Source organism: Lycium ferocissimum, chromosome 12 (genome assembly GCF_029784015.1).
Source record: "Lycium ferocissimum isolate CSIRO_LF1 chromosome 12, AGI_CSIRO_Lferr_CH_V1, whole genome shotgun sequence".
Taxonomy (NCBI): domain Eukaryota; kingdom Viridiplantae; phylum Streptophyta; class Magnoliopsida; order Solanales; family Solanaceae; genus Lycium; species Lycium ferocissimum.
This window is the reverse complement of record NC_081353.1, coordinates 31444188-31516276: the sequence shown is the minus strand read 5'-3', so window position 1 is coordinate 31516276 and position 72089 is coordinate 31444188. Positions and strand designations below refer to the sequence as shown.

The 72089-nt window shown below is 33.0% G+C and overlaps 3 protein-coding genes, 1 long non-coding RNA gene and 1 pseudogene across 5 annotated transcripts; 4 read left to right on the top strand and 1 right to left on the bottom strand.

Annotated features, from left to right (window-relative positions):
• The first annotated feature begins 4064 nt into the window (after window positions 1–4064).
• Window positions 4065–6966, top strand: LOC132040390 (S-adenosylmethionine decarboxylase proenzyme-like). The gene is made up of 3 exons (XM_059431023.1): window positions 4065–4209; window positions 5031–5185; window positions 5417–6966. The coding sequence occupies exon 3, from the start codon at window positions 5535–5537 to the stop codon at window positions 6762–6764; it is 1230 nt and encodes a 409-aa protein (XP_059287006.1). The 5' UTR covers window positions 4065–4209; window positions 5031–5185; window positions 5417–5534; the 3' UTR covers window positions 6765–6966.
• An 811-nt stretch (window positions 6967–7777) lies between these two features.
• On the top strand, window positions 7778–14071 carry LOC132039207 (F-box protein CPR1-like; annotated as a pseudogene).
• A 5634-nt stretch (window positions 14072–19705) lies between these two features.
• Window positions 19706–31017, top strand: LOC132040966 (oxysterol-binding protein-related protein 1C-like). Of its 2 annotated transcripts, none has more exons than XM_059431673.1 (10): window positions 19706–20176; window positions 22054–22410; window positions 24201–24300; window positions 26433–26869; window positions 27501–27656; window positions 28368–28535; window positions 28613–28753; window positions 29489–29719; window positions 29833–29946; window positions 30506–31017. In XM_059431673.1, the coding sequence occupies exons 1-10, from the start codon at window positions 19748–19750 to the stop codon at window positions 30662–30664; spliced, it is 2292 nt and encodes a 763-aa protein (XP_059287656.1). In that variant the 5' UTR covers window positions 19706–19747; the 3' UTR covers window positions 30665–31017. The 2 variants fall into 2 exon arrangements, with proteins under 2 accessions (XP_059287656.1, XP_059287657.1); XM_059431674.1 differs by lacking the exon at window positions 19706–20176 and adding an exon at window positions 20444–20669.
• Window positions 31018–33396: 2379 nt separating this feature from the next.
• On the bottom strand, window positions 33397–36626 carry LOC132039800 (gamma-glutamyl peptidase 3-like). Its single transcript, XM_059430326.1, has 4 exons — window positions 36051–36626; window positions 35085–35249; window positions 34021–34188; window positions 33397–33653 (listed from the first exon to the last, which is right to left on the bottom strand). Exons 1-4 carry the CDS (start codon window positions 36375–36377, stop codon window positions 33531–33533), a joined length of 783 nt encoding a protein of 260 aa, XP_059286309.1. The 5' UTR covers window positions 36378–36626; the 3' UTR covers window positions 33397–33530.
• A 27651-nt stretch (window positions 36627–64277) lies between these two features.
• LOC132040637 (uncharacterized) lies at window positions 64278–70871 on the top strand. The gene is made up of 2 exons (XR_009410735.1): window positions 64278–64396; window positions 70412–70871. It is a non-coding gene; the product is annotated as an uncharacterized LOC132040637 (long non-coding RNA).
• The last annotated feature ends 1218 nt before the right edge of the window (window positions 70872–72089 follow it).

The window sequence follows — 72089 nt, the reverse complement described above, 5'->3', positions numbered from 1 at the left end:
TCAAACTTCATAATAATATCAGACAAATTTGTAAACTTAAAATAAGGACTGCATGCTTCGGCAATGAACTAATTAAGATTTTTGACATTAATGAGATCCTCATTCCAAGATCTCATTAGACTAATGATTCTTTTGTTTTCTCTTATCCCAATGACTTAAAAAATAAATGAAAGGTGCTTTCAATTCTCTTATCTCAATATCGTGTTGATGAGATTAATAAATAACATATTTTAATTTCTCTCTGTGGATACTCTAAATATTTTGTGTCAACTTATTTTAATTTGTTTAATACCGTGTAAATGATACTCCCTCCTGATAAAAAAGAGTGTCCACTTACAAAATCAGTGGCTAATGAAAGGAAGTTCACCATAAGAGAATCTCAACTATTGCAAAATCAGGCTCTGAGTAGTTTGATCCATACCACCAAAATACAAAGAACTTTTGTTTGTATTTGCCTGCAGCCCAGAGGCTAATGAAAATTGTTGAAAGCAATTGTGTATGGCGTTTACAGACTCCAAGTCACCTTTGGAGAACAGTAATAAATCATCTGCAAAACAAAGGTAGGTTAGGTTGAGCTTAGAACATCGTGGGTGAAATCTGAAGGCTTTGTTGGTTGCTAGCTCATTCAGTTTTCTACTTAGATATTCCATATCTATTGCAAAAAGAAAGGGAGATAGTGGATCTCCCGGTCTCAACCCTTTGGCTGCATTGAATGGTTCTGTAGGCTCTCCATTAACTAGGATTGTATAGTTGACAGATTGTACACATTCCATGATCCAAGAAATGTACTTTTGGGGGAATCCCAGTTCTTCTAGCACTTGATGTAAGAAAACTCACTCCAATGAATCATAGGCTTTTCTCAAGTCAATCTTGAGCATGCATCTATACGACAAGTGCTTTTCACCATAAGCTCTAACTAGCTCATGTGCTAAAATAACATTATCTGCAATCTTCCTTCCTGGTATAAAACCAGCTTGGGCTTCACTTGTTACACTTGCAATAACCTGTTGCATTGTTGAGGTAAGAATCTTGGATATGACTTTGTACAGGACTATACAACAGGCAATGGGTCTGAAGTCCTTTACTGTATCTGGATTGGTCACTTTGGGTATTAGCGTGACAGTGGTGCAATTCACTGCTCTTACTATATTACCAGTTGCAAAGAAATCCAGTACAACTGCGCACATGTCATATTTAATGATAGACCAAGTCTGTTTGAAAAAGTAGGAATTGTAGCCATCAACACCAGGAGCATTGTCATCATCAATAGCCCATAGCCCCTCCTTAACATCTTTCTCAGTCACCTCAGCACAAAGCAGTAATTGTTGATCATGATTCAGTCTTGGGCCTTGTCTCATCAGTAGCTTGTTAATAGCTGGCAAAGAGTGTGCTGCAGAACCCATCAAAGATTTATAAAACACCACAATTTCCTCTTTAATGTCTTCAGGGTCACTCAATATCTGTCCTGAGAGTGCTTTGAGTTCCACTATCTGCTTCTTCTGCGCTCTTTCCTTAACTACAGTAGAAAAATATTTTGTGTTGGAATCCCCCAATTTAAGCCAAGTGACTCTTGATTTCTGCTTCATGATACTTTCCTCGACCAAAGACCACTTCTCCAGCTTATGTATAGTATCGTTCTCCAATTCAAGAAGGGAGTTAGAATATTGAACATGAAGCTTCTTCTGTATATCTGCCAATTCTGTTCTTGCATTGTCAATCTTCTGAGTAAATCCTTTAAATTCTTCATTATTGAGTTGCTTGAGCAATGACCTAAGAACTTTTAGTTTCTGCCAAATATCTTGCATTGCATTTCTGTGATACCTCTGTTGGACATGAGTTTTGGCCACTAGGAGCATTGACATGATTTTTCCAATACTGTCTTTTGGACGTTTGATTTTGGTCTAAACTAAATCCATACAAAGTTTATATTATGAAGCTAATTAGACAAATTAATTTATATTATGACAGAAGAAAAGGAAAAATAAATTGATTCATACTCCAACAAACTTTGAATATTTAGAAATAAAAGTTATATTCCCAGCTTTCTCTTAGAGCTAATACTTAACATTAAATTTGAAATAACTTCCGTATTTAGAAAATAATAGTAACAGCCCCAACTAAACATTTTCTTGAGCAAAGACTAACGTTTAGTGTGATATAAGAGCAGGAAAAGACTATTAATTTCAATTTTTCACAAAACATAATAGAAATTAAGTTTGAAGGGAAGATATAATTGCTTTGTAAAAAGATAATAACACTTTTCATCCCTAAGTTATTAGTGAATTCTAATTTTGGTACTTGTAGAATTGTGATAAATGACTTAACAGATTTAACTTTCAATTAATTAAAATATTTGTTTTTGGCCCCTAATGTATAGAAAATGTCATATTTAACTAGTTCCAGTTTCCTTATTTCTCTCAGATTGTAGTTCAATTGGTTAGAGCACTCCCATGTCAAGGCGGAAGCTGCTTCGAGCCCCAACAGTTCCGACGAATTCAATAAATATATTAATTGATCTCATCAAATTGGGATTAATACAAAATTAATTTAGCACATGAGTAATTAAGTGGTGGAACAATTAATAATTATGATAAATTTGTGAATGTTTATAAGCAAAGAGATAAAAAATGTACAATTCGATTAATTAAAAGATTGATATACTTAATATCATAAAGACTAAAATTAAAATTTATCTATAGTTGGGGGACTAAAAATGCTATTAATCCTTAGAAAACGTTAAGTGATTGGGCGGGCCAAAACCGATCCAATTGGAATTCTTGCGGGCTAACTGGGCCGGTTTCCCAGGCCCAACCCAATGTCCCAGCTCGATCCCTATCCCCCATTACTTTATCCCACCCTCTCCGATCAAAGTGGAACCAAGGCGGTACAAGATCGACCTAGGGCCGGGCCGGGCCGGGCCAGGACAGTCCAAAGATCGGACTCGGGATGGGCCTGGACGGCCCGACTCTTGACACCCTAAATCTAGTTTATTCAAACATGATTTTTGAAAAAAGAGGTTGAGGAGGAGGAGGCAATTGTCATTTAGTAATTTTTTTTTCCATTTATGCTACACAATTTGTATAACTTATCAATCGGGCATTATAAATTCAGCAAATAATAATTACAGTAAGAAACAAGCACGAGGAAATTTATACTCCTCTACATTTATCTTTCCACAAACAGTAAAGGAAAAAAAAAAGTTAGATACGTGTCGAAATAATGAAAGGCATGCATAATCCAATATACACGTGACAATCAGAAGAAGACAAAAGTTTCATCTGTTCCCACTAGAGTCTTCAGAGACTCACTCAAGGTTTAGACCAAAAGGGAATTGACATTTTTCTCCTTGGGATTTTGATAATCTTAATTATTATATTATAAATATAATTTAATTTTTTAAAATGTTAGTTTATGCTATTAATAACTTATCTATAATTGTCTTGTAGTAATCTAATTCTGTAAATACTTCTATATTATCAATATATAAAACTTAAAACTCTTTCTTTTTTACTATTTTCCAAAAGTAATCGCACAATAGAGAGAAAGAGAGCGCGCACGCTCGTGAAAATGCTGAAAAAGTGGTAGAAAATGACTAAAATACTAATTCATACTCAATATTTAATTAAATCAGATAGTGTAATTTTAGCAGTAAAAATTAAGGCGAGAATACATAATATGAAACACTATTTTTATTTGATGTTTAAACATCAAGTACTTATATGTTTTTAGTAGAAAATTAAATAAATATACGTACCATTTCTTTATATCAAATCAGACAATTCGTTTAATCTCAATAGTTAAAAATTAAACATAATACGTACACCTAAGTCTAACCATAATTAAGTAATAATTGTATGCATAAAAGTAGATAAATTCTTATTATAATGATGATCTTTCTTAAGAAAGGAGATAATTGTGTGGTAGTTGAGTCATTATATATTGTAGATTGTGAAAATTTAGATTCTTGTTTCTTACCCAAGAAAATAAAAAGCAAAAAGGGGTAGTTGGAGCCCTACGTTTTCTCCTCTTCAACTCTATCTATAAATACTCTCTCCCCTTTCACTTCTCTTCATCACTCAAATAATATTTCCTCTTTGTTGCTTTTTTAGTTATTTGTCTTTGCCTTCAAAGAAATACACACAAAGAAAAAGAAAAAAAGAAAGAGAAAAACAAAGAGAGCTTTGTTCTTCATCTTCAATCAGAAAAAATGTAATTTCTCCAACTTTCTCTTTGTTTTTTCCATTATTTGCATGTTCATTTTGGCTTAACATCAACCTTTTTTATTTGATTTTTATTCGATTTCTTATTCCTTATAAAAAATGTTCTATCATTCTTTGATTTTGAAATTCTGAATTCTTAGCAGGCATTTGAATATAGATTTGGTTGAAACTTGAAAAAAAATTAAAGTTTGAAAAATTATATATGGAAGTTTTTGCCAACCAATTTATACATAAAGGATCCATTAATAGGGGCAGAGTTCGACCGAGCTCAATAACTTTTGTTCAAATTAATGTATTTATGTTAAAAAAATTATTAAATATCGACAAATATTAGATTTAAAATCCGGTTATTATCACTAGAAGTCGTCGTTTTAAAATCCAGCAATCATTGAAATCCTGACCCCACCTCTATCTATAAACCTTCTTGTGTTGTTCTTGCTACACTGAGTAATTCCTTTTCAGCTTCGAGTTTGATATTGATGCTAAAATATGCAATAAAATCGACTAGGACTTAACGATTTAATTAACGAAATTGTGTTTGAACAGCATTTTACTTGAAAAACCTAGTTAAAGTTACTTTTTCAAACTTTGAAATTCAATCAGTTTAATATATGACTAAATGCTGTTTGAATGGTAGCTAGATTGTTTCCCTTTCTTAGTTTTAACAAAGTTATCCATCAATCCATTATATGCATTCTTGCTTCTTTTTTTTTTTTTTCCTCCTGATTTTGGTATCTGCTATGCACAAATTTGAATCTGTTCTATATATCTGTTGTATACATAAACTGACATTGTATAACTTTGTTACAGTGCAAGAAAGATTTGATGTTGTAATGGAAACCAAAGGTGGTAAGAAAAATTCTTCTTCCAGTAGTATCCAATACGAAGCTCCTCTCGATTACATCATCGAAGACGTTCGTCCTAACGGTGGCATCAAAAAATTCCGATCTGCTGCTTACTCTAACGTAAGTGTATAATGTTTGTATAATATCGTGTTATGGTGTATACCGTGAGTATAAGCACTGTTGCGGGAAAAAAAAATAAAAGAAGTTGGTTATGCGAACGTAAACTGAAAATATGGCTATGTAGGTGTAATATATTACGTTGGATTGTATATTTTTGTAATTTCTTCAAAATGAACAAAATCTTATCCATTTTCTGTTTCTAATTTTTCTCTCTTTTTTGTTTTATTGCAGTGCGTGAGGAAGCCATCCTGATACTCTTTTTTTCTAATTTTCTTGCCTTTTATTTTCAATCAAATTCCATAATCCATTTTCCAATAATTCTAGTTCATTTTTTTTTTTTATTACTAAAATGGCTGTTTCTGCAATTGGGTTTGAGGGCTATGAAAAAAGGCTAGAAATCACATTTACTGAGCCACCTATGTTCATTGACCCATCCGGTTCGGGTCTGCGAGCCTTAACTCGTTCACAACTCGACTCGATCCTCGAACCAGCTTGTTGCACCATTGTTTCACAGCTATGCAACACTGAGTTCGACTCGTATGTGCTCTCCGAATCGAGTTTATTTGTTTATCCTATGAAGATTATTCTGAAGACTTGTGGTACTACAAAGCTTCTGTTATCCATTCCTCAGATTTTGGAACTCGCTGAGACGCTCTCACTCGGTGTTGACTCGGTGAAGTACTCGCGCGGGACGTTTATTTTTCAAAATACACAACTTGCCCCTCATCGGAGCTTCTCCGAGGAGGTGGCGTTTCTCAACTCGTTCTTTAAGAACGGGAATGCTTATGTACTCGGCGATCTGAAATCGCCGAGTACCAACTGGCATGTCTATGTGGCACATGTGGGCCCATGCAAGTTGGCTGATCCGACGGCTAAGGTTACTTTGGAAATGTGCATGACGGGATTGGATCGTGAAAAAGCGGCTGTATTTTTCAAAAAATCGGGAGACGATTATTTGGAGGGGTGTGAAATGACGAAAATGTCCAGGATATGTGATATTATTCCAAGTCATGAGATTTGTGATTTTGAGTTTGAGCCTTGTGGATATTCTATGAATGGGATTGACGGTGCAGCATACTCTACGGTGCACGTGACACCAGAGGATGGGTTCAGCTACGCTAGCTATGAAGCCATGGGGTTAAACCTTGGGTCCGTTGGGCTTGAGCCGCTGGTCAAGAGGGTGCTGACGTGTTTCGAGCCAGCTGAGTTTAGTGTGGCCATCACGTGTCTTGGTGGGTCCTATGAGGACGTACGTGTTGATGTGGAAGGGTACACATCTCGCAATGTGGTGAAGCAGGATTTTCCAGGTGGCGGGTACATCATCTATCGGTGCTTCACCGTCACGGAAAAAGTGAGCGGGGTCCACACTACTAGCTCCAACCCTAAGGCAGAGAAAGGGAGCGTGGTCCCCACTGCGGCCAACTCCGACCCTAAGAAGATGGTGCATTGCTGGAAGGAGGAGGCGGCGAAGTTGCGGCGGCCTTCCGATGCGTTGGTTCTGTCTAGCATGACGGGTTCAATAATAGGCTTGGGTCATAACACAACCCGACCAAATTTGTCAGCTATGGTTGGGGACTAATGACAAGGCATGTTGTAGTTTGTTAATATTTTCATTTTAGTTCAATCAGGCCCTTGTGTTTTGGAATAAATGGACTTCTAGTCCTACCCAATTAGATCTAAGTTTCAATTAGGTCCTGATATGAGGCCTATTGTCTTGTAGCCAAAAGATGGAATTATTGTATTGACTATAATGCAATGCAGTTTCAGTTCTCGTTGGATTATTTGCCCATTTGATTTCTATTCATTGTGATAATATCAGAATTCATTTCTATAGATGGCATTTTTTTTTTCTTTCTTCAGTATGCAGTTATTCAATCAAAGAGTGAACTTTCTAATAACAGAGACGAGTATAATGAATAAAATCAAGTTATTTATCCAAATAAAAGACTCTAATTAGCCAACTACATAAATCTTCAGCAGGAGAGGAGTAATCAACCAAGTTTAGAAGAGCATCCCGAAAAATCAAAGTGCTGATGTCTTTCTTAGAGGTCAAATATTACAAGGAGTGTCCACATCATTTCAAGTTTGAGAAAGACAGCTATTCTAGCCCTCGTTTCATGTTCTATTTCACTCCCTGGTGCGGGTTCTTTTCACCCTTCCCGATCGTTGTGGTCGGACTCTATTATGGATTTCTGATCCAATAAAAAATATTTTAAAAAAGGATATGTGTTGGATTGACACTACAAATCTAATCCAAATAAAATAGATACAGAAAAGTATAGATGGGAGAATAAATAAAGACTAAGTGGAAAACAAAACTATAATTTACTTAGATTTGTTGAATCCTGATAGAGAATTTTGCGGAGAAGAATTAAGGAAATATATAGAATTGTATTCTGGACAATATAGGACACAAATGCCAAAACAGAAAATAGCTGCTTTAAATAAATTCAAGTATAAAATAAAAGTACTAATGTTCTCTAATATACATATTTATGGAGGGCCTGTATGTACAGTAAAACTAATTAATAGGTCATTGCTACATTTAAGGAGAACTCGATGCGAAACCCAAAAATAATTCGCATGGAAGAAAACTCAAAATCAATTCAAAGGAAATATTACTGATCGAGGAGTTAGGATTATGGAACACAGGAAAATTAACATCATCAATTCTTCAATATGATGATGTTGGATGGAATTATGAAAAGATTGCCTCAAGATGTAGTAATTTCTATACTTTTGAGGTTTCCAATAAAATCTCTTTTACGATTTAAATTCATCTATCATACAAATCCTTAATGTTTATCAATATTCATCTCAATCGCACTGTAACAACAACAAAAGAATTCATCCTTTTCAGCGCTACAACTGAGAAGAACCGGAAATAACCAAATGGGATCACGACGATTTTAATCCCGTTGTGCGGTAGAATAACCAAAAATTTGGTATGGCATAATTTAAAAATAAATAAATGATCAAACCGTACCATTAACGCCCCTAATTTGAATGATAATATTGGGCCGTGGCAACACATGTTAGACTTTTGGGCCACGTTGAAGTCGAACTAGTTGTACAATCCAAGTACAACTAGAATAATGTTTGTTTCAAAATCCCTGTCCGGATAGGAATATAGTTGAGAAAAGGACCAAAATAGTACATTATTTTTGGGTTTGGACCTAAAATTATACATGTTCTTTTACACGGAGCGTTAAGAGTACATTATGTTTGCATAAGTGGTGCACTTTTAGTCAAATTCCCAAATATTTTTTTAGAAATTTAACGGAAAAGAACAAAAATGCCCCTAAACTTTTAGAAAAGGTATAAAAATACCCTTTTTTCATCTATTTTGCTAAAACTACCCCTCAATTCAAATTTTTGGCTCATTTATTACCTTTGACTAACGGACAACACTAATTTTTTTTTAAAAAAAATATTTAAATTACACATGACATTTTATTACTGGAAAATTGATTTATTTTTTAAAAAAGAAATCTGAAAAATCGTTATTTGTAGAATAAGGAAAAATAATTTTCAAAACCATTTTTTTTTTTTTAAAACAAATGTAGTAAGCCTTTTATATATATATATAAAAAATCAGAATTGGATTTTCATTAACACATGTGGAATTTTTTTAAATCTGGAAAACTTTTTTTTAATGGGTGGAAACCCCTTTTTTTTTTAAAAAAAAAATGGAAAATTCAATTTTTTAAATCTGAAAAACTGATTGTTTTTTTTAAGTAAAATGTGCAAAACTAATACTCCATAAGTTCTTCTAGATTTAAAAAAAGACAGTTTTCTGTTTTTTTTTTTTAAACACAGTTTTCCATAAAAAAAATTAATTTTTTCAGATTTTTTTAAAAATCCAGTTTTTTAGATTTTGAAAAAAAAAATCTACTTTTTCCTTCTTTCCTTTTTTTTTTTTTTAAGTGTCCTAAAAATAAAATCATGAAAATCTATATATTTTAGGACAAAAACAACATTTTTCCAGATGTTTAAATAAAAAAAATCCAAATTTCCAGTTTTTATTTTTTTATTTTTTAAAAACGGGTTTTAAAAAATTATTTTTCTTGATTCTACAAATAAAGATTTTCTATATTTTTTATTTTTTTTATAAAAATCAATTTTCCAATAATAAAATGTCATGTATGATTTTTTTTTTTTTAAAATTTAGTGTTGTCCGTTAGTCTAAGGACATAAATCAGCCAAAAAGTTGAATTGAGGAGTAGTTTTAGCAAAATAGATGAGTAAAGGGTATTTTTATACCTTTTCTAAAAGTTCAGGAGCATTTTTGCCCTTTTCCGTTATATTTTAAAAAAGATATTTGGGAGTTTGACTAAAAATGCACCACTTATGGAAACATAATGTACTATTAGTGCTCCATGTGAAAGAACATGTATGATTTTAGGTTCAATGTTGCACGCCTACATAAACCCAATTTATCTTTTTAGCTTATTTTCTTTCTTTCAAATTAGCTATGGCGAACTGGGCAAAGTTGCCTTTGGATCTAACTATTGCTCACATTGCGAAGCGTGTTAAAGTGATTGAAGATTTCACTGCTTTTGGTGCTGTTTGTTACTTCTTGGCGACCTGCTGGCACCAAGGATGAGTTTGATGTGCTTTCGCCCCAAGTTTCGTTACTTATGCTTGGTGCAAAAGATGAAGATTATCAGGAATTTTATTCTCTTTCCAAGAAGAAAGTTTCTCGCATATTTCTCCCTGAAGCTAGAAACGCAGAGTGTTTTCCGACAGAGGGATGGCTTTGCACCGTCGCATATACTGCTAACGGAGAGATGAACTTGTTACATGCATCCTTTCTCCCGGACCCAAATTCAACTTCCCTAATGTAAAGCCTTACTTGCTTTTCATTATTACGAAAAAGAACCGACGTGGCAGTACATCATAAAAGCCATCTTATCTGTCAATCCTTCTGTTACATCAGATTATGTCATTACGATATGCTATAATCTTCATGATGGTAATAATGGTTTCGCTTTTTGGCGACATGGAGACCTCAACTGGATTCATACTGACCCTGATAATTTTGGCTAAGGGCCAATTTTCTTATGTAGATTATGGTGACCGAGTCTGGGTTTTTGATCCTACCATTAAGCCACCAACTGTGCGTTTAGTTGTTGAATTGGATGATGATATATTTAATCACCACTCAGTTCAGTTCAATTTAGTTGAAGTATCCGGTGCATTATTATTCGTTACTCGATTTTATAATATTAAAGAAGATAATGAAGATGATTTTGCCAATGGTAGTACAGTTGAGACCCATAAATTTAAAGTTTGTGAAGTGGATGTAACCAAAGGTGAATTGAAGGAGGTTAAAACTTTGGGAGATTCAACAATCTTTTTGGGCCGTAACGAAGCAAGCTGCATCGACTCTTCTAAGTTTACTGAAGTCAAGCCTAATCATATATATTTTACTGATGATTGGTTTGATTTGATAGAGAATCGGAAGGAGGGGTTGGAAGAAATATGGGGGCTTACGGATTGGGCTCCTCTCCATTTCCCTTCTCTCCATTTTCTCCAAGTTCTATCTTGGATTAGAGACACATGGCATGAATTAGAATTAATGGCTAAGATTTAATTGACTAAAACAAGGCTCTAACCATGATTACATAATTAATAACTTATCCATAAATATATTAGAATAATTTTCTCTCTCTTCCTATTTTAATATTCCATCTTTTTTTCAATCATGACAACTCTTTAATGGTGATATTTTTCAGAATATAGACAACTCTTTGAGAAACATAAAATTACCAATTGAATAATGGGGTGTATATTAAGTGAATTAGTAAGCCTCATAATTGAAAAAATGGAAAATATCACCAATTGAATAATGGGTCTATTAGGGGAAAAAATTAATTGGCAAAAAATAATCGGATAAATCAGAAAAAATATTTTATTGCGTAGAAAAAGTAAATAGGAAGAGAGAGAAAATTATTCTAATATATTTATGGATAAGTTATTAATTATGTAATTATGGTTAGAGCCTTGTTTTAGTCAATTAAATCTTAGTCATTAATTATAATCCATGCCATATGTCTCTAATCCAAGATAGAACTTGGGGAAAATGGAGATAAGGGAAATGGAGAGGAGCCCAATCCTGAATTTATTTACATATAGACAGTGTATTATAAAAATTGTTTTGGCTGATTCGGTTCTCTATTTAGGATTAAGGAATTGCAAAGTGAAACATTGGCAAACAGAAAAGCTACCTTTCTTTTGGCTAATCTAAAAATTAATACCCTTCTTCCTTATCAATTCCACTTTACCCTCTTATTGTAACATTTAATTATTTAAGGATTTGGAAACAATACCCCTCCACATGTTACATGGGAATATAACCTCCTTATACAATATTTTTCATAACATTTTTTTCTTGAATAATTGTTTTTCCTAGAACTAAAATACGAAAATATATAATTATTCATTATTATTAGATATAAGCTGCTTCATTTGCAATCCTACCTTCAATAATTTGAGAACATTTTCTGCAATAGAGTTATTCAATCAAAGAGTGGATGACTTTCAAATAACGGCACCGAGTATATCATTAATAAACTCAATTTTAATATAAATTTATCCAAACAAGAGACTCTCTATTTAGCCAGTTACATAACTCTTCAACAAGAGAAGAGTAATCAACAAAGTTCTTCTCCGAGATAAACTCGATATATCGAAGTGTTTCCCGACGTTCTTAGAGGTCAGGTGCTTTAGGAGGTCCACATCATTCTAAATTTGAGAAAAAACACCTACTTCAATCCTCAAATCACGGAAAACTATTGCGAAAGCTTCTAGGGAATTCATAGAATTGTACTATCAAAAATTCATCAATAAAATTATTTTCTTCATATTTTTATTTGTGATTGCAATTAATATTTCATAACTTGAAATTTGTCACGAACAGGTAGAATAACTGTATTCATTTATCCAAGATGTATTAAAAGTGTCTTAGTAATCTCTCATATTGGACAATATAGGACACAAATGTAAAAATAGCTGCTTTAAAATAAATCTGTAGAACGAATTAATAGGTCATTGCTACCTTATGGAGAACTCTATGCGAAAACCAAAATTAATTTGCATGGAAAGAAACTCAAAATCACAATTCAAAAGAAATATTACTAATCGAGGAGTTAGATAATGAGCGTGTAAGGGTCTGAAAACTGGTTGAGATCAAGTCGAGACCAGTCACTAACTTAACATCAAATCATTTGTCAATATGGTGGTGTTGCATGGAATTGTGAAAAGATTGCCTCAAGATGTGGTACTTTCTAAACTTCTGAGGTTTTCAATAAATGTGTCAATCTTTGTCTCAAAAAGATCGGTGACGATCATGACAATTTAATCCCATTGTATCAGATCTAGATCTGCCATATATGACTTTCAATGACCTTATAGTTAATGATCTAGTCGGCTCTTGCAATGGTTTGATTCTTTTCACGAATTATCCAGATGACATCGTCTTATTTAATCCAGCTACTAAAAATTACATGTTACTCCCACCTAGCCCTTTTGTTTGTCCTAAGGGACTTGTTCGCTTCTTTAGAGGTGTTGGATTTGGTTTCGATTCAATTGGGAATGACAACAAGCTTGTCAGAATTTCCATTTTTTTTAATAGCAAATATGGTTACGATTTTAAAGAGAAAAAAATAGAGGTTTATGATTTATGCATGAATTCTTGGAGATATTTGTATCATGTGGATCAGCAGTTGCGTGCTGCAGTTGAGCTTCCAGGTTGCGAGATTCTTTATAATGGATCATTTCATTGGTATGCACAATTAATATTACATGATTTAGACTTAAGGATGATTCTTTGTTTCGACATAAGTACTGAGATTTTTTGCAATATGAAAATGCCAGATAATTGCGATGCATGATGAAAAATAAATAAATATGGTATCTCAAAAGGAAATATCCAACTTCATCTTTCCTATATTAAATATTCTTTGATATAGTACTAATGTTTTAGCCTCCAAGGATTCACTAATGTTTTAGCCTCCAAGGATTCTTCCTCCATGATTAGTCTTTTAATTCTCCTTATTGTCATTAAATTGCTGCCTCATTATTAGCCTTTTAATCATCTTTAATGCCATTAATAACTTCCATATAACCGTTGGTGGCTTCCCATACGAGAAGAGAGGTTTTTTCTTTAGCTATAAATAATCTAAGTTCTTTTCCTTTTGGAGGCAGAAGAGACAAAACACATATTTTCCTCTTGTGAGTGTTGAAGTATAGAGACATATATCAATATAAAATCTTCCTTTCACTTTTGTGTGCTGGTTTTTTTTTTTTTTTTTTTTTTTTTTTTTTTTTTTTTTTTTTTAATAAATCTTTGTCAGATTATGGCTCCTAATTTTGTGCTACAAGAGCTTGTTGAATCCTTGGGGATACACCCATACCGGGTGAAATCTCCTTAAGGACAGTGTCTTAATTGACATGCCTCAAGCTTTGAAGAATTCTCTACAAGGGTTCGTGATCAAGTATTTTTCATAAGATTTCCAACAATCGCGCCTTTCAGGTGACGTACTACGGCCTCGTAATCTCTAATGGGTCTTTAACGTTGATTTGTTACCCTTTCAGTGATGGAGATATGATGGATATCTGGATAACGATGACGTACAATGTACACGAATCTTGGACCAGGAAATACATAATTAGACATGTTCCTATTGAATTTGAATCCCCATTAACAATTTGGAGGGATCACTTATTGCTACTTCAAAGTAAAAGTGGTTTCTTATTTCCTACAATCTTAATGTCAATGAAGTAAAGGAATATTTCAACTTATATGGTCATCGTGAAACTTTGAGAGTTATAATTTAGAAAGAAAGTTTGGTGCCAATTCCAAAAAGAATTTCAAGAGCATGATACACAAATTAATATTTAGCAAGGTGTAGTAATTGTATATGAAACCTACTCTTGCATAGATTACAATTGTATATGAAACCTAATCTTGCATAGATTACAATTGTATATGAAACCTAATCTTGCATAGATTTTCTTATTTTCATTTGGTTTGTGTTTCAGGATGTCAAGGAAGAATATTGATGGATGTGATAAATGAGTGCACATGTCAGGCAAAAGTATATGAATATATATGGGTGATTTGTACAAATATGATTTTCATCCCTTGCTTAAAAGTTGGTCTCGTTAAGAAAAGCGGTGAAGAAATAATTGTTTCATCAGAATCTGGAGCAAAATCCTAGCGGGTAGTTCGAATTCTTATTTGATATTGGTAAAACTTGCCTCAACAACAATTTATGGTAATTGTCAGAATTTCGCCCACAAATCCTGAGAAATTGTCAGAAATTTCAATCACGAGGCTTGCCTTAACAACAAGTTAATGGTGATAACTAGAATTTTGACCACAAATCCTGACGAATCGCCATAATTTTTTCAACATTATGAATGAAATACTAGTGATGCTCCAGGATTTATGGGGAAAAAGATCCCAAAAATCAATACCTTGCGTAGAAATTATATACAAATTGATCAAATAACACCTAGTATTTTAGACACGAAAAGAAGTATTCTTTAATTTCCTTCAATGTTCTACCTCTTCTTGATATTGCTTCTTTTCTTTTCACCACTGTAGTTTTTTTCCAACCTTTTATAAGCATGATCTTATTTGAAAACTGTCAATTAGTTGAAAACTATAAGGTAGTAACAATTATAGCTGGTGTAGACACGTGTGACAAAATGTTTAACACAATATGAGAAGTATATAGTCTCATCCTTCAATATGCATATCTTTTTATTTCTATTTTTTACGATAAAGTGGGTGGTAAGATTGTTAATTGAGATTGATATCTTTAATTCTTAATTCGAGTTCTCCTGTTCCAATCATCAGAATCTCTCCGGTAACAAAATGTTTCACTTTCTAAGTAGCAATAAAAATAAAAGATACTAATTCAGAATCAGATTAATCGAATTAACTATTATTTCGATTAAATGCGTAAGACAAGTATTTTTCGGATTGGGCTCCTCTCCATTTCCCCCAAGTTCTACCTTAGATTAGAGACACATGGCATGGGTTAGAATTAATGATTAAGATTTAATTGACTAAAACAAGGCCCTAACCATAGTTTATATAATTAATAATTTATCCATAAATATATTAAAATATTTTCTCTCTTCCTATTTTAATATTCCATCTTTTTTTTTTTTTTCAATCATGACAACTCTTTAATGGTGATATTTTCCATAATATAGACAACTCTTTCAGAAATATACAATTACCAATTGAATAATGGGGTCTATATTAGGTGAATTAGTAAGCATCATAATAAAAAAATGGAAAATATCACCAATTGAATAATGGGTCTATTAGGGGAAAAAAATTAAGTGGCAAAAAATAATCGGGTAAATCAGAAAAGATATTTTACTGGGTAGGAAAAGTAAAATAGGTAGAGAGAGAAAAATATTCTAATATATTAATGGATAAGTTATTAATTATGTAATCATGGTTAGGGCCTTGTTTTAGTCAATTAAATCTTGGCCATTAATTCTAATCCATGCCATGTGTCTCTAATCCAAGATAGAACTTGGGAAAAATGGAGAGAAGGAAATGGAAAGGAGCCCAATCTGTACTTTTCTATAAAATAGTTTTCCGATGTTAATACCAAATCAAACAATCTGAACTTACTAAATAAAATATGGGTGAAAATAATTGTCAACCCCCAACTTTGCTTTAAAAATCAACCCCCCACCCCCCACCCCCTTAACTTTGAACAATAGTCATTCTCCCCTCTTTATCCTAATTGGCTTTTTAAAATTCCTATTTTACCCTTATATTATTAAATTGTCTTTTTTTCTTTTACTACTTTAAAATCATGATTTTTTATCTCTTTAATCTATGTAAAAAATTTCCTACACAAAAATAAATATTATTTTTGAGACAAAAAAGGAAAAGTGAGAAATACTAATTGAGTATGTAACTTAATGTCGTTCTATAATGAAATAAATGAGAAGAACAAGATTTTTTTTTTAATAATAAAAACTCTGAAATTAACAAGTAACAATAACATGTAATAATAATTTTATAAATATATTTCAATGAAGCTAATTGTCACGACCCAAGCAGCCGTGAGCGGCACCCACTCAAATCCCCCAGTGGGCGAACCATCTACTTAACCAACCATCCAAACGATTACCACATTACTTAGCCAATTTTAAACATTCAAGGACATAACAGATATAAAAATCTCCAAATGTCTAGTCATGCCATAAATAAATAAAATCTGCGGAAGTCTAACTATTACAACCCCAAAATTCGAAAGTCATCGTACAAGGACTTTAAAACATAACTGTCTAAAGAATGAATACCGGTCTAAAATAAACATAAATGTCTGAAATGAAATAGATATCTAAAATAAGAAAGATCTTCAGGCGGCCTGGCATGGATAAGAACTCACCCTCGAATCTGTCGGGAACCGGGCTCATGCTAAATATGAGGTCTCGTAGATGTCTCTGGTTCACAATCTGCACTTAAAAGAATGCAAAGAAGGTAGTATCAGTACAAACACTATGTACTGGTAGATATCATAGGCCGACTAAGATTAGTATCATGTCTACAGTCACAAAATCAATAAAATAGACAGATAGGCACAACAACACATAATCTCAAGAACTATCAACAGAAATCATCTAACACCGAAATATCAATCAATAAATCAATATCAGGGAACACAAGTCACCATGTCACAAGTCATATCATGACTCAACAATCAATAACATGGATAAGGAAATTCTCCAAGTCAACAAGAAGAGTATTTATGAACTCCGTCTTTATCATTTCATATCAGTTCATCACATAATTAATCAATCAATATCAAGCTGTAGGAATTATCAACCACACTTTATGTTCGAAGCCCTAATCATACTTCTCCTATCAATTTCGTAACACGTATAATCAACTAATCAAAGTCTAACTCAAGTAGACCGTAACCTACCTCAAAGCAGAACTGAAACAATGTAATCATTCCGCGATAGCTTTCCCCTTTCGCAAAGCTTCCGAACGTTCTAAGTCTAGAAATATAGAGCTACATGAGTATTCAAATCATCTACTCCAACAATACAACAATTTAGGGAAAAGAACCCCACTACTTCTACCCTTTTCAAATGGGTGAACTATCACTAAGCGTGAATTCATCATAATATCAACCCCAAATAATCATATTCTATCTGTTCATGGGTTTTCTAATTGTTCCAACCCTTAGTTTTTATGCTAAAGTTATCATCTTTATGAAACCCTAGGTCTCATTCAACAAGTTCCATCATTAATAGACAAGTTCTCACCCTAAGAAGTGATAATCTATCCTCCTAGATGATTAAAAACCAATAAAATCCATAACCCATTCATAAATCAAGGGTTTCTTAAGTTCTAGGGTTTTAGCCCTTTCATTCACCATTAACGGACCTTTAACTAATCCTGGAATCTAATATGATAATGGAATTAACAAAGTCAAGGGTTGAGACTTACCTTTCAAGAGTACTCTAGCCCTAGCTTTAGAATTTCGTCACAGCGGTTCTTGAAAATTGTTTTGGGTGCTATGTGGGGAATGAGTTCAGAATAAAGAATAATAAACGCTGATTCTGCCTCGTGTCGACCACTGCAGCGGTCAAATCCTCGTTGCAGCGGTCTCGCTATGGCGAAAAAGCTCCCGCTATGGCGGACCTCATTAAAATCCTGCCTCCCCGCTACAGCGACCCTCTACTCGCTACGATGGACCCGCTACAGCGGTCCATCACCCGCTGCAATGGTCCATTTTGACCAGTAGCTTGGGTTTTTTTTGCACCAGTTTCCACCCAAAAATTCCAACACCAATCTGAGGCCCTACAGACGCAAACTAAGCATGCACAGACACATAAAACACGCTACGGACTCACCCGCGGCCTCGGAATTCCCAACGGAGGTCTAGTTGTCTGAGTCACCCCCCTTAACGACCTAGCGGGTCGTTACACTAATATAAAATAATTAACAAAAATAGAGGTATATTCTATAGCAAATTCCTGAAAGATTATCTATTTATATTATAAATGAATATTAAATTATAATTTAAAATATTCCATTATTGACAACCAAAACTCGTTTATATATTGACAATAGAGAATAAGAGAGAAGTGAAACTTAACTACACACCATGTAAAAATAAACGGTAATGTGTGTGTCCTTAATGCATATAATATTAAAATATCAATCATAAAAAGTAATATTTGATTTTGTGATAAATTCATAAATGGGTTATTCTACTTATAATATGAATTTAAATAAAAATGTATAAATACCGAGGTTAAAAAATAAATTTTATATAATATAAAAAGGTATTACATAGATGGAGGATTGAAAATGCCAAGGGTGCAATAGACATTCCCTAGGATAAAGGGGGGAGAATGTCTATTGTTCATAGTTGAGGGAGGAGTTTGATTTTTAAAGCAAAGTTGGGGGGGTGAAAATCATTTTCACCCAATAAAATATAGAGTTAATGATTAAAAAAAAAAACACCTAAATTATCTTTTTTATCGTGAGTTTCATACTACAACTATTAGCTGTTTCCTTTTCCTATCCAAACTATCACTATATGTGTATTAAAACACACCTGAATTATCAATTGTTCCCTTTTTCCTACTTGAGTCATCACCATCGTTCAAGTAGAAAAAAAGAAAAACTAATAGTTGAGGCGTGTTTTGATATAGATGGTAATAGTTCAGGTACAAAAAGTAAACAACTAATAGTTGGTGTCTCGTAAAAACTTAATAGTTCAAGTGTGTTTTTTACAATTATCCCTAAAATATATATATGCAGAATATATATTTATCCTCATTGATTAACGTAGATAATGGGTACGATTAAGATTACTGCTTATTAAAAAAGAAGTTAAGAGGATGGCACGTAATCCATTTGGTCCACATAGATTTTCCCTCCCGTGACATCAACTAATTAAACCGCGTTTTCCTTAATCCTTTACTAATCCTCTTCTCCTTTTTCTGTTTTCGCATTGAAAAATTGAAGAACAAAATGTGTAATTAATAACGTGTTTGATCAAGTTTCTAAAATCAATTTATTGTGATTTTCAAAAAGGTATTTTTTGTGGCAGACATTTTGTGTTTGACTAATTAATGTGAAAAACACTTCTGAACAATAATCAGTATTTGACCAACCTTTTAAAAAGTGTTTAAGCATATTTTTTAAAACTGCTTTTCAAAAAAGTACGTTTGAAGAATTTTTTTTTTTTTTTTTAAGTTTTTGAAAAATAGCTTCCGCTACTTCTCAAAAACACTTATTTTCTCTAAAAAAATTTGACTTAACCGCTCACTATTTTAAAAGAAAACATTTATAAATAAAAAGTAAGCATTTTTGGCCTCCTAAAAAGCTTTGTCAAACCGGGCTATAAATTAAATTCTCTACATATCCAAAGTGATTTTTGAAACCTCCTATTTTCGCGGGATAACCACCACGATCAAGAAACTTAGATAAAATCAATCATTTTAATTTCTCCTCACAACTACTTCTAAAAAAATTCAAATAAATCTCAACAACAAAAAATGCATTCTCTTTGTTGTGACACAGACGTGGCTGATCGGAATACTAATAATGTACCATTAGCTAAGTTCCTAGACATGCAACCACCACCATCACGCGCCACACGCGCCAACGTGGAAGCAGAATATTCTGGTGATGAATTATTTCATTCGGCACGTATGAATGATCTTAATAATGCAGGCAATAATGGTATTTCAGGAATATTATATAAATGGGTGAATTATGGTAGAGGATGGAGACCAAGATGGTTTGTATTACATGATGGTGTTCTTTCGTATTATAAAATACATGGAAGGCATAAAATTGTTACAAACTTGGAGACAGAAAAAGGGTCGATGATCGTTGGTGAAAAGTCGTTTCGAAGGATTAATACTTCTCCGATGACATCTTCTAAATCGCGACGAAAACCTTTTGGAGAAATCCATCTCAAGGTATGGTTGTTACATATTGTTTCATAATGTATCGTATTTTTGTTTTGTGTTGTATTGTATCGTACTTCTTGTTTTGATGAATACAACGTTTAGATAGATCATTTTCCGTCAATACATTGAGAATAAACCTACAAGAAAAGTAGGGTACGGGGTAGAGCTACTATAAAAATGTAGGGTAAAAGATAAAATAGAGTTATTAGATAATAAGTAAAGATAAAATGAGAAAATAATCCTAAGTAAAGATTATTAGGATTATTAGATAATTTTATATGAATGGGTGAATTATGGTAGAGGATGGAGACCAAGATGGTTTGTATTACATGATGGTGTTCTTTCATATTATAAAATACATGGAAGACATAAAATTGTTACAAACTTGGAGACAGAAAAAGGGTCAATGATCGTTGGTGAAAAGTCGTTTCGAAGGACTAATACTTCTCCGATGACATCTTCTAAATCGCGACGAAAACCTTTTGGAGAAATCCGTCTCAAGGTATGGTTGTTACGTATCGTTTCATAATGCATCGTATTATTGTGTTGTGTTGTGTTGTATTGTACTGTATTGTTTTGATGAACACAACATTTGAATAGATTGTGCCCTTTCCGTCGTTCCATATGATGTTACACATCAACAATTTGAAGGGTAAACCTACAGGAAAAGTAGGGTACGGGTAGAGCTACTATAAAAATGTGGGGTAAAAGATAAAATAGGATTATTATATATTAAGTAAAGATAAAATGAGAAAAGAGGCAACAACGCGAGCAGACCAAATCGGTCGTTACAGAGAGAGGTCCTATGATCGTTGGAGAAAAGTCGTCTCGTCAGATTAATACTTCGCGGATCACCTCTTCCAAATATAAGCGGCGAAAACCTTTCGGAGATATCCACCTCAAGTTATTACATTTCATTGAGTTTGTATTTATTAAATTAAATTAAAAATAAAAATAAAAAGAGTAAAATATTTTACCCATTGGAAGTTGATATTTCAGCAGTAGCAATTTTTGTGTTAGTTGGGTGAAAATTTTGTGATTTTTCTGCTAATAAACATAGTTATGTGACTTTTGTGAAAAGAAGTCGTAGTTACATGACCATATGTGAAATTTATTCTTATATTTCGTCAATATGAAGCTTTTCTGTAGAAATATTTTGGTTTAATTAATGGTATGACAAGTTTGATAATTGTTGCTCTATCTGTCTCATTTTATGTGATACTGTTTAAACGATAGAGAAACTTTATAAGGAAAATTTGAGTTGTATTTTATGTTAGGAATAGGAAACGGAAATTGAGCCCAGTGCACAAAGCATCCCGCGTTAGCAGGGTCTGTGGCAAAAAGTAGCTGTTCAACTTTCTGCTTTTAGGCATCTGAAAATTGCTTTCACAATTATACAACGACAAATTTTCCTCTGCATTTACCTTAATAGTTATGTCCAGATCACACAGGTAAACTAAATTGAACAATGGGAGTGATTGATGATATGTAGTGTGTTGATAGAATCTTCACAATTACTACTGTTTAAAGTTAAATACTTGAAAATTTGAAATGGATTTGAATTTTTTTTAAAATTACATGTATGTCATATTCTCTTTTGGGGACATCGAAATGAAAAGTGTCGTATAAACTGAGATAACGTGTGTACATTATGAGTGCAAGTAGCAATGTGCGCTAGTTGTTAATAGCGGAATGCCTATTTGTAGAACAATGTACTGTTTCTGAGTTTTTGTTCAACATTACTGTTACTATGTTCTTGGGGCTCTTTATTTCCGGATGTTAGTGTGCCATATAAAATATCAATTTGTAACACGGTTGTTTGTTTTGTTTTGTCCAATTGTTTTGATTTCGGAGTTGGATATTCTAACAGATTAGTCTTTTTATAGGTCTCGTCAGTAAGGGAAAGTCGATCAGATGACCGGAGGTTTTCTATAAATACTGGGACAAAGAGGTTGCATTTGAGGGCAGAATCAAGGGAGGATCGAAATACTTGGTTGGAGGCATTGACGGCTGCAAAAAGGTTGTTTCCAACAAGTGATCCTGTTCTTGATGTCCAAATGAATGAGAATGTGTCTGTGTCAACTGAAAAGTTGAGGCAGAGACTCTTGGAGGATGGTGTAAGTGAAGCCGTGATTAGGGATAGTGAGCAGATTATGAGAAATGAATTTGTAGCATTGCATAGTCATCTCCAGCAGGTAAAGCGGAAGCAGATGTTGCTGCTTGATAAATTGGGACAGTTGGAGGTATGACCTGCTACAAATGACATGTTTTTGCTCTTCCATTGCAACTTCTACTTGCTAACTGATTCATACGTTTTACCATTCAAAAATGCTAATACTTATGGACACAAATGGTTTAATGAAGTTCTGCAGTTATCAAAAGGCTTAGGAAGGTGTGATATGCTAGGCAGCTCTTATTCACAGTAATGCTTCTCAATAAATCGAATAGCCTACAAGGAATGCTGTGGGGAAAAATCCTAACTATAGCACTCTAGAGTAGACATTCATTTGAAGAGAGTCTAGTCGATGAGAAAAGACTTTTAGACGTACGTTGAAATTCTGTTTTGGGCATACATCAAAATGGAAGAATTCAATTGCGCTTGAAGAGTTGTATAAACACTAGTGCTTAGCTTACAACAAATGATCTTTAGGAAGTCTGAAATCTTAGCATATATCATTCACTTGAAGAGTCTCGTCAATCAGAGAAAACTTCAGATGAGAGATAATATACATTTGCACTCAATTGAGTTGAACTTGTCTTAGGAGTTTTTTTCTTGAGTGTGTAGCATATTGTAAGAAATTTCTCCGCCTCATACTGTTGTTGAATCTCCATTCTAGCTGACTTAGCCACTTAACTGATGAATGTGATTCAAGCTTGATTCTGCCTCAATAATAAAGCTGATGATCATCAATTATTGGACTTTATCTGAATTGCCATCAGGGCGTGCATTTCTTTTACATGCTAGATGGGAAGAATTAAATAGACGTTTCTGCAGCCATTGACGAGCTTGCAGTGCAACAAGATGGATTGTATGTTATGTCCTATTTAATACGGATTCCTCATGAGAGTTTTTTTTTGGAAGAATACGAGGTAGAACACTTCGAAGTTACAAGCATTGTCAATTCCGGTTATGATGATGGTGCTATCAGATTATTGCGACAAAGAGAATCTTCTATTATCTTTAACTTCAGAAGCTGATTGGCGTGTACTTACACTGTTAGTTTCGTTAATAGAATGGAATAGGTAGACGAAACAAGCATTGTGTAGATATTTTTGTCATAATTAGAGGAAAGTTAGAACAGAAGAGCGAATCTTGGCTTTAAAGTGAAAGTGATGTTGAAAGACCGGCTGAAGGAAAGGAGAGGAAATGGAAAGTCTATGACTTACTATTTGCAAAGGCAGGAGTATAATGAATCATGGAAGGGAGGAAAGCTGTTGGTACTCTATTCCGAATGAATCATTCATCTCAAATTACTGAAGCATGTAACAACCTTCTATAATGGACTAAAAGTTAGTAAAATTTGAATTGTATTGCATGAGAAATCATCAGATGCTAGATTTTGCTTATATCTCTTCAGAAAATGTAAATGATTTTCTCCATCTAATAAAATGAATAAAAAAAACCACGGTTAACTAGTTATTTGGAACATGCTATCTTTTTCATGATCTCACTAGAGTTTTGGCTGAATAATATATGCTTTTGGTGTGTACTACTACTACTACTACAGCAATTTAGGTAACAAAAGCTTCTGTGCATTTCACGCACAACGGACATTACTGAACACCAAATCCCAGATAAACAACACGAGGGTATATTTTATTTCTTCGTGCCCCAAAACAGATTTGCTTCTATATTTTTAGTAATGCCAGGTGAACTTGTTTTCACTTGATTCTTGCTGAATACCGATTTAGGTTGTAGTAGAGAGATGTACAATTTGTTTGCTGAATTCTACTTAGTTGAACCTCAGAGTCACATATGAGACTCGTATGATTTATGATACACTAAAACTGCTCTTAATCTGCTTACCCACAGACAGAAAAAGTTGACCTTGAGAACACTCTCATTGATGAGGGTCACAGACAGGCAAAAGATCGCCAAACTTATTCTGAAGCATCCCTGGATAAATTCAGAGGTATGCATATTTTTATGAGTTGTTTCTCATTGATTTAGTGCAACTGTTTCAACTTCACTTTTAGTATTTTCGTAATTTGTATCTCCTAAAATGATAATTCCAGCATTTCTTGTAGAAAGCTTCATCATTTCTTATATTTTCCTCATCATTATACATCTCAAAATTCAAATTAGACCACTTTCATACGTCTCAGGATCTAAGGGGTCCGAAGTTAAAAGGTGGCACCATCTGCTTTCTAAGGGCCTTTTTTCTTAACTTCACTGACTGGAAAGTTAATTCATGTGCATCAACAAAGGTTAGCAGTTTAGTTGTAGGCTTCTAATAACCAACCCATCACTTTGCATTATCTAGATCTAAAGAACCAGTCAACATATGATATATTTGCAATATATATCTTTGTAGCAACTGAAATGTTTTGCCTAAACAAAAAAGCCAGTTTGCATGCATTTCGGTATGAATCGAGTTCCTGCTACTTTCTACCTGCATAGCTCTTGGGTTACTCGGCTTCTTAAGGTTTAGGCAGATGGAAAAAATTCGCCTAGTGTCACCTCGGCTCGTTACTCCAACTTTTTGGTCGCTAAACCACTAGGTTGGGGCATCGATCCACCTTGCTTTGCAGAAAATGCTAAACTATGTTACCTACTATAGGAAGTGCTGCACATTTAATTGGAGTAACAAGTGACACAATTCACCACCTTATCTGAAATGCAGTTTGCTAGCACATGCTTACTTTAGATTCTATCAGTAATAAAGCTTAAACAACCTCTTATATTATGGGAAATAGATCTAAAATACTCATGACAGAATACTTACTAATTTACAATACTACTGTAACAAGAACAGTTTTGGAAAATTAACCCTGAAATTGACATAAAAGAATTGCTACATTTTTCTCCCAAGTCGAATGTCTAGTCTTCACCTTGTTCAACGGTCAAGATGAGAATTTCTTATTCTTGTTATTATTTTTCAAGTGAACTGATAAAAACATGAGGTCTCTCTACCACCAGGGAGATTTTCAAAACCAAACTACCATGTACAATTTTCCTTATGCAGGCAACTCACCTGAAGGGAGAAAAAAATCCAATATCATGTTTATGAATGATCATATTACAAAGGGATATACTCTCAAACTCACTGACTGATTGTGCAGGCATATTTACTTGATTGCATTAAAAAACTGCACCTACCTTAGCCTAATCATAGTGAGTCTAGATATTTTAGGCCTTCAACAAAGTTAAGATTGAATAAAACTGAAGTTTGTAGCAGTGAAATTCAACAGTATTCCTGTTGATACTCTCATCAGATTTGAAAATAAGGAGGCTCGAAAAATTGCCAGAGCACAAAATTTTTCTTAGATGAAGGGTCAATGTGTATAAGCAGTTAGACAAATTATAACCATGAAAGAACCACATATATATGGGTTTTTTTTGCACATATTAATCAGTGTTATAGCATAAAACTGGCTGCCCTTTTATTTATCTTTCTTCCTAGCTATGGTCAAGTGGAGAAAAGCATATTCATGATAAGAATCCTGTCCTATATCTCATGAGTTCCCTTTTCTTCTTTCTTTTCTAATGGAATCTTAAATGTTTAAGGTAAATGACATGGAAGAAGTGAATTATCATTTCTGATTAAGCAATAAAGTGTTTACTCCCTTAAATGGAACATAAACTAATAAGCTTTTCTAAAAATTCAAAAAAAAAACTTTTAAAAGCTAGACAAAAGTATTGTATTTGGATTTTTATTTTTTTAATATCAAGATGAAAATATTATACATTTGAAACTCTTAGTTAAAGATTTATCTTGTTGACTTTTAGGGAGCAAAACTGGATTAAAATTTGCATCAGATGCTATTTTACTGATGCAGTTCTTCCTTCTTATACTAAAGCCACTTTCCTTGTCATTGTTACCTCTAATTTAAAAGCAAAGTTGAAAGGTTGAAGATGTAAACTAGAACTGGAACTTGTTTAGCAATTTAGAACTGGTTTCCCTGATCTGTTTTGTAAATGGTTCGATCATTGTTTCGTTCTCACATTTTCTGGTACCACTTCTGCTGATGGAACTACACTTGAATAACTTTTAAAATGAAGCATTTGGAGAAAGTTTCTGACTAAATTTCTATCTTCTTGTAGTATTTCTTGGAGGAAGTGCAAGTGGATCTGACAACGAAGAGGACGAAAGTGATGATGAAGTAGATGCTGATAACTTGTTTTTTGATGCTAATGAATTTCTTTCTTCGAGTTCCACAAGAAGCACCGACTCTGATGATGAAAGATCATCGTTTGATTCCGCGAAAGAGTTTCATCCTTCTGAAGATGGTCTTAGTTCTGGTACGAGATTTACTACATCTGACTATCCGTATGTGAAGCGAAGGAAGAAATTGCCAGAACCGCTTGAGAAGGAAAAGGGAGTAGGCCTTTGGTCAATGATCAAAGATAACATCGGCAAGGATCTAACTAAAGTTTGTTTACCAGTGTTCTTCAATGAGCCACTCTCTTCTTTGCAGAGATGTTTTGAAGATTTTGAATACTCTTACCTTCTTGACCAAGCATATGAATGGGGGAAAACGGTAATCATTTTCTGGGCTTCATCTCTATATCTCATCTTCATTTGTTTTTTCCATGCATCGATTAGGCATCATATACATGACTATTCAGAAAATTGCGAACCAAAGGCATGCAGCTCCAAGACTAACAAAATTTATGAGAAATTTGTTCTGTATGAATGTAATTGAGTTTTTCCCTTTTCCCCGTTGTTTGAGGATCCCTCATCTTTGCTTCAGCCTTCAGTATACTCGTGATAGTCGCTTCTATCCTTCCGTTCTTGCCTTTTTACTTCTGTGTACTTATTTAGGAAGAATCAGAATGCTTTTGATAAAATGTAATGATAGATAACAAATTAACGACAACCTTTATCTTGTGTTTAAATTTAACTTTTGAACATGTGAAAAGGTTTTACTCGTTGATGCCTGCAATTTGTAGGAAGATAAAGGTATTTGACACCTTCATCTTGACTGTATTTCAAATTATAATCATTAGATTGGCAACTCAAGATTTGTTAACTCGTTTTCAGAAGTTACTTTAGTAAGCAGTACTCTGTAAATACTTTTTCTTCTAGATTTCGGTCATCTGTGATGCATGCCTTACTTTGCCATCTCTGTCGTATGAAAATATCCCAACTTTGTTCGCAAAACTTTGTAGGGAAATAGCATTATGAGGATTCTTAGCGTTGCAGCATTTGCTGCATCAGGATATGCTTCAACTGATGGAAGAATTTACAAGCCATTTAATCCATTACTAGGCGAGACATATGAAGCCGATTACCCAGACAAGGGATTGCGTTTCATCTCAGAGAAGGTACTCTTTAAAGCACCTGGTTTTAAATGGTTCCCTTTCCTTATTATAGATCATTCTCTTTTGCTTATGTTCTTCGAATTAGACTTACTATGAGCATCTAGAAACATGCAAAGGGCCAAAAAGGATGTGTTTTCCTGAGCCAAACATCGTCTTCTGAATTGTTTTAATTCGTCAAAACTTTAATGAGAAGAGCCATTGCATTTTCGTAGCTGAAGTGTCACTTTTGCTTTCTCTTTCTTTGTTGTTACATATAATGTTCATGGAAAAAACAGATCCCAAGTAATCTTGTTAGCATCAGACGATATATTAGTTGTGGTTTATACACAAGGATTAGAGGAAGCAAAGAGAAATAACTTGGAATTTTTTTATGATAAGTCCATGTTCTCTTCATTTTTGGTAAGACAAGGCAAATAGATTGCATGGTGAAAGAGTTCGTCTAAGGGAGCTGCCGAGCCTTGTTTATAGGAATTTCGTTGCACTCCTTGTCTTCTATTTTTTGGCACAGTTCAACTGCTTTTTGGGCTACAGAACTATCATTTTGTATACAATTGTCAAATCTCATTGCTCACTGTTCCTAGAATTAGTAATAACGTCTGTTTACTTTCCCTTTTGCGGCTATCGTTTGATGATTTTCTTGAAATTAAGCACAAGGGAATAAATTGCAATTCTTCCTTTCCTGAATGTTTAATAACGTATTTCCTGTTGACATAGGTTAGTCATCACCCCATGATTCTTGCATGCCACTGTGAGGGTCGAGGTTGGAAATTTTGGGGCGACACGAATTTAAAAAGTAAATTCTGGGGTCGATCAATTCAACTTGATCCTGTTGGTGCCCTTACCTTGGAATTCGATGATGGAGAAGTTTTTCAGTGGAGCAAGGTATGTGTATTATACTGAAAAGACTGTAACTCCTTCTGGTATGCTTGCTGATGAACTGTTAAACTGAATTATATCAGGTTACAACTTCCATCTACAACATCATTATAGGAAAACTCTATTGTGACCACTATGGTACGATGCATATCCGAGGGAATCGAGAGTACTCCTGCAAGCTAAAATTTAAGGAGCAATCTATTGTGGAAAGAAATCCTCACCAGGTGCAGCATCTCCACCTACTATCAGTGCTTGAAATCTTCCCACTCCCTTTCTCCATTTCTTTTTTCTGTCTTTATTCTGTTCATTTTTTCTAACACCGATACATAACCGCGCTTCAGCCCTATTAGTTATACACTGTATGATGAAATAGTACGTAATTTCAAACTGCGCGTCCTCCTTTTCTTTCTAGGCCATCTACAAATAGTGTGGTTTCTCAAAAAAAGAAAGTTTCACCGTACCTTATATAATGCAAGAATTTATATGGCTCTTACCATTCTTTTCCTATTTGCTACAAATTAAGAAGTCACCTAGACACCACAGTTTTACTCGTTAAGCACTAAATATTTCGTCTTCATTTTCATGCCAAGTCAAGCATAAATGTTTGTTTGTGAATGAATAAAGAATTTAACTATTGTCTCTGGCTCTTAGACATATTATTGCCTTGATTTGAAATGTAATATGCGCGGATAGTCCATAGGTAACTTAGCTCGTTGGTCGCTCTCAAATGGATTATGTTATTCTAATAGGATGGTCAAGACTCCATGAATCATCTCATAATATCATATCAAATTTAAGTTTCTGGCTCTTAGAGTACATTATTGCCATGCTTTAAAATGTAAAATGTGTGGATAGTTCGTATGGAAAATGAGCTGATGGGCTGCCCTCAAATGCATTTCGTTACTCTATAAGGATGGTTGAGGCTCGATGAGTCGTCTCAAATCTAATTTTCTTTGCAGGTACATGGAGTCATACATGACAAGAGTGGAAAAAGAGTGGCAACAATCAGTGGAAAATGGGATGAGAGTTTGCATTACTCTATGGGGGATAGTCTATCAGAATATGTCGAACAAGATTCTGATTCAAAGTCACATTTACTTTGGAAGCGAAGCAAACCATCAAATTTCCAAACAAAGTACAACTTAACGCGTTTTGCTATCACCCTGAATGAGCTCTCTCCTGAGCTTAAGGTAAGGGGAATATAATGTGTCCTGTTCATCTCTATCTTTCAAACATATTATCATATCAGTACTTTTTTTTTTCCGCATGGTTATAACTATGCTACCAATGTCTTTGCAAACAGCAAAAGTTGCCACCAACAGATTCAAGGCTTAGACCTGATCAAAGGTTTCTTGAAAATGGAGAATATGAAATGGCTGATTCAGAAAAATTGCGGTTAGAACAGAGACAACGCGAGGTGATGCAAATAGTTATCTCTTCATTATTGACATTCTAATAAGCATGGTGTCATCTACGACTTCTCAAGCTTTTGAGTTTTGTCAGATATCCGTTGTAATTACCAGTTTAGCATTTAATATACGTATTAGCTTGATTTATTATGAGGTAACAAGGTAATTAACATGCTTAAACCTGGTTATACGAGGCATCCAAATGAATTAGAAGTTGCTTACTTAATAATTCATGTACAAAATAAGTGTTAGAACATGAAACTTGGAGGTAATTTATTAACTCTTGAACCCGGATGGTTCCTTTTATGTTTGCTTCACCTAAGTGAGAAAAGCTTCTTTTACCCAAAATTAGTAAAACAACAAACACCTTCATTTGGTTTACAAAAGTGAGTATGAAACAAAGAAGAATTAGTTTTGGATTGTCAATCAAGAGTGTGGCAAGGTATAAATAGCGCGACTAACTCAGTTAAGATTCATATAACCTACTCTAACTTGCTTGGGATTTAGATGTTGTCATTATTATAGTTGTACTATTGAGAAAAAGTAATCAAGATTTTGTATATGCAGGCATCAAAAATGCAAGAAAGAGGCTGGCAACCAAGGTGGTTTGCAAAACCAAAAGGTAGTGATACATATCAATATAAAGGAGGATATTGGGAAGCTAGACAAACTGGTAAATGGGAATCATGTCCCCATATTTTTGGTGAAATATCTCAACAGATTTGACCCCCAATTTATTTCTACTATTTTCATTGTTCTTGGTCCTTATTTTCATTGTTTTATACAAGCAAAATGAAATTGGAACTGGTACATGAAAACTAAAACCACAAAAATTAGATTGATTAAAAGATTGGTATTGAAAGAGGAAGAAGAAAAAAAGCTTATTTTCACTTCCCTTGGGTCCTAAATCCATTGAAATATTGTATTTAAGCAGAATAACATATACGATGCCTTCATGGCTGTTGCATTTTTGATTTTGTAACTGATTGTTTTTTTTTTTTATGGAATACAAGAGTGTATATAAATTTGTAAGACCTTTTGTTAATAGTCAACTTAAATGTTTGGTGTATGAATTTTGAATTATCTATGTAGTACATTGTTATGTTTTGATCAAGCTCATATATGTGTGAAAAATATTTAGATGGTGCGAGTCTGGGGGGTCTCTTGATACCTATAAAAACCTTCCTTCTGATGTTATTATGTAAGAGCGAAGTATTTTAGAATATTATTAATATACCTTATGTATATCCCCCTCTTCTATCCTCTCTGTGTTTTATATTGTAAAACTTTAGGATATTGTCATGAATTTTCAAATTTAAGTCTTCAGAATTTATAACTCTATAACGGTGACTATTTTTCAAAGAGTAAGTCGAAAAGTGATCAATGGAAGCTATAAGCTTGCCTTTGTAGAAGGACTTTGGCATGTTTTATATAGCGATGATGTATATATAGATTCCGTAATTCGGCCAGTAAATTCCGGATACCAAATGGTTAAATCAAAAAATGTGTCGTAGTAGAATTTTGGGAAGAGCTTAAGTCGTACAACAGACGGTGTAAAATATATTTAAATAATCAGGTCACTTATAGAGTTATAGTGTAATTCAAGGCAAATTATTATGAGAAGGAGGAACAATATAAGTTTAACATAACACATGGTAATTAAATGGTGAAATATTAATACTTCAGAAATTGTGACTATTCATAAGCAAAGGGATCAAAAGTGCACATTTCAAGTAATTAAAAGTTTAAATACGTTTAGTCAAATATCATAAGGACTAAAATTAAAATTTATCAATAACTTAAAAGATCCAAAATTGCTATATAAGAGTCCAATATAATTTCTCTTATTATTCTAAAGAGACCATTCCCACTTTTGGCCTTAGTGATTAATTCGAACTATGGAAAGGGAAATCAATGGAAAATGAAACAAAGTCAAATTTTTAGTGATATGGTAAGAAGAAGGCAGCCAATAAATTTTTGTAAAGTCAAATAATCCTCTCGAGTCTTCTAGGACTGTTCGTCAATTTTTTATATGTTAAAACAAATTAATGGAATGTCTGGAAAATTTGAGCTGCAAATTTTGACCGCTTCACTTCATAATCAAATACAAAACTATACTTTTTTTTCTTTTCTTTTCTTGCGTACATTTGATTCAACATTGGGATGACAGAAGTCTTGGGCAATTGATTTTTATTTAGTGGAAATCAGTTAGTTGTAATAGTCGATTCTATAGACCTAATAATCTAAAAGTCAACTAGGAAATATGTTCTTCCATTATGGCTGAGGTGAAAAATTCCATTTTAGCAGAGGCAGAAATTTTATCAAGGGAACTAAATAAATGCTCTTTTATGTATATACATACAACAGGAGCAGATCTAACAGCTCCACTGCGGGTTTACGTGAACCCAATAATTTATGACCATAGTATGCATGTATATTAATAAAATTTACTAAATATCCATAAAAAAAATTTGTGAACCAACTAATGTAGTGTTAACTTGATAGTTATTGTACGAACCTATAAACTTCAAATGCTGATCAACATATAGATATTATAATTTTTGTAATGAAATAGTGGAAATAAGATTTTCACCGAGGAAATTAATTAATCATCAACTATTTACATATTTTTTTAAAAAAAATAACCTTATATATATAATGTAATTTTTCAACAATTGAAAGTTAGATGAACCCTTCCATCCTTCTATGTCCACCTCTAACTGAACACCTTCAGTAAAAACGTTGCTCCATCACTAATCATGATAATGATATCTCTCCAACAAGAGAAATAGGAAAACGTGCTAAATAATGACTAATTATTACTCCATTAATTCCTATTTATAAAGGAGAGAACACATATTTATCTAAGAGACTGCATATACAGTATAGTTATTAAATATCTTATGAGTTTAATAAGTTATATACTTTGTTAGTATAATAATTTTAGTCGCATGAAGGGTGTAACGTGTCGATCCCAGCCCGAGCGAGTTATATCTGTGGGGTATTCATTGTTTGAGAAAAGTATTTCGACAAAATTTTATAAATAACTCTGTTTAAAGAGTTAGATTTATCTGGAACATCAAATAGATTATCTAGTATAATCGATAAATATGACATGATAGTATAAAAATTCTTAACATTATCACTCGACGAACGTATATAAGTTAAACTCTTCGAATATTGAGTTTTCACTAAAGATGTTTTGCTCGAACTTACATGTTTATGACATTATTTAGATTAAATTGAATATATATCTTGAGAGTGGATTATGACTTATAAGATGCCATGATGAATTATTTTGTCACATTACTTTATACTTTGATAAGGATGATCATTATGTTTAAACTCCTAAATTAAAAGGAAAAATTAAATAAAAGAAAGAAACTTAAATTTCGTACAAATTTTCCAAGAGTACTGTATATAGTTTCCACTTCACAACATGTAATTGGATCGAAAGGGGACACAAAATTATTACTACCTTTCGTTAGGTTTATATTATTAATTTGCGTCAGCATGATACATGGTTATTTCGATCAAAACATAAAAAAGTCGATACATAAACACACAAGCAAGAAAATCCAAGTTCTAAAGATCATATTTTTCCATTGATATATTCCAACTCCCTTTTGAGAAACCTCTTGCATATTCTTTCCAAACATTTCCTGTCTGGTTCAGCTTTATAAAGCTTAGATTTTGCATCTTCTGCAAATCCACTCTGTATTTATAAACACAAAGAGGAAAAAAAAATTGATGAGAAAGAGAAAATTAAATGAAAAATAACAAGACCATGGAATAAATTAAGCATAATTGTAACTATTACTTCCTCTGTCCCAAAATAAGTGTCGCTTTTATCTTTTCGAGAATCAATTTGACTAATTAATATTTTAAAATTAAAATTTAAATACTTAAAAACTATACGAAAAGTATTATAAGTTGCAGTTCTTCTCATGTCAATATGATGAGAAAATTACATTTTAAAATATTCGTCAAATTTAACATAGTTTAAATTTCGAGATGCAAAAAGCGACAAATAGTTTGGGACATGAGGGAGTAATATTCTTGTTAAGAAAATTTATAATTACCTCAATGGAACCATTGGAAAGGAGACGATCAATGAGATTAGAGAGTATATCTTTGGTATATTCAGGGTGGCCTTGAATCCCTAATATATGATCTCCCATTGTGAACATCTCCACATTTGTCTTTTCTGAAATTGCTACTATTTCTGCTCCCTCTGGCGCCTCCCATACCTGTCCATTTTTTCCATTAACGTCACACTAAGTAACAATACACAATATTTCAAATATTAATGAATAGAGGCGAATTCAAAAATTTAATATTATTGGTTCAAATTCCGGATTCTAATATTGCTTGTTCAGTTACTGGGTTCAAAATTTATTAATTATTTACTAAATATTAAGTGATTCTTTGAAGTAAAAATTATTGAGTTCGGATGAACCTGTAAGTTATTAGCTAGATCTGCCTCTAATTATGAATTCCACGCCCATAAAACATTTTGACAAATGGTGAAGTTGAAAAAGAGTATTTGAAGTTTGAAGTTGAAAAAAACAGTTTGGAAGGTGATCTCATGCCAATATTTACCGGTGAAGTTTAAGTTATATACATCGTTAGTGTACAAATTTACAGCGTAAAGTTACCTTGACTTGTTGTTACCTATTTTATTTTCAAGATTACAAATCCCACATTTTAAGGATGCTTACTAGTAAATATCCTTTGAGTGACCTAATATAGTGTAAAAGAAATTGCACTCTAATGACGTATATAACTTAAATTCTGGTGTAAACACTTTTCCAAAATAATTCTACTACTATGTCACATTTACTTACTGTAATAAGTAACATGTATTATTTTTAAGATTATATATTTTGAGTGACCAGATAGTTTAGAATTTTTTGTTGATATATAAAAGTTAAATTCAATCTCAATTGTCCTTAGAGCAAGAAATTTCACAAATCAATAGTAGCAAGTCAATGCATGGAAAATGTTGATGATAGGATATACAGTATACTAACATAATAGTGATTATTGACTATGTACTTTGTGCTCTACATTGTATGAGAGAAAAAAATAGCCCAACCTCATCTATATATACGATTTCACAATAGAAAAAATAGAGATATATTACCTCATCTTGGTGACACTCAATGATAGAAAGTGCTGGTGGAATTTCCTCCAAATCACTAAGGAAGCTATGTGTGGAGAAGTCCTTCACAATGCTCAATTTCCTTACTCCAATATCCCAACCATTGTTAGCTTTTCCAACTTTTCCTCCCAAAGCTCTACACAGGACCTATAGATATAAATATTTGAGTTATATATGGTGGATATCCAAAATTCTCTTTTAATTTGGAATAAAAAAAAGACCACATGTCAAAGCAAAAGTCTTCATTAAAGAGCAAGATGCAAGTACTTTGGCAAGTGCAATGTTGTCCTTTGCACTTTGGTTCGTACTTTACCCAACTTGTTGGATGATTTTATTTATTCTTAGAGAATATCTTTTAGGAAGTCATAGAGCAACGTAAAGTTGTCTACATATGATTTATAGGTTATGTGTTCTAATCGTAGAATCAACAACCAGTACTTGCGTCAAGATGGACTGCCTCTGTCACACCTATTTGGACTGCAACTTTCGTCGGACCTCGCCTGAAAGCATTAATAATTCGGCACCAACTTACCCTATTTTGGAAAATATCATCCCTATTCCACTACTCTATAAAATTGCTAATTTTCGACAGACGTTCGGTCATAATTTAGCTTGTCAAACATTACCGATGCGACGAGCCGAATTCAGAGGATTCCATCAGATATTAGCGACTTTTTGGTAGTGTTCATTTTGCATGTGTTGGAGAAGGATTTTTGCTAGCTTTTGATTTAATACACTGACAGTGTAAAAAGTTCTTGCCTTGACGTTGAATCTTAACGTGTTTGTAGCAGGTTAATTACCTGCCTTAGCTAATTTTTAAGATTACTAATTTTACATTTTACTTATTATAGACATTCAGTTATCTTTCAAGCGACTTGATAGGCGTAAAACTTCTTTTACCCTAGTTTTGCACTCTCAATATATAGTAGTTACACTCTTTTGACATACCTGGTGGCCAAAGCAAATGCCAAGTACTTTCTTTTGCATAAAATACAAAGTTTGCAAAAGTAGACAAAGCTTGAGAATCCAATGTTCATTCCCATAGGCATCAAAAGGGCTTCCACTAACTACAAATCCTTCATAGTTAATAAGTTCATCCATGTCTGGGAATTCATCATCAACCACTCTAAACAAATCCCATTTCTCTCCTATTTCTTCACCAAAAGCTTCAACAAACACATTGAAGTATCCTCCATATACTTTTTTGACATAATCAGAATCTTTTGCAGCTAATAATAAAGCATATCTCTTAATTTTCTCACCTTCAATCTTCATTTTCTTGTGGGGGGTTTTTAGTGTAGAAGAAAAAATAAGAGAGACTTTATCACTATGTGTGCGCGTGAGAAAATGAGAGAGAAGAGAATAATGGATTCTTGAAGCTTATGTGTGGAATCAAGACAATTCTATTTGTTGGTTATGTTTGAGATAGAGTAGATAAATGGTGCATTTATATAAGGGAAAAAAAATGGAGGAGAATTCCATATATGTGGAAAAAAAAGGAGAAGGATTCCATATATGTGGGAAAAAAGAAAAAAAAAAAAAAGAGGAGGATTCCATATATGTCTAGTCACATGGAATAAATAATTTTCTCAATTTTCAACTAGCTAGAGGAACTAATATAATAATTAACAACTAGAAATAAAAATTCTTGAAAGACATGAAAGTTGACCATGCAAACGATGTATTTATTAATTCCTACGAACTACTAGAACTAAAATAAGCGATGAAGAACTAGTCATTATTTTCTCCCTAAAGTTTCTTGTCATTTTTGTTTTGGATCAACTGATTAATTTTACTATTAAAATGCATATACAGCAAAATCCTCTCATTGACTGGGTCATATTGATTTCCTATACAGTCATACCTCTCAATAACTAAGACCGCGTACATAATAAAGATCTCTCTATATAATCAAGTTTTTTGGAACCAATTTTTTATGTTATATTTTACTTCTCTATAACAACATTTCACCTATAACCGCAACAACCAACTTTATAACAGTGCGCTCTTTGTAAAATTACCTCCCATATAACAGCTATCTTCTTTTTTTGGTAATATAATAATTAAACATCTTTATAAAAATAGAATATCTATGATTTCCAATAATAAGTGTATAGATTTTGACCAAATATTTGATCATTTAATACACTATTTATGACAAAAAAACATCATATGAATATATATATTTTCATCATTAAACGAGTTTCCTTCGTTGTACAAAGTGTGATTAAGCATAGAATTTGACAATTAAAAATGAAAAATAGATTTATACAACTTTTTTGCCTATAATAGCGAAGTATTATTTAAATGTCAATGCTGTTATAGGTGTATAACAATCATTCTATAACGGCTGAAAAATTTCGGACCCATCGATACTGTTATAGAGAGGTTTGACTGTAAAAGTAAAAACACTTAAATCGGGGTAGGAAGCAAGCTCGTAACATGAAAAAAATTCTGGTAGGAAGCGCTTCCTTCTTTAATGGGTCTTACGCTGTGCAAATTCAATTAGTCGGAGCCCTAATATAAATATCGAATATCGGGTGAACAATAAAAAAAAAGATTAAATAATACTTTAGGGAGATATATAACGAAAGAAATTCGACATTGCCTAGATGGAAAACTCAACGTTTTTCTCTAATTTTACAAACCTATGATGTGTTCCGATATCACGGGTTTTGGGTTCCGATATCACGGGTTTTGACAAAAATAAATGTGAGATTTAGAAAATCTCTAATGCTACAAACCTATGATGTGTTACAGATATCATAGAGTGGATATAAGTACTCGTGTAGTCAATTCCAATTAATTTGTGAATGAAACGTATTTATTTAGGAGCGAAGCCACAATAGAAGTTACGGGTTCAGTAGAAAATTCAGTAATTTTGGCTCAAACTCAGTATTTGTATTAAGAAATTCAGTTAATATGTATAAATAATTAATGTATCCCAAACTCAAAAAGCAAAAAAAAAAATTATGATTCAGAACCAATAAACTTAAAATTTTGAATTGGTCTCAGTTAGTTTATCTTCTTATCATTTTCCTCTTGAAAGTTAAAAAAAAATAAAGAATATAAAACAGGTCTTTTTGTCACATAATTAAGCGCAACTATCGCAGTTGCGAACGAAAGTAAATGAAATTGGTAGTTGATCAGCATAAAACACCTAATTTTTTTTTAATATAATAATTCCTGTGCAGTTTTGCTGACCATATCCTTTTAGATGTTCCATGGAAACTTTAATATAATGTCTACGTCTTTCAATAAAAAAATCTTCCTAGTTCCTATGAAGTTTGTACTAGATTGGATTTTCTTTACTCCCTCCGTTCTATAATAAGTGATTTTTTACGCTTTTCATTTGTTTTAAAATAAGTGGTGCTTTAGGATTTCAAGAAGAAATTAATCTTATTCTTCCAAAATTACCCTATTTACATAATCAAGAATCATTAAGCTTTTTTTTTTTTTTTCACGACATTTAATTAGGGGTAAGTTAGTAAAAGTACTCCTAATTTTCTGGGAGTTTATGGAACGGAGGGAGTATCAATTATGAGCTACCCCTACCGAACAAAGCACTACTATGGTCACATTAATTTAGTTTTCTTCCTTGACCACAAATCAATTAGTATTATTATTATTTTATATATTGACAGAGTAAATTACATTTTCATGTTACCGGTGGTCAGGGACGAAGCTATAAGCCAAAGTAGGAATTCAAACAAACTCAATAACTTTAGTTCAAGTTCCGTATTCGTATTAAAAAATTCACTAAATACACAATTTAATTTTCAGATGAAAAGGTCTAATTTCGAAAGAACCTGTTGCGCCACCTAGCTTCGTCCATGCACATTACATAAGAGATAGTTACAAGTAAAGCGTCTGGAAAAATGAGATCTAAATTAGATTACCTATTGTAATATTTTATCATACAAAGATAATGTAAAAATATTTCACACGTGAAAATATTTCATACTTGCGGTAAATAAATGAAATCCTTTGTTATTTTAGTTTCTTCCTTTACCACTATAGAATTGTATACTTTTATTTTGTAAAACGTTAAGTTGACCAATATATTCAACTCTGTCACTTTGGACAAAGAGATAAATGCCGGTTGGTTTGGAACATAAACTGAAATAAATTTATCACTCAAGTCAATTCTTTCTATTTGCCCTTTTTTGTCTTTTGAATGGGTCATCGTGTTCATTTGAAGGATACTATTTGGAGTAATTTCATTAATCGGGCACATAATTTTTATGGTGGAACATTTTTCTCTTTCGTTTGCATTTAATCTTTAGTTTCTGTCCCTTGATAAAATAGACTTTTGCAATCAAATGATTCAAATTGGTGTTCAAAAGTGTACTGCCGTATTTTTCATTTTTTTGTTTGCTTGGCACCTGGGGTGTTCATGGTTTGGTTAAAAACCGATCCAAACCGAAAACCGAACCAAACCGATTAAATAAATCGATACTTTTCTGGATTTGTTTGATTGGTTTTAAATTTTTAAAAGCCGTAAAATATTTGGGTTGGTTTTGATTTTATTGAAATAAAACTCAAAAAAAGGGAACCGAACCGAACCGACAAATTATATACATATTTTTTATAATTATATATATACATAATATATTAATTAGATCGAAATTGCCATGAAATTCAAGAAATTTAGTCACAAATTTTTCTTCCATAAGGGATTAGCCAAACTTTTTTGTGCCATAGAAAGATAAACTTCAAGAATCTTTTAGTTTTTGAGTATTTTAACTTACATAGAATATATGTCATAGAAAGATAAACGTTCAAGAATCTTTAATTTTTGAGTATTTTAACTTATATAGAATATGTCATAAGACACTGTATAGTTAAATATATTTGATTTGTTCTGAGTATATTTTAACGAAATGATGTTACATTTACCTAATAAAAATTGTCACTTTATTTGTTTCTTTAATGTGAAGAAATAATATATAGTAGAAAGAAGGAAAGAGTATATATTTATGTATGGTTAAAACCGAATAATTGAACCAAAAATGAAAACAACCAAACCGATAAATGTATATTATATTTGGATTGATTTTGTTTTAATATTTAGAATACCCGACTAAGTTAGTTTGATTTTGGTTTTGACCAAAAACCGACTCGTGAACACCCCTACTTGGGACCAATATAATTGGCCGGTGAATCAATCTTGAGGGAAGACATTATCAAGTGGGAAGATTAATTATAGGAATATGACCCCCACAAATTCAAGCACCGTAAAATTTGTGCTGAAACTGTAACAAATTTCGTTCACGCAAATAAATTGCGTCATAAAATGATCACATTTAGTGATGAACTTCTCCGTCATACATATTATTCCATCACAAATTTAGAGGTGGCTTTATGCTTCTTTTTTTATTCGGTCCACAAATATCACCTCAAGGATTTGTACAATCGCAATTTTATTATATCTTACAAATACTATTTTAGTTATATGATTCTTTTCGTAAAGACCAGAAAACAATAATTTAAAAATTGATAAATAAAACATAAGGCACTTTTGTCTAATCATTTTTTCGTTCAATTTTTTTTCTGATCAGTACTAATTTACTATATGTTGTGACGGTCAAAACATTCTATTGAAAGGTTCAATTCGTCATATGCCACTATAATTGAAGCCTTTCGAGTATATCCCATTATAGACCCTACCAAATCATTCAATTGACTTAGGATTGACCGAGGAAAAATAGAAGTAATTATTATAATTTTTGTTATGATAAAAAAGACTTTAATTTCGGTTGTTAGTCATTTGTATACGCCTAAATAACCGATCATGACAGGATGTGTTGGGATAGATGTAATTCATCTATTTTTAATTTGAGATTATGTATTCAAATCTTGTAAATAATTTTTTTCCTTAAATGTACCTTATGCGTCAGGATTTTGGATGAATTGAGCAGTGAATATTAGATACTAAAAATTATCAAACAAAAAAGACCCTAAAAGACCAAGTTTTTGAGCAATTCTTTCTGTTTTTGGGTCAAGTCAAGAATTATTGGTATGTCCTTTCCTTATTTGTCCAACTGTCCTAGAAATGGCTGGGGAGTGGGGGGTTGGGTTTGCATGGTTTGTGACTAAATATGTCTAGGTTCATTGCACGCTAAGAATGCCATGAACAGAGGGGAAAAAAGGAGTATTAAAAGTAAAAAAATTATTTATATCGGTATTTACATCAAATCAATAAATTAATGATTGTAAGAGAATGTTTTCCTTGAATAATCTGTTCCCATGAATGGGTTGATATACATGATTTACACCATAATTGTAGGCTACCAATTAGGAACTAATTTCACTAAATAATACTAACATATGCTATCCTAAAATAGAAGATTACAAAATATTACAAAATATATTTTACTAATCGAATATATTTTTACATATTCTAACACACCCCCCGCAAGCGGGAGGTCTACGAACGGTTAGATCGTCGCGAAAATCATCAAATAGTACGCGCGGAAGACCTTTGGTGAAAATGTCGGCAATCGATAACGGGACGGAACGTGTGAGACACGAACTTCGCCACGTCTAACCTTTTCGCGAACAAAGTGAATGTCCATTTCGATATGCTTGGTACGTTGATGTTGTACCGGATTTCCAGACAAGTAAATGGCACTTACATTATCACAATAGACCAACGTTGCTTGACGAATAGGACAATGGAGTTCAAGCAACAGATTACGAATCCAACAAGACTCAGAGACAACATTAGCAACCCTCTGTATTCTCAAAGACTTGACTTAGATAGAGTAGGTTGGCGCTTGAAGACCAAGAAATCAAGTTATCCCCAAGATAGACACAATAACCCGATGTGGAGCGTCGAGTGTCAGGACATCCTCCCCAATCGATCGTATATGATAGGGTAATTGTAGTGGGGATTTGTATAAATGTGTGCCAAAGTCAATCGTACCTCGAATGTAACGCAAAATGCGTTTTAATGCTTCCATATCTTTGGACCTTGGGGTCATGCATAAACAAGCAAACTTGTTGGACGGCGTATGATATGTCGGGCCGAGTGAATGTCAAGTATTGCAAGGCACCGGCCCCGGACGACGATACTTCGTAGGATCCTCGTACGGGCGCTTGAAGAAGCGGCGAGTTTGCCCTTTGAGTCAACTGGAGTGGGGCAGGGCTTACACTGTGACATGCCTGCTCTGTCAAGAATATCCTCTGCATAAGAACTCTGAGACATAAAGAGGCTATTGTTGTCCCTGGAGACTGCAATCCCCAAAAATAGCTCGACGGACCCAAGTCTTTCATTGCAAATTCCGTAGCTAATTTGGACATGATCCGAGTCCGAGAGAGTACGAAGATGCGATTAGAATAATATCATCCACATATAACAAAATATAAGCAATATCTTTCCCACGACAAAAGATGAAGAGAGAGTTGTCGGATGTACTATGGGAGAAACCAATGGTTGCCACATATTCGAAAAAAACGCCGATACCAAGCCCGTGGTGCACAACTTCAAACCATAAAGAGATTTACGCAAGAGACAAACATGATCGGGACGGAAATTTGGATCCCGAAACCCCAAAGGTTGATACATATAGACAATCTCATTCAAATTGCCATGCAAGAAAGCATTCTTTACATCAAGTCAAGTGAATGGGCCAAGAGCGAGATAAAGCAATAGTAAGAACCACACGGATAGTTGCGCTTGACCACCGACCGAACGTCTCGTCACAATCAACACCCTCCCGTTGAGACACCATCACCTACAAGACCGGGCTTTATGCCTCTCAAAAGAACCATCGATTTCTTTTTATGCCGAAAAATCCATAAAGACCGGAATAATATTAGCATTTGGAGGACGAGGGACCAACTCCCAAGTCTTACTATCGATAAGAGCATTATATTCATCTTGCATAGCATTCTTCCAATTCGGATCATTAAGGGCACCAACGGGATTAGAGGAATGGGGGAGATGGAATTGGTGGTGACACTTAAGGCTTGATTATGGTACTTGGAGTTGGGCTTAAAAATCCCGTGTTGACTACGTGTAGTCGTGCGACGCGTGGGTGGGTGGGCGCGGGGAGGGGGGCTGCCGCGCGTGGTGGGAGAGGAAGGGGTGGGGGGGAAGGGGAACGGCGGGGGGCTGGGGGGCGGTGGAGGGCGGAGCTGGCAGGGCGATCGGCGATGAAGGAGAAGAGGTAGGGGAGATCGGGTGGTGGGTTGCACGAGAGGGAGGGGGCGTATTGGGGAAGCGACGGCTGGTCATGCAACAAGTGGATTCTCGATGGGAATTATCATCATCCAAAAAATCATATGAGGTAGGAGATAGAGTAGGCATTTGTGAAAAAGGAAAGGAATTTTCATCAAACCACACATGCCGAGCTATGATTATTTTTCGGCTCGATAAGTCGTAGCATTTGTACCCCAGGATGGTTGGAAGGGTATCCTAGGAAGACACGTGGAGTGGACCTAGATTGTAGCTTATGAATTTGTGTGGAGGGAAAGAGAGGAAAGCATAGACAACCAAAAACTCGAAGATGAGAGTAGGATGGATTCTTTTGATAAAGAATGTGAGTGGGTGTCTTATATGCTAAGAGTTTAGAAGGGAGAATATTGTGTAGGTACGTGGCCATGGCCAAAGCGTGATGCCAATAGGAGGGGCATAGATGCGTGGGCAAGGAGTGTACGAACAACATTATTGATCGATTTTATTTTCCGTTCCGCCTTACCATTTTGGGGGGAAGTGTGGGGACAAGAAAAGCGGAAACACATCCCGTTTTGTTCACAAAATTTATGAAAAGGACCATTATCAAATTCACGCCCGTTGTCACATTGAAAAGTTTTGATTTCTTTTTCAAATCGAGTGCGAATGAAATTCGAACGACAAGAAAACATCATAAACACTGGGACTTTGTTTTGATTGGAAAAGTCCAAAGAAAATTTGTGTAATTGTCAAGAAATAAAACATAATATACGTAGACTGGATGAGGTAAGAACAGGTGCAGTCCATACATCACTGTGAACAATATCAAAGGGCATAGTAGTAGTTGAAAGAGAGTCATAAAAAGGCAATTTAATTAATTTCCCCAGAGGGCAAGAATGACAAACATTGTTTCGAGCCTTATTACATTCAATCAAATTACTACTACGTAAAGAACTAAGAATAACATCCCTGGATGACCTAAACGGGAGTGCCGGATATGAGGAGAGATGACACTAAAAGCGGATGGTGCGAATGGCGAGATGGCTCGAAAATTTGGGAAGAATGGATAAAGATCACCGAACTCTCACATCTCGTGAGTTTGCTCCCCGTCCGTAAATCCTTCACATTAAAACCAAAGGGATCAAATTCAACGAAACCATATTGTCTATAGTAAATTTACGAACGTAAATAAGGTTTTTGATGAGTTTAGGTGCATGTAGGACATTTTCGCCTTTAAAGAGGGATTTACTTGAAGGAAGCCTGACCATAACCACGAATTGGAATCATGCTACCATTACCAACAATAATGCCATTATTTTTGCTCAATTGATAATAAAGACGAGAGAGTACCTTGGGAGTTGGTCATATGAGATGTGGCTCGGTGTCCATGTACCACCACCGTCATCGGCGGAGTCAACGACATTGTGTGCATAGCTTGATCAATATGCTCGTGGCGCATACCCGCCATGTGATGACGAGGGCCGACGAGTAGAACGACTATGGAGGACGAGGACCAAGAACTCCCCGCCGCGGGGGGTGGACGCGGTTCTTTGCCCGCCACGGGCCGCGCCATCCCGCCGTAGGGTAGGGACAAGGTGGGGTGGCCCCCAAGCGCGCCATGGTGGATAATACCACGACGGGGCGGCGAGGCTCTTGGCTGGGCCGCTGTGCGCCGCGCGGTGATGCGGTCGCCCCGCCGCGCGTCCATTGCCGCCGCCACCGCGGTTGTTGCGGTTGCCGCCGCCGCGACCGCGGTTGTTTTTCCCCGCCACGATTCGCGGTGCCACGATTGTGGGCGTTATTTTCGAGAATTATGGGGCTGTCCATTACCCGAGAAATGCCGAGGAGTAACATTGTGGGAAACAAAGCGACGTTGAGCGGCGTCGTGAATGGCGTCCTCGGCATGGCTATCTTCCTCAAGCTCAAGCATCGACCGGACAACATCAAAAGACGGGAGAGGAGTACGGTCTTTGCACCGTTGTGCGAAAAGTCTTATATTCGTCCGACAACCCTCGCGAAGGCGAAGCACAAGTCGTTCGTCGGAAACTTTGTGACCGACGTTGGCAAGGTTGTGCCAAAGAACTTTCAGCCTGGTGCAGTAGGCTTTCACATTCGGAAAATCCACCAATTTGGTGTTGGTGAACTTCGCATCAAGAGCGAGAGCCCTAGCCGATTTATTGTCCTGAAAAAGATGAACAAGGCGGTCCCAAGCCTCGGCGGCGGTGTCCTCTGGATGAATGATCGTGTTAAGAAGATCATTGGATATGGTGCCATAAATCCATTGCCGAACAATGTCATCCAGCCGTTCCCATAGTGCCTTAGCAGCAAGTTTCTCGGGCAGGCCGTGGTGGCACGGTGGGAGAGGCAGAGGTAGGATATGGTCGATCACCAAGTTGGCACGACAATGGAGCTTGAAGAGGGTAGCCCAGATTATTGTATTGGCTTCCTTCGTAGTCAAGCACAATAGGAATGCATGATTTGATATTGGTGACGGTAGTCGCGGATGCAACTTGGAGGTGTCGGCCATGGAGAAGAGGAGGAAAACGAAGAGAGAGGGTGGGAGGGAGGGGGTCGGCGGCCAAGGGGGGGTTGGCGGCTGAGGGGTAGGGTTTTAGGATGCTAGGGTTTTTAGGAGAACCTAGTCTGATACCATGTAAGAGAATGTTTTCCTTGAATAATGCTCCCATGAATGGGTTGATATACATGATTTACACCATAATTGTAGGCTACCAATTAGGAACTAATTTCACTAAATAATACTAACATATGCTATCCTAAAATAGAAGATTACAAAATATTACAAAATATATTTTACTAATCAGAATATATTTTTACATATTCTAACAATGATATATATTGGCACATATTATGAGACTTAATCATGGTTAATTAGTTATATTAGTATTAAGTTTTTCAACCATAGTAAGTTGAATTGATTTGGTGTAAACATCAAACTATTTTTTCTGCTTGTATTGTCTCTTTTCTTCCTTGAACCGAGGGTCTACCGGAAACAGCCACACAGTAAGGTCAACGTACACTCTACCTTCTCCAGACCCCACTTGTGAGATTACACTGAATTTGTTGTTGTTGGTATTGTTGTTGTACCCGGCGTGTAAGTATTTACTAGTATTAAATTAGGAAAAATTGAACTTTGGGGTAGTTTGATTTGCCGACAAGTTACACTAGGATTATAATGTGAAAATTATAATACCAGAATAAGTATACTTGCTTTTAGAGATGTTTAGTTCGTTAAAAATTAGATAATAAGAGATATAATATGAAATATATGTTTGGGTTTATACTAGATAGATTAAACTTAAATAAACTTTTATTTCCAATTATAACCTTGACTTTCTTAAAGGACTTTGAATGAAGAGCTTTGAAGAAGACATTTTTGCCTTTCGGTTGTCTTAACTCTGGATAGTTAATCCCGAGATTGTTATTTACATGAAATATGCTATAATAAAAATACCTAATTATTTATAAATAATCCTGATAGTAAGGAGGATCTAGAATCTAGCCAGTTTATTTTCTAGTATAATCATCTGGTATACACAACACACTTGCACGATCAATCGAGGTGTGCAATGAGTAACTCCCATTAAAGGAAAAAAGCGTTCGTTTTTTCTTTCTCAGAGCTCTAATGGAAGACCTCTAATTAAAGATGGTGCGGACGGTCTATCCTGCCATGTATCCTAATAATCGTATTCGTCGATCTATGTGTTGTTCGTGTATTATATTTCGTCACTCTATGAGATGTTATTCCATGACTTTTAGAGTGGAAGTCCTATAAATCTAACCGCAAATTACTTTAGTATTAACATTTTTTGATGGACTTTGTTGTTTTAGTCTTCTATTTAAAAATATTTCATTAATTAATTACAAACTATATATTTCGAATTCGGTAAACTAAATAATCGTAGTAAAATTCCAAGTACGAACACATAAAGTCAAAATTCTGGATCCGACATATTTTCTTTTTTCTTAAATTTATTTTCATTATTTCATTCACTTTTTTAGCCTTAATTGTACGAGAATTCTTAGTGGGCTGGAGACATATTCGTTCTTGTAGACTGCAGACAAGATAATTTTGTTAGGGTTTGTTTTTGTTAGGGTTTGTTGTCTTGATATTCTGAATCATAATCAATATTATATGCCTCGCAATTGTTATTGGACCAGCATGCAATATTCATCCACAATTATTCTTCCTTCTCCAAGGTGAGCAATCTTATCAAAGATTTACATTAAGAAAGTAACAAATCGAAAAATAATATTTATTATCTTCCGAATGAACAAAAAATCTGCTTATTGTTACCGTCAATCATAAGTTTCGTTCAAGTTCTGGAAACGAAAAATATCCTGGTAGGACAGATTCCCCACTTTAATGGATCTTACACTGTGCATATACAAATTAATCGGGACATGTACTGGATATTAAGCGGAAAAAAATAATAATTCTAAAGTAAGCATGTGATCGTGAATCGTGATCATGTATAATGTTGTAATCTAGCGACTGATCACACAAAAAGAATGACAAAATGGAAAAAGAAAAGAAAATGTTACAGATGATAACTCAATTTTACTTTTTCGTACAAAAAAATTACTGAACAAAATTTTTGCAATAAAAAAGTCACTCAACTTTACTTAAAGTATTACAAAACCCCTTTTCATGCAATAGGTTGCCTGTTCAAAACTCGCCACCAACACTTCTTTTGTAGGGATCTTAGTAGCTCAGTTAGTTGATTAACTGAACTTTCACCTTGTTGGTGAGGTTTCGAATCTCTACATTGTAATCCCCTTCCCCATTTCCCTTATTTAATAAAAAAAAAAAAAATTACAAAAAGTTATTAACCGATTTTTTGTAACCTAGTAGTCACTTATCTTTGATTAAGTATCATTGAAAATGTCTTCTTCTTTTTCGGACCAGTAATAAACTTTTGCCCTAATTAAATAAAGTTGAGTGACTTTTAAATTACAAAATATAATTTTATGACTTTCGTAGTTACTTATATAAAGTTGAGCAGACTTTTTCATATTGTGCCAATTGTATTCTTCAAATTGGCACAAGAAAAGACAATTCTTTAAAAAACTGATGAGGATTCTACATATTATACACGTTTAAAACATGAGCACATATTTGGGAGAATTTTTTGTCTAATCTTTGTATCACTAAATATGCCTATTAATGGAACAAAGGTTTTCATCAATAGTTGAATCGTACAAAAAAAGGAAAAGAGAATAAATTTCCTGTCTATGATTTTGTATGATTCCAAAATTTTGGGCTGAATTGCAAGTTTATGAAAGAGTTTGGTCTTGGTATAGAAATACTAGGAAAGAGAAAACAACACTATTAGCTTGTTTTAGGGAGCACAAATATGTATCAATTTGGAGGAGACCACCGAGGGATGTTGTGTGATGGTTGGTATCTATTCATTCTTGATATACGTTTAGGCTTAAGCCCTTGAAGGATCATCTTATAATTAGTTAAATAAATACATTCCAGGTACTAGATGATTAAACGTAACTAAAAAATTGGAGTAGAAACTCTGAATGATAAGAGTTAACATTATGTGTGTCACGCCCCGAATCATGGCCTGGGCGTAACACGGCACTCAGTGCATTACTGCATGTGACTGAACGAACCACATGGCTTGCTGAATCAACATGGGACATGTACTAATGCGGAATATGAGATGAGTCATGAAAGTCTGAATAAGAATGAGATTAAGTAATCATAAGTCTGAAAATAATGTTTTAAACATAAGTGCGGAAATAGTATGAAAAACGTGATGTTGCAACCGGCAAGGCTAAACACAAGTGAATATCTGACATGACATGCTAGACTAGTCTATGAAACCTCTGAACATGAGTCTGAATGCTAAACTTTTTACCAGGACAAGGCCCCCGGCATACCTCTATTGCATAACCTGACATAAACATGGAATAAAGATAACACCCCGAATGAAGTGGGGCTCACCAATAACTAATACGAGAATCCTATCAAGCAGATCCGTCGTCATGTAAATCAATGTCTGCATCATGAAATGCTGGCCCGGGGCAAAGGGACGTGAGTACACTAGAATTGTACTTGTATGTAAAGCAACTGAATGAAAGAATAGTAAGTGAGGTGCTCGAGGAATGGGCAACCCAAATCAATAACATGGATACATTAAGTAATACTAAACTGAAACTGGAAGCTGAGCATGAACATGAATAGCATCTGACATGAATATTTATATTATTTTAAAAACATGAATATAAATATTGATTGACCAAAATAACCTTAAAATATTGATCGACTTTAATACCTTTTATAACCTAATTTGTTCTTTCAAATATATGACTTTCGTTGGATAGAATTATATTACTTTTCTAATAAGTGTTTAAAATCAACCACAATTTGACCTATATAATTCCATGTTGAAATAAATTTGTGGTTTACCACGTATAGGATAAAGTTGAAGAATAAATGCCACTAATCACAACTTCAATAGAATACAACTTTAGAGTGGAAATCCAAGTGTGGAAACAATGATGATTGATGTTTTCTTGGAAAAGATTAATCAAATCTTAAAAAGATATATTTTTTGATATTGACAAAGATATGTTGGAGAATATAAATAACGTAAATTTAGTAAAATAGCACCACTTTTAACATCATCCGTCAGAGCTATGGGTATACAGTGACATTAAGCTTTCTGTATACTATACTTTGTATTTTACAATGCTTTTTATAATATGAATATGATTTTTTTTTTAATTTTACAAATACCTCAAAGTTAATATTATATCCGGTCCTTATATCTTCATGCATAAGGATACTAGATTACCTAGTAGAAAAGATTGAAAAATCATCACAAACCTCCCTTATTTCTTTTCTATTGCAATTTCTGGATTATTATATGATGATTTATTCTGATTCAGGTAGACTAGATAACTCAGATTAGTATTTATAAATGGTAACTTTTCCACGTTTTAATTTCTATTTTATAATTAAATTAAACATAGTTAGAATATATGCAATAAAAATTCTTGTATAATTATAAATACAACATTGTTTCTGAGGTATTACGTTGGAATTTTGACGGACTTCTAATACAACTAATTTTTTTTTTTTTAAAGTCAACTAATAATATAGTTTTTAAAAATTTATAATGGAATTCAAAGTTCTAATACCATAAAATTCTCACCTATACACAATAACACTAAACAATAAAGGTTTTTTTTCTTTTTCTATTTATTTTTAACAAAGGTTGAATATATATTTTATTACGTTGAAAAAAAGTAATTGAAAAAAGTTTATAATAAGAAACTGCAACATCAAAAATTGTGTCACGAACTAAGAATAGATAAAAAGTAGTAGAAATAGTACCTTAAAATAACTGCACCACACTACAAAAGCAGACAAAAATCGCAACATAATAAATTGCACAAAAAATAGATGAAAAGTAGTAAAAGTTGTACCTCAAAAGACTTCATCAAACTCAAAAAAATCATTTTAAAGGATTATTATTGGTATGAACTAATAATATTTATCTACCTCATAAGAAAATGATTCGATTACAAATAACTTAACCTAACATTTTTCTCATGGTTGACGGGAATAACGTGCAATAGCACGTTCGTAGACTCTCTCTCTCTCTCTCTCTCTCTATATATATATATATATATATATATATATAGTATAACCGACAACATGAAATCACCACATGAGTACGTGGAGTCTGGTACCTGGCTCGACCAGCAGAGCAATCCCATACCTTGCCGGGGTATGAGACATGAACATGACATGAAAGGATCCAATCAATAGTCTGAAGGTATCGTCCTAACTGGGCAGAGCGATCCCTACCCTACGTTAGCATACGTAGTTTCAGGTGGTCTGCACCTTGTCGGTAAACCTATGCTACTCCCAAAACATGAAAATGAATATAGGTGGCATCTGAGCCCATGGTATTTTTTATGACATGACTTGTAATCATGACTTGTAAACATGGCTTGTAAACATGACTTGTAAACATGAGTTATAAACATGACTTGTAAGTATAATATTACATGTATATAGATATATAACTTGTATAAAGCATGAAAAGATGTAAGGTTCATAGAGTAGAGTAATATTGGTTCATGACTTGTAATTGAGAACCCATGGAATTCAAAACATGAGTATTCGTGGATTACAGACAGATTCATGGTAATCGAAATGATATTCATGAATACAATTAATGGAAACATGATTGAGCATAATAACATATAAATATTGACATGTATCTAGGGTTTTATCATGAACTGAGACATAATTTTCTAAATCTTAGGAGAAGTCTTATTTTCATGGACTAAACGTGGCGTGAGGAAGAACAATGATGTTCCCACATGTGGATAGAAGCCCTACATTCCTGTAATCGCTCCAATCTAATGAACTAAACTGCATCTCTGACGAAGAACTCCAAAACGTAGCTTTGAATCGCTTGAGAAAGATTTACCTTGGAAATCCTATGTTTTGGTTGAAGAATCATGTTACTAATCATGAATTAATGTTAGAATTGCCTAGGAATTTTTAGAGTGATCTTACCTTGACGTTGGAGGATGAGGAGAGGAGAAAAACTGATGCTTAGGACTTTAGAACGAAGTTGGAACGTCAAAAATGACATAAAATCGTCTAAGGGTCGCTTTTATAGGAGAGGGATGAAGTATCCCTTGGCTCGCTGAGCGATCTCATAAGCTAGCTCACCCCTCGCTTTGGCACTTGCTCAGCGAGCTCCCAGCTCGGTTTGGGGACTGCCGAGCGTGCCTCGGTAAAACGTGCATAACTTTTTGTACAAAGCTCTGTTTGAGCTTCACCATATATCGTTGGAAAGGTATTTCAAAGGGCTTCAACTTTCATGTTTTAAGTTCTCTCAAATTCCCAACGGATTTTCACAAACAGAGGCTGGAAAATAGACCTATCAAAAACTTAGCCAATTCTATCGAATCTTATGCACCTCGCTATCCGTCTTGATTCCGAGACAAATATTTCCACCCAAACTCATCCCGATGGGACTTCATATGGCTAAAATGTCACGTTAACACTCATTTAACATGTTCACCGCTAACCCAGATTTACGGAGTATTACAATGTGATGCGACTAAGAGTTCACTAATGCAAGTGTACAAATAGACTTTTACAAGAAAATAAGATAAGATTGCACAAATAAACTCAATGTGATTCAATCATGCCAAAAGCTATAGCTGGTTGCAAGGACGCAATTATATTTCTTAACTCAAGTCCATCAAGCAAGTGTTATGTTTGTCATGATTTCGACTTGGGCAATCCCAGCCCAGGCCTCGCCTTAGCAGGATGTTGGTGTTACTCAAAAGTACCCCTCGCAACACCTTTCACGTGCAGCATGTTGTTCCTAGGCATCAAACCCATGATATTAGCTCTGATATTACTTATTAGGATCAAACGCTTACCCTCACATACCAAAAGTTATAACTAATGTAAGGGCATAACATTATTTCTTAACTAAGCCCATCGAGCGAATTCCATTATAGTAACCATTATTTTTTGGGATAACTACATGACATAACAAACATATGGTGGAGACTGACATTTAGTAGCTATAGTTTAACTTAATTACTTCTCATAGCAACCATTTGTATATTAATGACATTTAATAACTATATATATATACACACAAAGTAAAATACCCATCACACTATTCACTTCCAACCCAACCCTCCCATCTCTCTCTCCACTCTTCCCCATTGTTCCGTCGCCGGCCACCATTGCCGGAGCTCCGGCGAAATCAATTTGCACTATTTGAACAGAGCTAAAGAGAATATTGACGCCGCCATGGTTGCATATCTAGAAAGGAAAGAAAGCGGTGCTCCAGCGAAATAGATTGACGCCGGAGAAGGCACAACAACCACACGTCGCCAACCACCGCCTCTGTTTTACGCCACCTCTATTGCGCCGTTGTTCTCCCGTCTTCGAACGGAATTTTTCAGATCTGAAGGTGACGGTGATGATGACGAAGAAAAGAAGGTGAATGAGAAGAAGGTGTACACAGATCTGATCGGAAGTTTTTTTCCAGATCTGTGTATACATACACTGTATACATATTTTTTGAAAAGTTTTCTTTTCAGATCTGGGTATACATACACGATATATAATATTTTTCGCGTTTTTCAAAAAAGATCTTTTTGTATACAAATGAATAGAGTGAATTAACGCCTGTATACAAATGCATACAATTAATTTTATTTTTTGTATTCAATATTTTGAGTGTATTTGATTTTTTTTTTTTTTGTACATATGTTGTATACAGTGTTTTTTGCCTGTTTTTGTTAATATTTTTGGTGTATCTATGTTGTACACACCTGTATTTTTTGTATACATATCGAAAAATATAGTGTTTGTTAATTTTTGGTGTACATATGTTTGTATGTATTCATTTTTTACTCGCTGTATTTATGAATACAGCAAGCCAATTTATGAATACAGATAGTCCTTTTCATGAATACAGTGAAAAAACGGGGGGGGGGGGGGGGGGGGGGGGGGGGGAATTTGTTGTATTCATGAATACAACGAAAATAAAAAATGAATACAGAGAAAAAAAACGTATACAAGCGTTGGTAGCTGGGTTGTTGCTACAAAATGTAAATATTGAAACATTTGCTATGTGACTTGATTAAAGCCCAAATGTTTGTCATTTATGTAGGTTGCCCTTATTTTTTTGGGGAAAATGACCTAATAATACCTATTTAAGACTCTATATTACAAACATAAGGATACTTTTTCTTATTTACAAAATATATCAACAAAATTACAAAGTATACCAGATTTGGGTTTAATGGGATACCCACGATTTTAGGCTTTTTTTAAGGAAGAAAATCTGATTTTAAATGTGAACTTAATTCTAGAATAGTTACCATTCAACTTCTTCTTCTTCTTCTTCTTCTTAAAAATATTTCTCTCTCTCTCTCTCTCTCTCTCTCTCTCTCTCTCTCTCTCCCTCTATGATAGACACCATTTTCATACCTAAAATTCATCTTCTCTCCTAGTATAAATTTTCAAACCAATATTACAAAGTATTTGTGATTACTAACTTGTGTATTAATTGTATATAAAAATTGATTTGTATTGTTTTGAGATATATATGATCATTGTGTGTTTTGAAAATCTGTATAAATTATATAAACTGTAGTTTTAAAAAATGTTGAAATGTGCATGTAGTCTGCTATATGTCATTTTTTAGATATATAAGGCACAATGTGTATGAAATGCGAACAAATTCGATATCAATTAGTCTTAAAAATATTGAAAATTGATATGTGTATGAAATGTGGATGGAATTTGGTTTGTATTAATTAGAAAACTTATTATGCATATATACTTTCTCATAATCAATACATATTTTGATCAGATTTTATACATTTTATATGTACTTTATCATAATCACAATATACATACAACTTTTATACATATTTCATACGTAGAAATTATAACGAATTTATACATTTATACATATTGCATACAAAAATTAATATATATTTATTTCTGGTGTATGAACTTTGTATGGAATCTGGTTTGTATCAATTACAAGTTTATTATACATATTTTTCTCAAAATTCATACATACTTTGATTAGATTTTATACAATTTATGTGTACTTTATAATAATCAAAATACACATACAATTTTTCTACATATTTCATATATAAAAATTATAAGAATCTATACAGTTATACATATTGCATACGATAATTATACATATATGTTTTTTGGTGTATGGACTTTGTACATAAAAATTACCGATTATAATGGACTTTTTGAGTAAAAGTTGGAGAAAATTAGGTAACAATATCAATTAAATGGGGAGAGAAAAGTGGATGAAATAAGGAAGCAAAAGTTGGAGAAAATCAGGGAACTATATCTCTAAATTTTGAATGGAGAGAGAAAAGTGGATAAAATAAGTAAAACGATTTCCTTACCTTATTTAATGTATTTTATTTGCTTCTTTTTAATTTACCTAATTCGTATAGATTTTATGACAAGTCTATTGATATATTTTGTAAACTGAAAAATATCGTCATGTTCTGTAAATATATCCTCTTATCATGTACATATATGTTTTTTGCCCTATTTTTTTTTCCTTTAAGTTTGGGCTTGAATGTCTCACCCTTCCCGTTTTCCTTCCTCAACAAAGCCCAATTTGTTGAGAAATAAGCTAACAAAAACTCCCTTCTTTCCTAAGCCCAAGCCCATTTAAAATAGTAAGGGCTTATTCGAAAAGTTTGTTCTCGTTCCTATGATTTTAGGCCTTTGTACAAGACATCATTCACAAACGATCATTTACATTTTTGTCCCTTTTTTGTGCTGGTCTTTAATTCTGTCCCTTAAGTAAACAATTTTTTCCAGGGATATAAGTTTATATTTTCAAATTATAATATGTCATTTTATGACTCTGCCTTAAAAGAATTTATGGGCTACGCATAAGTCTGATTTGAAAGGCAAAAATTAAAGGGAAAAGTACACAAAGTACGCCCTCGGCCTAAAGTAATTACGTGTCTATGCCCCCACTAAAATAAATTACACTAAATACCCGAGTTGTTTGGAGTTTTAGAAGCAATTATCTGCCAACATCGTTAAGACAATAGGTAGAAGTTGTCTTTGTTGCATCTATTTAAATCATACGAATGTTCAAATTACACTTTTTTCGTTTGCCTTTTTACTTATTAATACATTGCTGCTCTACTCATTGTTTCCACATTAACAACATTTTTTATTTTGTATATGCGAAATATTTAAAGAATAATGTATAAATATACCTTCCATGGAGGATGTGTTAAAGCTTCATTTTTTAGTCCTTTTCTCTATTTTATTTTCTCCTCTTTTTTTTTTAGTTTTTAGTTTTTTTGTTTCATTAAAATTATTAAATAAAAAGATAAAAAATATTACTAACTCTTTTAGACTAATAAAAGCATAGAAAAATAAAATAATTAAGGAAAATGCTAAAGTCACTAGTATACTGCGACGATAAATTAATTAAGGTGTGTTTTAATGAAATTTTTCTATTTTGCAAGTGAAAACAAAACCTATATCTAAATGTGGCTCTACTTTTTTTCTAATTCTTTTTACAAAAATTAACTCGCTATGATACTTTATCAGTTTATGATATATACCATATGTAGGGGTGTTCAAATGAGACCGAAAAACCTATCCAAATCAATAAACCCAGTCAAACCGATTTAATAAACCGAAAACCAGCTTGGTTTGACTTGATTTGGTTTTAAATTTTAAAAAATCGATAACATTTGGTTTGGTTTGGTGTTAAACCAAAAAAAGCCGAACCAAACCGATAGATACATACATATTTAAAATCTATATATATATATTCCTCAAAATTTGACTCATTCCAAGTCCAAAACAAATTCAAATAATTAGAAAGAAAAGTGTAGCCCATTTAAGTTTAAGGTAAAATAAAAAGAAGTTTGCTAAATTACTACTAATAAGCTAGCATTTTATCCGTAACAAATTAAAGGGAAGAAAATGGCAATTGGAATTTAAAAAGTTTGGGTAGATGACTTTGTCTTTCTGTTTATCATTTTCCGTTTTAACTTCTGTGCTTTCTTCTTAATGCTTCATAAACACGATGAGTCTAGATAACAAAAATTCCAGAGGGCTGCATAATATCAAAAGCTATATGTAGGGAGGTAACTACAATCATGAAAGGTAGATGTTATGTTTCTATAATTCCTGTACCCATAGCCATAGGCCTATACCTAAATAAAGTTAATAAATTAATTAAGAAGATTCTTAGATTTGAATGGATCACGGTCAAAGCCGTATTTAGTTACCATTTGAATCAAAGATTTTTTGTATTAATACATTCTTAAAATTCGAAAAAAATCGCAAAAACCGAACCAACCGACAAAACCGAAACCGATAGAATTTATACTATAATGGTTTGGTTTGGTTTGACTATTAGAAAAAACCAACTTAATTGGTTTGGTTTTAACCAAAAACCAAGTCAAACTGGACCATGAACACCCCTATTTCATATGGTAGCATAAAGGACTGAGGAGTTTTCTTTTTGAAGGAATGAATCAGTCCTTTATGATAACTTGTCAGTACATAATACATACCATGTGGGTATCATAAAGGACTGACAAGTAATTTTTTTTTTTTAAGGGATGAATCAGTCTCTATGATACCCTGTCAGTATATGATATATACCATGCGGGTATCATAGATGATTGAGCTCTTTTTTAAAGGAATGAATCAATTATTTATGATATCTTGTGAGTATATGATATATCATGTGGGTAAGTCATCCATGATACCATTTGAGTATCATAGAGGATTGAGTTGTGTTTTTCTTGAAAGAATAACCCAGTCCTCTATGATACTCTATCGGTATATAATAGATGATATATACCATGTGAGTATCATAGAGGATTGAGGAGTGTTTTTCATGAAGAAATGAATCAGTCCTCTATGATACCATGTCAGTATATGATATATACCGTGTGGGCATCATATAGGACTGAGTAGTGTTGAAATGAACCTGCCATCTATGATACCCTTGCAGTATATTATATATACCAGATTGGCATCATAGAGGACTAAGTGTTTTTCATGAAGAAATAAACTGCCAGTCCTTTTGATTCAATTGGGTTGTTTCCGCCTCTTTCTCTTTTGATTTTGTTTCCTTTTTTTTTTTTTTTTTTTTTTTTTTGCTATTCTCCCTTTTTTGGTTTTGTTTTCCTTTTTTGGTTGTTTTTCTTCCTTTTTAAAAATAAAAATAAAAACTAATTCTTTTACATTAATACAAATACCTTTTAGATTAATAAGAATATAGAAAAATTAAATAATTAGAATACAATAAGAAATAATTCAAAAGAATAGTAAAGTCAATACTTATTTATTAAAATATAAATTAATAGAAAACATGTTCTTTTATTTTTTCTTTTGCAAATAAAAACAGAACTTATATCTAAAATTAAATATTTTTATAATTTGTTTTACAAAAATTAACTTGCTAAAAATGGTTAAAATTAAGCTTAAACTCCTTTTGTTGGTTTTTTTTAAATAATTTTTTCTTTTGAAAGAATGAACAAGTCATTTGTGATACCCTGTCAGTATATAATATATACTATGTGAGTATCATAAAGGACTGAGGAATTTTTTGAAAGAATGAATTAGTCATTTATGATACTCTATCAGTATATACTATATGCAATGTTGGTATCATAGCGGACAGAGATTTTTTTTTTTTTTTTTTTAAAAAAAAGAGTTATGTTTTTCTTGACGGAATGAGCTAGTCCTCTATGATACTCTGTCGGTATATGAATACTGAAGAGTTTTTTTCTTAGAGGAATGAACAAGTCATTTATGATACCCTATCAGTATATTATATATACAAGGATGGTATCACAGTGGAATGAGTGTTTTCTGGACGGAATTAACTGTCAGTCCTCTATGATATCATATTAGTATATCGTATATCAGGTTGTTATCATAGATTGTCTTTCTTTAAAGAATAAACAAATCTTTATGATACCCTATTAGTAAGTGATATATACCATGTGAGTATCACAGACGATTAAGCTTTTTCTAAAAAAAAAAAAAAAAAGAAAAAAGAATGAGTTAGACCTCTACGATATCTTGTGAGCATATGATAGATCACGTGGGTCATGATACCTTGTTATTATATGATATATAATATGGGGGTATCATAGAGACATTATATGATATATATTATAGGGGTATCATAGAGGACTAAAGAGTGTTTTCTTGAAAAATGAACTAGTCCTCTATGATACTCTATCAGCATATGATATATCATGTGAGTATCATAGAGGAATGAATAGTATTATTTTGAAGGAATGAATCAATCTGCCAGTATATAACATATACTGTGTGGGTATCATATAGGATTGAGTTGTGTTTTTCTTGAAGGGATGAATCAGTCCTCTATGATACTCTATCAGTATATGATATATACCAAGTTGGTATCATAGAGGACTGAGTGTTTTTCTTGAAGGAATGAACCGTCAGTCCTGTATGATACCCTGTTAATATATGATATATACTATGTGAGTATCATAGTATACTGCAACGGTATACTTCAATTGCTATTGATTTGATACTATATGCTAGAATAATTATTTTTGAGATACAGAAAAAAATAAAATGAAAAAGACAATATATCGATTATATTTTGTATTAATTAAAAAAAAAGATTCAAAAGGTGTGTAGAATTAGATTATGAAACAGGAAATAGAGAAAAAAATAATTTTAAGAAGTTGAAACTAGTAAAAGGAGAAAAAGTAAATGAAAATCATCAGAAATTTAAAATATAAATAGAAAAAAGGTGAATGAAATAAGATTACGGAAATAAAACATAAAAAAAGAAAAGAGATAAATCAAATTAAAAAAAGAATAAGAAATAAAGAAATTAAAAAAATAGAAAGAAAAAACAAAAAGAAAGGAGCTAGAATTAAATATGAAATCATATTATGGTGAAAAAGAAAATAAAAAACAGTGTCATTTGGGAAAAAAATTAATGAACAAAAAAGGAGAAGAATAGAATAAAAAAGCGAGATATTAAAAGAAAAGAAGAAAAGAAAGAAAAAGGAATAGAGAAATTTAAAAAAAAAAAAAAAAAAAAAAAAAAGAGACTAGTACCTACAAAAGATACAATGGATAGAAAGGTTAAATAGTAGGTAAACTTACATAAATAACTATCTTATTGTCTCTTTCTTAGCATTGTAGCTACTGAACATAAATAAATTAAATGGTAGTTATCAATAATTACCTCTTAGAAATAGCTATGCCAGGTAATTATTCCTAAATAGTACTGGGGCCATGAATGGATAATTATTTTGTATTTAGTAGGCATTGGTGTTCTTTCCCCCAAATTTCTTCTCCAGAAAATATTAATTTAATTTGAGCCCAATTTATTTAGCCTGGATTTGTAGAAATTCAATTTTTTGCGCGGAGTGCCCTTCTTTTGGGGTGGTCTTTAAATTTTGCCCCTCATATTTGTGGTCTTTAAATTATGCCCCTCATATTCTTTGGTCTTTAATTTTTGCCCTTCGCATTGCAACTTTGAGCTTTCGCGAAATCATGAGGTTCGAGTTCGAACCCCGCTCAAGCATAAATTAAAAAAAAAAAATCGCAAGACAAGGTTTGGGTCGCGTGTATGTATCGGACCCAAAGATACTTTTGTTAAGGAATTACAAATTTTATGCCGGACCGCATACTCATGCCTTATGGGTGACTTGGCATAAGTATGCGGTCCGGCATAACTTTGATAATTCCTTCAAAAAGTTATGCCGGGTCCGGCATAAAAGTTCTTTATTAAAAGTATGCCCCACCGGCATAACTTTGTGAAGGAATTATCAAAGTTATGCGGACCCTAGATACTTATGCCAAGTCCGCCCATAAGGCATAAGTATGCGGGGTCCGCATAACTTTGATAATTCCTTCACAAAGCTATGCTGGGGCATACTTTTATCAGTAAAACTTTTATGCGGACCGGATAACTTTGGAAGGAATTATCAAAGTTATCTGGACAGATACTTATGCTTAAGTCCGCCCACAAGGCATAAGTATGCGGGTCCGCATAACTTTGGTAATTCCTTAACAAAAAGTATACCGGTCCCAGATAGCGAAATTTAAACTCGCTTGCGAATTTTTTTTAAAATTTTGACTGTGCGTGGGTTCGAACCTAGAACCTATGGGTGTTAGCCGAAAGGCAAAATTTAAAGATTTCAAATATGAGGGGCAAAATTTAAAGACCACCCCAAGAGAAGGGCAATTCGCAGAATTGCCCGTAGAAATTTACAAGTAAATCAGTGGGCCTTAGCAACTTTAATGGGCTTCTTGTTACAAAAATGCTAATGTCAAAGCATGGGCCTCCTATAACATGGCAAAAACCGGAGTATTTGCACAAATGACCTTTTTTACCATTATTTAGATTTTGTCCTCATAGAAAATTTGGTTAAATTTATTTGCACAAAGAAAGTTACATGTAATTACTTTTAAGGAAAACCCTTCATATTTTTTAAATACAAATACAATTGCTAAGTTTTCATCTCAAACTAGTTAGTTTGTTTTTCATAAAATCTTTAATAATCACTGGCTCAATTTATTAATACTCAAATAATTATAGAATATCAAGAAATTAAAATATATTTTTTTTTTTTTAAAAAAAAGTCTGTTGCTCACGTGACCCAAAAGGAAAAGAGAAAGACAACGTGGTCACAACTCTTATCTTAATCTATAACGTGGTCTAATCATACCAAAATCATCTTTTACCCACTTATCACTTTAGTTTATTTTACTTTTTTGTCTTTTTAATTTTCTATGCTTCTTTTTTCTCTTAACGTCAGATACAACGGCTGCTTTTTAAACATTGACTATCCAAGTACAGGTTTTAGTGTGCGGTGGTCTAATTTTATACTAGTTTAATCAGCTGATGCTTGAAATTCAGATTTATATCGCATAAAGCCTATTTTAAGGAAAAAGCCATCCATTAAGAATTTTTTTATTTTGTAGTTCAAACTCAAGACCTTTGATCAATAATGAAGCAATCTAGAAGTAGGCAGGGTTGATGAATTTATGAATTTTGGAAGTAATGTCTTCATTAGCCAGAAGGAATTAGTCTCCATTAGCGTCATCCGAAAATAGAACAAAAAAGGTTACTTTTAGCTAGATAGAATAGATGGATGTTTTGCTGTCTTGATTCTCTTGCAATCCAACATTGATTACGTTTCTTTTGAGTTGGGGGTCTATCGAAACAACCTCTCTACCCCATAAAGATAGAGGTAAGGTCTACGTACAGTCTAGCTTCCCCAGACACAACTTGTGGCATTACCCTAGATATCTTGTTGTTGTTGATGGATGTTGCCTAAAGGCTAATTAAGCATCAGCTTCTACTGGACTAAACTCTCTTCTCTTTTGGTTCATTCGTACCTGCATCAATGCGCAACCCACAATGAATGTGCACGTAGAACTTTAGCTTCGCCCCTGAATCCAGAGACAAATGCAAGATTTAAATTTAATAAATTACTACAACAACCTTAAATTAATATAAAATAGTATATTAAAATACTTAATGATATTTAATAAAAAGTTTAACACATATATAATATTTAGACAAAAATTATTAAGTTCAATTGACCTGGACATGTTAGATGTATGCCTAAAGAGATCCCATCTATGGCAGTGTGGTCCAAATATTTTACTGCTACTCATTACTGATAAAGCAACAAAAGATTAGAAGAAAAAATAAAGTGGTTTTATTATGAAAAGTTCTGAAATGGCTTTTTGGGCCAATCTTCTTTCTTTTTCTTTTTTTCTATTTCTTTCTGAGTGAATGCTTTCTCTATTTCCAAGAGATAACTATTTTTTTTTTTTTTATCTCTAAGATTTATAGATTCCATGGTTCATCCAAATTAGGTTTGTCTCTTTGATTTGTGGGCTTTGATTTCTACTTTATATATATTGGTTGAGCTTCATTTGCTTTTGCTCTTTGTTTTCTCTTTTCTTTTCTTTTTGGTCAAATATTGAGTAATTGAAAGTACAAACAATCATTTATATTTCATCCTTGCATTTGCAATTGAGAATAATTAATCTTTTGAATTTAAAGTAGATCAAATTAGTTCTTAACTTGAAATGATGCTAATAGTTGTTTTCAAATCTATATAAAAGGCATAAGATAGTAGAAAATGTGAGTTATGTTTACATGTCTGAGCAGCAGAATCTAAAATTTTAATTATTAAATTGTTTAAAAAAGCATAATTTTGTTTAATTAATTATGTCCTTTATATGCCTCCTCACCTAGGAGATAGATTCCTTTTTTAGTCAAATACATGAAAAGTTTCGATAATTAGTGGTGGCGAGACTCAAACCTGGAACCTTCATCTGCGTCGCTATCATATTGAAGTGTGTGATCGTGTCATCTAAAAACTTAATCAGTTAGGTAGAAAATATGCTTTTATTTACTTAATTATATCTTTAATAATTTGTAATGCAAATATGCAAATAGGGTAGTCAAACGCTAACTACCGATTGACAATTGTTCTTGGTATATGTTGGTATCGCGAAAGATAAAGTAAATATATAACACACTATCATAATCGGTTAAACTACATTAATAGTATAATAAATATTATATTGTGTGTATAACTTAACTAAATTTAAAATAGCGGACATTTTTCTTATAATTAATAATAGAACTTTACTACTGTTGATAATTTCTTAGCTTTTGAAAGTACAAAAGGGAGAAAATCAACGAAGAGTATGTGAGACTCATGATTGATATATAAAGCATTATGAATAAATAAAAGTTTGTGAAACTCCTATTAAAGAATTACAAAATCTACTTTTATTGAATTCTCCAAAAAGAAAATTTACGCTTGATCATTAACATAATGATAGCTCATTATATCATTATAAGATAAGTAACATTAGTTAGAATATTAAGATTTTTTCTTTCTGAATTTATTAAAATGTAGTCAATCTATCATTTTTTTTTCTTCTTGTAGTATTTATTTTCTTTGATTTACTCCATATTCTTGTAGTAGTTTCATAAATAATTAATTGATATGCAAATCATTTCTTCTGGAAAAAAAAAAGATAAGTACTTTTGATCTAGTTTGTACAAAATTCTTTTATTTTAAATTAATCTTCCATTTTCTCAACTTTCCTCAGACTACAAAAAGCCTCTAACCCCTAATTGTCAGCTTTATTTCTTTCTTCTCCAGTTTTTTTTAAAGGAAAGTGAAGGGAAACAAAAAAGAAAGGAAAGGAAAATCCCTAGTTTCATAGAATAACAAAAAGAAAAGCTGAAAATGAAGTCTCTCTCAGAAGATAAAAAAGTAAAATAAAATCAATTCTACAGTAAAGTGTAAAAGATATGTAACCCCTTTGCTTTTTCCAAAGATTATTTCCCCTTCATTTTTTCTTAAAATATATTCCTTTTCCTTTTCACATATATATATATATATATATATCCTCCTTCTACTAGAATTGTGTATTTTCTTAGTTTCCAAACACACAATAAGTTCTGTATTAATGGATCCATGTACAAGTTTCTTGCCCCTATTAATGGAAATTTGAAAGGTACCCTTCCTTTCTCTTTTATTACTTTCTTCTGATTTTTCATTGGAAGTTTTATATACATGTTACGTGTGTGTGTGTTTGTGTGAAGAAGGTAAAGGATCATTAGACAAGTCCAATATATTTTTTTGGTTTAGCATATGTATTTGGATTCCACTGAACTGATTAATTCAGATTCGTGTCGATGGGGCAGAAGACCTAGTTACGGTTTGATAGAATTCAGTAGGTTTGGTCAAATTAAACCCTGTATTTGTATTAAGAGATCCACTTAATATATATAAATGATTTATCTAGAATTGCGATAAGCTACTTATTTTAGAATCCAAAATTTGTAAACTCAAAACTCTGTATCCCTCTTTGCCTCGTATGGTCACTTAAGAGGATATCACTCCCTATCATGAATTTTTTTTTTTAATTCTCAGAACTCGAACTCGATACTTGTGGTTAAGGATAAAGGGATCACAATCCATTCCTTATCTAAATTTTAACTGGTTGAAGGTTTTGACTTTTTTTTTTTTTTTGAAAGTATAGGTTCTAAACTTAATATTTATAACGTTTTTCCTGATTTTTCACACATTATACATATTTTTGGTCTATACTAAAAATGACAGGTTAAATGGAATTCACTCTCAACACTCCATGTTATACATGGCAGTGATAAAAGGGACAGATATATAAATGCAGAAAAGTAGGGTTTGATCTGAGAAAAATCAGTTCTGAAAACGATTGATACCTGTGCATATATAACTTATTTAGTTCTTTTTTTGTCTATATTTATGATATATATTTAATTTTCTCCATATAGAGTACTTTGCTGTATAGTCTTTAGGTTTCTATCATTTCCTTGTGTTCCATTTTGGTGTATAAAAATTGATTTAGCAATCAGTTCCTACATCATACTCTTAGTTCTAAGTTAGCATTTAATTTCTTTCCTTTCTCTTTTTAACTTTTAATGTTTTTATAGATGAAGACCTATAGTTATTTTCCCGACTTTAGTAAGTCCCAACTCTTTGTTTAAAATTTTGCTTATGTTTTTAGTTTTGTTTGGAGGCACACTTAGCTATTATCTACTAATTAATGTGTCATCCTAACAAACTATACCTTATATAAAGTCGTTCGGAGAAAACTATACCTTATATAAAGTCGTTCGGAGAATTATGTTTTCTCCTCCTGCCTCAACTTCATCAATGGAACGAGGGAGAGAGCGTAGCGCACACGCTTTTTGCTTTTTATCAGCTTTTTCTCGATCTAGTAAAAAGATTAGCTCGTAGCTTCTCTCGATGTTTAGGAATTTCTAGTAACTAATAAGGCTTGAATAACTTTAATCATTCGGAAGGAAGCTTCTCAGTCTAAGCTCATGACACGTATTGTCCATTTTTAACCAACGTGCCTTAGGAATTTGTCCTTCGACCTATGCCATAATCGAGTCTATAAAGCTCTTCACGTTTCCATCTCATTCCGATGTGAAATCCACCTAAGGTGTAACATGCACTCCTTCCTCAGAAACTTACATTTCTAAAAGCCATACTTCGGCCCGTCTTCATCGGCCCATCTTCCATCATGTGTGTCATAGGAAAATACTACTCCGTATTGATGGGTTTTTTTTTTAGTTTAATTCTATCAATAAATTTGATCACATCTTGGTTTGATTTTAATCTTGTACAATATAGTACTAGTACAATAGCATGCTTGAATTTTCTCTCATAGTGCAGCTTGGACCATTAAATTTTTCACCAATAATTTACCTAGTGAGACAAGTTTTCAATCCTTGAGCAATGGAATAGAAGGCAGAACCCTAATAAATAAAGGATTTCACATCAAAATAAATGTGCCATCAGTTTCTGAAACTGTTCTGGCAGATGTTAGTAATTGAAAATGGAGTAGAAAAACATGAACCTCTTCTTAAATGTTTACCCATCAAATTTTGACTCATATATTTTTAGCCTTATAATAGGAAAATAGCCACGGAGTTTTAAATTTTTATAGCTGAAACTCCATGAGAATATGATTGGGTTGACAGGTTAGTGTATATACTCCTTCCGTTTCAATTTATGTGAATCCATTTGACTGAGCACGATATTTAAGAAAGAGTGAAGACTTTTGAAACTTGTGGTTCAAAATAAGTCTTGAATATTTGTGTGGTTATAAATCATTTCATAAAGTGAATTTGTTTCCAAATTAGGAAAGAGGTCATTCATTTTGGCACGGATTAAAAAGGAAATAGGTTCACATAAATTAAAACAGAGGGAGTATATTTTAGTAGTAGCGCCGACCAACCACTTTTCAGCCCTGTAATTGAATAATAGTTACTATAATGGAGTTTCAAATTTTATGGGTGAATCTCCACGACAATGTCGTAGAGTTTAGCCATGACACTGGTTATTTTTCAATTACAAAAATTGAAAAGTGATTATTTTAGAATTTTACCTCAATATATAAAGTTTGACCAAAGTTACTGAATTTTGCCCGGCTATATAATAAATAATGTATCCCCCTGCTTGTAGTGTGAATTTTTTCACAATATTTGTGTATTTTAATAAGTACTTTATTGTATCAAGTTGTTTTTCTTAGTATTTCACAAGCTACTAATGTTACTCTATACATCAGGTAAAAGTTTGAATTCTGAAAAAATGTAAAAGTTTTTTAGTGGAAACATCATTTTTGAAAGTTGGGGCCCCCAAACACTTATTATATTTGACTAAAAGAGTCAACAAAAACCAAGTTTATTGGGAAAAGCAGCTAATTAGCAATCTTGCTTAGCTGCTATAACACCTTCCCCTATGAGTCCAACAAACGAATGTTAGGCCACAAAAACACTATTCTTGGATTTTGCTTTGGTTATAGTCTCGAGGTAACATAAATAACGAAGTAAAATTGAAACAATAAGTTCTTTAAAAAATAAAAATAAAAATAAAATTGATTTTTCTTGATGTTGATGCCCTTTTTAGTCAGTAGAGTCAGGTCTTCTCCCATTAAAAAAACTTTTACTACAGTACATAGTTCTCCCTCCGGATAAAAAAAAAGTTCACTTAACTTTTTGCACACCTCTTAAGAAAATATTAACTTCTAGAATTTTTTTTTTGACTAAACTACCCTTAATTAAATAAGCATTGAGATTTGATCATATAACACTTAATAGGGGCAAATATGAAAAAAAAAAAAAAAGATTAATTCTTTTTTGATTTGCTAAGTGAATTCTTTTTTTTATAAAAAAAAAAGGCTAAATGGATTTTTTTTTTATCCGGAGGGAATAGTATACACTACTCAAAAGCTGCAAAAAATACAATTTGAATTAGTGTTAACATGTTGGAACTTTCTAAGAAAAACTAAAAACAAAAATTTAGTTAGCTTTTGGCCATGAAAATTAAATATTTTCCACTTTATTTAGAATTTTAAAACTTAAATTGTGTTTGGTTATAATTTTTACAAAAAATATTTGATCGTCTGAATATTTTGTAAATTTCAAATAAAACTTAAATTTTCATGGCGAAACGATAATTTGGAAATAAAGTGAAAATTTCTCAAAGCCAAACAGGTTTAAATTTTGAAACTCCCTTTCTTGAACCTGCAATCTGCATCAGCATCTAGGAAGGATAGATAGGGAAATATGTAATTAATGAAGGCTAAATAAAGAATAAAGAAAAGAAAATAAGACAGAGATTGTTTGTGCAAATCTAGATAAATTGGGAACTGGGCTTTTGAGGCAATGTAAGGTGTGAAGTGAAAATTGGGTTTCTATCCTCACTTGCTTTTATTTCTTGTTTTGCTTTGGGAAATTGACCCAAGGTTGTTGTTTTGGAGGTGAGGAAGGGTAAAATATCAAATTATAGTAACTAATCATAATTAGATAATTTAATAAGATGTAAATATATTAATTAAATATAGTTGGTGAAATAAATCTTTATTCAAATATATGTCATGTATTTACAAACTGATATAACTATCGGTATGAGTAAATTTTGACAGAAAGAAAGTAGGGGTTAAGAGGCAAAAAGAAATTTACTTTCTTTGAGAAATCTTTGTGGGTGGCAATGGGTTATGTAAGTTTACTTATTACTTTTAACTTAACATATAAAAAAATATAAAAGGTTTAAGTATAATAAGATTATATCATTCTGAATTCATAACTCTAGGTTCTAAATTCGTCTCTAAAAAAAATTCAAGCACAGATCATTTGAGGGGAGGGTTGCATTGGAAAGTCCACATTATGATCCTATATTCAAGCATTTGAATCACTAATAAGCCAACCTTTATTGCCACCTTCAGCCTTCGAACTCGGTGATGGTGGCCTCGCTACTCCTATCCTTCTCCTCTTAAATACTTGGTTTAGTTTGCTTGACATAGAGCTTGACTTGTGACCTAAGCCTCAAATATATTAACCTTTGCCAAGTAAACTAAGTCCTGGGGATTTTTTTGCCTAATCAGAGAAATAGCAAAAATCAAGTGCAATAATTAAGGTACACACAAATTGAATCGAATACATCAATTATTTGCCCGTATCTAACCTTTCCTATGCCTTTTCTTGAGTTGAGAGTCTTCCGGAAACAGTCTCCCTACCTAAAGTAGGGGTAAGATTTCTGATACACTCTACCCTCCCCAAATCCCACATTATGGGATTCATTGGGTATGTTGTTGTTGTTGTTGTACATCAATTATTTTAAAAACACCTATCAAATGAAAGATTTTAGAACTATTATGGTCCAAAATCTCCAATCTTGTTTGGCTTAGAAACATAGTGAGGGGAACTAAGGAGGTGGTGTTTGGAAATAACATCCAAGACCTTGAAAATTGACGGTCTTGAATTTTTTACCTCAGTCTCCTTTATGGGCAAATCTTTAAGGTCAAAAGTCAAAATTTGTTAAACGTGAAGTTTTGCCTACAGAACAAGTAGGAATAAAAAGTTCAAAATAACCCACCTCCAAGGTCATTCTTGTAAATCACTCATTTTACTGACAATCAATATCAAGCCCATGCCCAAAAATATAAAACAACAGTACACAAAGCAAACACTATTCTATGCCTTCATTTACTTTGGCTTCATTATGTTGTTATAAGACAGATTGATTGTCACTGTGTTGGGAATAGACACATCTACAAACTCACAAGGCACAAAGGATTTCTATGTCCTAAGCTGTTTCCTTAAGCTTCTCTCTCTCTTCTCTCTCTTTCTATACCCCTAATTCCTCATAGACTTTATAGTAATAGTAGTAGTAGTACAACAGCTTGAAAGACCTTTTCTTGCCTTCTGATTTTTAAGGATAGGACAATATTGCTCATCAAAGGCTCCTTTTTCTTACTCCTTTTTTTTTAAGAAACCATAAAGAGTGAGAAGATAACAATAAAGAAAAAGAATTTCACCAAAAGGGTGCGGTGAAATGATAAAGGTTTCTTCATTCTTGATAGGAGGTCTCGAGTTTGAATCATGAAATGAAGTTTCTTTGATGGGAAGTGTTAAGAGTTTCATCAAGTGGTGTGGTGGAATGAACAATGACAAGAAGTCACGTGTTCGAACCGTGAAATGAAGTTTTCTTTGATAAAAAGTGCGAAAGATTTTATGAAATGTTGTGGTGGAATGGTAAATGTGTTTTTCATTTTTGACGAAAAATCTCGAATTCAAATCGTGAAATGAAGTTTTTTTTGGTAAGGAGCACTAAAACTCTCATAATGGACTTCTTATTTAGTAGTTAGTGATAAAGTTCTGAATTTTATACAGCGCGAATCTAGATTAATAAAGCTAGTAAGTTTTGAATACTCAGTGGTTAAAAAACAAAAAAGTTATTTACATGGTACCTTCTCACCATTTTTTCAGCCTCACGTTTTTACTTTTACTTGGTTCAACATCTTTTCATACATGTGACACAATAAAATGCACAAAAAATACAAAATCAAACACACTTTTGAAGTTTTCTTGAAAATGGGGTTCTTCAAAAATCTCATCTTTTTTATTTTTTGGTCATAAAAATCTCATTTTTTTTTTTTTTGCTTCTACTAATAATACTCTATTGGACTCTTACTCAGGTTGGCAAAATATCAAACACCTTGTGTGCAATGAAGGTTCTTGAAGATTTTGGCTATGTAGATTTCAAGAAAATGTTAATTATGCAAATGCAGATAGTTGGTTTTGTTAACAGCTATTTTGGGTGTTCAAAAGTTGAAATTTTTCTACTTGAAATGGATTTTTCCAATTTTTCTTGATTTTCCGGCGGTGGTTGACGGCGGTGAACGGTGGTTCACGGCGGTGGTGGTGATATTGGCGGGGACGGCTCAATCTTTTGTCTCACAAATGGTACTTTTGTATATCATTTTGATTTTTATTTTCACTTTATTTTTCTACAAGGCATTTTGGTTTTTGATGTTGTTATTATTATTATTGTAGAAAATTTGGAATTAATTGTATTATTACTTATTATCTTTGGTGAATTTTCGGAAGAAAAATATACAATTAAATAGGATTTATGCAGCATCATCAATATTATAAGATACTACTTTTATGTTATGTTAGACTTAGCCTTTCTATTTTGATTAAGAATAAGTATTCACATATATAATTAAAAAGGAATTAATTTTATTTTTTAGATTTGTTTTTATTTATTCAAGACAATAAATAAGCAAGAGTCTTATTATTAAGAGTAGTTTAGTGAACATGCTTATTTTTTTTTAGGAGTTAGTATTTTTCTTTAAGGGGTGTGAAAAAAGACTAAGTTGGACACTTATTTTGAACAAGAGAGAGTATTGAATTATTTTTTGTATCATCTAGCTATAAAAAAGGAATCTAAAACATCAATTTTATGGTAAATAGTCATTGTTTTTTTCCTTTCATTTCCATTTTAAGAAGGAAAATATACAATTAAATAGTAGTAGGATTTATGCGGCATCAGCAGTATTATTAGTTGATTTAGGTTCTAAAAGATACTATTCAATTATTTTATCTATGCATAAAAAAGGGATTTGGAACATTAATTTTATGGTAAATGTTTTTTTCCTTTCCTTTTCATTTTAAGAAAGAAAATATACAATTAAATAGGACTCATGCAGCATCAGCAATATTATTACTTAATTTAGTTGCTATGTACTAGTACTATTGAATTATTTGTTATGTGCATAAAAAAGGAGTTAAAAGCATCAATTTTTATGCTGAATAGTTATTGTTTTCCCTTTTCGTTTTCATTTTTTGTTTCATAAAAAAGGAGTTAAAAACATCACTTTTTTATGCTGAATAGTTATTGTTTTTCCTTCTTCATTTCATTTTTGTTTTTTGAAAGTTGGATCTTGGATGTGGGGTAGTTGAACAGAGAGATGATCACATAACAAAAGCTAGTAGGTGAAATTACTAGGTTTTCACTTGCTAGAACTAGAGTAGGACAAAATAGTAGAATTAGCATAGGCTATTTCATTATTTTGTGCATGCATATATGATTATAAACTCGCTTTTTTTAATTTTTATTTGGGGTGATAATGATTTGAGTTCGAATTTCAGGGGTCGTTTGGTAGGAGGGATAAATTATCTCATGTAGATAGGATTGGGTAGGATACCAAATGAGTTATCCCACTAATTAAACATAGAATTAATTTCAATACCAAAGGAGACTACTGATCCAATCTCATCCTATCCCTCCTACCAAACAACCCCTGAAATAGTGAGAATTCATGTAGCCGATCTTTACTTATTTGGACACTTGTTTAATATTGGGACGTA

Bases quoted from the DNA above. Each gene is read 5' to 3' on its own strand.
- LOC132040390 (XM_059431023.1), top strand. From the start codon at position 5,535: ATGGCTGTTTCTGCAATTGGGTTTGAGGGCTATGAAAAAAGGCTAGAA.
- LOC132040966 (XM_059431673.1), top strand. From the start codon at position 19,748: ATGCATTCTCTTTGTTGTGACACAGACGTGGCTGATCGGAATACTAAT. The intron at 26,870-27,500 runs GTAATCATTTTC...AAAACTTTGTAG, and splicing joins CATATGAATGGGGGAAAACG to GGAAATAGCATTATGAGGAT. The intron at 28,754-29,488 runs GTGCAGCATCTC...TTTTCTTTGCAG, and splicing joins TGGAAAGAAATCCTCACCAG to GTACATGGAGTCATACATGA.
- LOC132039800 (XM_059430326.1), bottom strand. From the start codon at position 36,377: ATGAAGATTGAAGGTGAGAAAATTAAGAGATATGCTTTATTATTAGCT. The intron at 34,189-35,084 runs GTAATATATCTC...AAAAATGGACAG, and splicing joins TTGAGTGTCACCAAGATGAG to GTATGGGAGGCGCCAGAGGG. The intron at 33,654-34,020 runs GTAATTATAAAT...TTATAAATACAG, and splicing joins TTTCCAATGGTTCCATTGAG to AGTGGATTTGCAGAAGATGC.